At 48.3% G+C, this 72,089-nt stretch overlaps 1 long non-coding RNA gene across 1 annotated transcript; it reads left to right on the top strand.

Annotated features, from left to right (window-relative positions):
• Positions 1-41,966: 41,966 nt before the first annotated feature.
• On the top strand, positions 41,967-60,725 carry LOC149337743 (uncharacterized). Its single transcript, XR_016284427.1, has 2 exons — positions 41,967-42,171; positions 60,005-60,725. It is a non-coding gene; the product is annotated as an uncharacterized LOC149337743 (long non-coding RNA).
• The last annotated feature ends 11,364 nt before the right edge of the window (positions 60,726-72,089 follow it).

Below are 72,089 nucleotides of genomic sequence, written 5' to 3'. Positions count from 1 at the left end.
TCAGGGCACACTTGTCCACCCATGATGTGCTTCTGCAAATCAAACGCGAAGTCATTGATCCCGCACGCGTAAACAGTAACCGAGCGCTTCTAACACTTGACCTCAAGGGAGCGTTTGACAATGTCAAACACTCCACAACCCTCAACAACCTCCACAACACGAACTGTGGACAGCGAGTCTACTCGTACATCTGCGATTTCCTTACGGACAGAACCGTCAACATCAGCACCGGCACAAAACACACAACGCAAGTGAAGATGGGCACGAGAGGCACTCCGCAAGGGGCAGTACTATCACCACTTCTCTTGAACATTGCACTCCTAAATCTCCCACCTCTTCTCAATCAGGTACAGGGCATACACCACGCCCTGTACGCTGATGATATAACCATGTGGACGACCACGGGAAGCATGGGAATGGTTGAAGAACAACTACAAACAGCGGCGACAACAGTTTCAAATTATGCCCGGGCGTGTGGACTAACGTGCTCACCCGAAAAATCCGAACTCATAGTCTTCCGTCAACGCAAGACCCTGAAGATACTGGGTCTGTACATAAATAACAACGGCAACAACCTTCTCACCCTCCAGAAACTACGGCTCGTGAGCGAGCAAGTCGCCAGGATGATCGCCAGGATAACGACGCGCAAATCAGGGATGCGAGAAGACGATACTCGGCGACTGGTGCAGGCTTTCGTTGTAAGCCGCGTCGTCTACGTAGCGCCCTACCACCGCCTCAAGAAGCGTGACATCAAAAACCTCGACATCATAATCAGAACAGCCTACAAGAAGGCCCTGGGACTCCCTCTTGCGACATCGACGGACCGGCTCTTGCGACTGGGTGTGCACAACACGATCGATGAGCTGATAGAGGCACACCTTACGGCGCAGGTGGTACGACTCTCCACAACTCGGACCGGCCGACAAGTCCTGAATGATTTAAACATCAATTGCCCCCGACAGCTAGACACCAAAACCGACATCACAGCCTCATGGAGAGGACAACTCAAGGCAGCTCCACTACCCAGGAATATGCACCCCGATTTTCACCAGTAAAGACGGCAAGCACGAGCCGAAGCCATGAAAAGACACTACGGCGGGCGCGAGAGCGTGTTCTATGTCGATGCTGCGGGTCCCGAGCAGAGAATGACGGACGTCGCGGTAGTGCACCAAAACACAACAGTCGACGGACTAGTACTGGCTAGCCAGGACATACTGGCTGCGGAAGAAGTGGCGATTGCTCTAGCGCAGAATACATTCTCACAGATTCACAGACAGCGTATCGCAATTACCTCAGGGGCAGGGTCGCACCGCTAGCAGCTAAAATCCTGCAAGATAGCTACATCTGTGGCTACCAACCCACACACAAACACTTAATATGGGTACCAGGCATGTGCGTCCGGAGGGGGGGGGGCAAGGGTGGGGGGGGGGGGGGGCGGCTGCACCCCCCTGGAAAATCACTCACTCGAACTGTGAGTGACGGCCGCACGCCAGGGGCGGTGGTGCGCTCAGCCAAAAGGGTAAAAGCAGCCCCGCTTCCACGATTTGGGTCACATCTGCGAAATGCCGCGTCCGGGCGCGCGTCGTTCCGCCGTTTTTAAACCACGCCATCGTTAGCTCTGCTGAAGGGCGACCTGCTGCAGACATACAGCGGCACCGGCGAGCATGTGTTTCGAGCCGTCTTGAGATGGGTGTCTGTTTCTTTGATCTCTAGAGAGATAGCGACACGGAGGCAGACAGTGCACAGGGCATCTTGTTTTCGCCTTCGTCGCTGGCTATAATGGGGATACGTTCGTACGCCGGCCATCGATGAATTCTTCAGGAGGGAAGGACAAATCAGCCGTGTTCACTCCCGCTTTGTCTGGGCTGCTCAGGGGCAAGCGGGCGATGAGTTGGCGCCGCCGCCGCTCGCTGTCTCCTCCGATCTACGGGAGAGCGCAGTTCGGTAGAAGCGCCGCTTTCAGAATCTTCGGCAAAGGGGATTAGCTGCTTTTGTTCACGGCGACGCAGTCTCCAGAGGCGCCCCCACACCAGCGTTCCTTGCGTCTTCTCCGAAAACCAGCGCATTTGGTCAACGCAGCCCGATGGCGCCTCCCTGGCTCGCCTGTCGCCTCTGGCTGGGCCCCAAATCACAACAGCGCTCATGTACTTTGCGTGTCAGTGCATGGTAAAGAGACCCAGGTGGTCGACATTATCCGGAACTCTGTACTACTCCGTCCCTCATAGCCTGAGTCGTTTTGGGGCTCTGAACCTCATAAAAGCACAAAAACAAATTTTCCGACCGGAGTGGCGAGTGTCCCTTCCCCTCGGAAGTCGCGCGGTGTTCCCTTCAACCCCAGAATGCGCATTCGGGGATATTGCGGCAAGTAAGCCCTTGCACGTGTGCTCGCCTCTGTGTTTGTGTTTGGGTGTTTTGGGTGGCCGGTTGTCAACGAAGCTGAGAACAACCAAGACAGCGGACGAGAAAACGACGAGCGGCGAGCAGTGTGTGTGTGGTTGCTCGACTGTGCGGATGCGCGAGCAAGATGAAGCGAGGTGTATGAAGCTGCGAGCGTGCATTTATCTTGTAAATAAGTTTTCGTTGTATATATAGTCATCTTTTGTTTTCAACGTACGCGTTCAACCGTTTTTCCAATCAATGTGTATGATGAGTGTGCACCGAGAGCGTGTAATGAAGCACAGAAATTAATTTATCACCCCTGTCACCACGCAATTCGCCCAGAAAAATCCGAGGCGCCTACAGTTGCTGTTCAAGGAAGACTGACTGAGTGACTGTAGTTGCGTGTTTATGAACATATTGTGCTGTGTGCTGGTCATCAATCCGGGTGAGTCGAGAACCCGCATGCAGCAAGACTGAGCACTCTTCTCCACGAAGTGATAGTATCTTTTTGCACTTTTATTAATTTCAATTGTTTCTTCGTTGATAAACTCCACTGTATCTCTCCTAGTCGCGCTTTAATTTGCTGTTTGTTATTTTTCTTTCATGTGTGTATTTTACTTATTTTTTATTTATATATAAATAAATTTACTCCGAAAATAGTGCCTTTTTGCTAGGAATATACCCCCCCCCCTCCGTCGCCAACAACCAATGCCCCCTCCCCCCCCCTGAAAAAAATTCTGCGGACGCCCTTGGTACCAGGTCACCAGGTCATCCCAGGGAACGAGAGCGCACATGCCTCAGCCCGAGCATTTCTACCCCGGGCACCCAGTGCGGATGCCGTGGAACCTCCTACCCCACTACTAACTTACAATGACATACTTCAGCACTTAAGATTATCCCGTCGGGTCTACCCTACGCCGGCTAAGACACTAGATAAAGGGGAGGAACAACACCTCCGAAAGCTACAGACCAACACTTACAACAACCCGCGAAGACTACATGCCATAGACCAGGAGTCATTTCACTCACAATGCAAATTCTGCGGGGAGAAGGCGGACCTGTACTACATGGTATGGGCCTGCCAACGAAATCAGGCGATCACTGTTAATAACCAGCCAACGCAGGAGGGGTAGGAGGCAGCTCTGTCCAGCTTGGACGAAGAGAGTCAAAAGCAACTCATCGAAAGAGCCCGGACAGCAGCCTACGCTAATGGGGTTCCGGACTGAGAGCTCCAACCACTGCTACAACCTCCTAAACTATTTCATTAAAATATTTTCACCACCACCGCCAATTTCTGGTTCCTGTGCCCAGCTAGTCCTTTATAGGACCCACCAATGCCCTCAACGGATCCTGGAAGGTGCACGCTCCCTAATCGCTACCATCTTTGGGATGTGCCCAATGACCTCGGTGAAAATCTCTCTGGCAGCCACACCGCTGCGCTAAGCCTCGCCTACTCGAGGCGAACCTCGCCGGCGCGCCTCGTTCCTCACTCCCTAACAGCCATGGAAGAGCCCGTGGATGGAGAGACCTCTAACCCGTTGGGCTGTCAACCTGGTGAGGTGAAGACTGTGCTCCATACTTACCGAAATTGGACCCTGGATTCGAATTCGCCACAAAACACCCCGAATCGGCCTCGGTTCAACTTAAGCGAAGCGCCAGCAACGCCGGCGCGCCACCGGACGCGGCATCTGGAAACTTTCGATCCGCGTTTAAGGAGACGCCGCAGCTGCTACGCAGGACGCGCGCGGTCGTCCAAAGTAAGCAACTCGCCGCACTGCCGGCGGGAACCATGAGTCGTCTTTAGCCCGCGAGGCGACCTCTCCCTGAAGAAGCTCCCGGCTCCAAGTATCCTGCAGGCACTTCACTCGACGCTCAGCTGTTCAGTGATGGGCGAATTGCACATACGAACCAATCTAACTAACAACACCTTCACAGTGGTGGCGGTAGCGGAGGCAACAGCTCTCGCTTTGGTAAAAATACAGCGAATTACTTTAGATGAAAAACAATATCCGGTAGACGCGTACATCGCACCCCTCCAGCGGCAGTCAAGGGTGTTGTTTCCTGGGCATACTGGAATGAAACACCAGAGCAAATCCTCACTGACTTGTATTGCGGCTCGAGGTAGCGTGGCCAGTTGTTGCGTCTCCAAGGGGGCTCGTCCGGGATGAGGAAACGGTCTGACTTCAGATGGTTGGGGAATACGAAAACAAGCAGATTTAATGGCAAGAAACAAGGACAGTTATTTACAAAAAGAAGAACAAGGAATCAAAATTTAAGAGTTCATGACGTCGAATGACTGGATGAGCCTTTTACCCAGGGCCCAGAGCCAATGGATGAACCTATTACCCAAAGTTCAGAGCCACACTGGATGAACCTATTACCGAAGGTCCAGAGCCACACTGGATGAACCTATTACCGAAGGTCCAGAGCGTTCGTGCTTACTTTGGTCGCAGGTTATATAGCCCAAGGCTCCGCCCTTTCACTAGGCGACAATACATCGCGACACAAATGATCGGCACTAGCACAGTCAACTAAGACACCTGTTGAGAGCCCGCACGTGGGAACTGGCGAGGATGAAGATAAGTCCGCACCACTGTAGCACTGAGTTGGCCGCTCGCGTCCATCAAACACAGGTGTGGCAGGATGACGTCACAGACGCAGCTGGCCAAGACACCTGTTGAGAGCCCGCACGTGGGAACTGGCGAGGAAGATGCTAAGTCCGCATTCCTATAGCATTGTGTCAGCCGCTCGCGTCCATCGAACACAGGTGTGGCCTGTTGACGTCACAGCCGCAGCTGCGCAGGCTTCCTCTGATTCGTTCCGGGTTTTTTTTTTAAGACGAGGGACACCATTTTTTTTCCCTGTCGTCGGTTGCTTCTCGAAGGGGAGGTCGTTTTCGCTGAGCCGAGTGTGGGAAGAGCCTCATCGGCCACTTCCCAGAAAGTCACCCTTTTCTGTGAGGTCAAGTTGAAGTCAAACGACCCGTCAAAATTGCCGCTACCTTGAATCTCCCTCCGTTTCATCTCGGGTCTCAAGATGGGTCGTAACACTTGCAGTACCGAAACCCAGAGGCTAACATCATAGCGGCCCGACGCATGGGAAAAACAGCGTCGATCCTAATAACCTTCACCCCTGGTCCCGTGCCTCACACCATTAAATACATGTGTGTGGTATACCGCTGCACCAAATACAAGGGCAGCCCTGATGCTTGCACGAACTGCAGGAAACCTGGTCACAGGCATGACGTGTGCCCTCTTCCAAAAGCTGGACTCTGTCCGCAGTGTGGCGAGAAGCGCACCACTCAAGAGACCCCATTGAACTCCGAGCTGCATTCTGTGTGGTGGTTCCCACCTTACCGATACAGGCTCGTGCAAAGCCAGGACCCCTCCACCTTGAAGACAGACCGCGCCGAAACCCAAGCAACCAGTGCCCACGCCAAAGGACTTTCCACAGCTAGTGCCTCATCAAAAGTGCCAGCGAGCCTGGACCAAACCAACCAGTACACCCCAAACCTCACAGCGGGAGGAAGAGATAGCTGTCTTGCGGGAAGAGGTAAGGCACCTTAGGGCAGCCATTAATTATATCCCTTCTACCGTTTCTCCACCCACTCCTTCACTAACTGCGCACATGTAGAATGGGGATACACACGCACCAACAAGAGAGGAGCGGAATTGTGCAATACCCTTCAGATGCATGGCCTGTCCATATGTAATGATCTGAGCACACCCACAAGAATCGGCAATAGTGTCACTGCCGACACTAGCCCAGATCTTACTTTTGGTGGCAACCTTCCCACACCGGTCTGGACGAACTCAAATGAGGCCCTGGGCAGTGATCATTATATCATAACTACACCGCTTGACTTTGCCAAAAAAGCTAAAAACTACCGTGTCCGAATAACTAGCTGGGATAATCTTCGGAAGCAAAGAGAGGCCAAAACATTAGAATCCCTCTTTAACCTCCACACATGGATGACCGAGCTGAAGCAGGATGTCCTGGCATTCACGCAAACGTTAGACGCTACCCCCGAGCCTCCCGTTGCAGATAGTCGCTTAGCGCACCTACTCCAAGCTAGAAACAGTATCCTCACACACTGGAAAACCCAGAAACAGCATCGGAAACTTAAGCTAAAATTGGCGCAATTACAAAAACCAATAGAAGAGCACTGTGCCGCACTCAGTAAATATAACTACACCAATTATGAGACGGATTACGAGGTAATCTCTCCTCCACCAGGGCCTGGCATCTTCTACGACTTATGATACACCCCACTGAAGCTAAAAAGCAAACACGGCTTACGCTCAAAAGACTTACCCATGAAATTCGACGTAATCATCAAGCACGGTTACTCAACTTCAATCAACTTATACCACTGTGGACAAAGCTGTATCATATCCCGACTGCGTAGGCTCCGATGAATCCTCCCTCGACGCCCCCATTATGGAGACTGAAGTCAGAGCCGCCCTCATCAAACTCCGAAACTCAACCCCTGGGGAAGACAAAATCACGATCATTATACTCAGAAATCTAGATGATAGGTCAGTTTTCCTTCTCACCTACTACTTCAATGAGTGCTGGGAAATGGGGGCGCTGCCTGCTGAATGGTTGCGCGGGAAAATAATTTTTATCCCTAAACCAAATAAGCCCATTAATGCCCAAAATATCCGTCCCATTTCGCTGACTTCGTGCCTGGGTGAACTGTTTGAGCGTGTCATCCTCACCCGTCTCATGCAACACATGGAATCCCATGGACTCTATCCCCATTCTATGGTAGGACTTCGAGCCCATCTCGGCACAGGACGGCCTGCTGCAGATTTCGCACGCTATCCTCAATGACATGTTACATCACACCAGAGTAATCCTGGCAGTCGACCGCACCAAAGCATTTGACAAAGTTACGCACAGCTCCATCCTGCAGGGCATCCAAGAGCTGCAGTTGAGTCCTAAGACCTACAACTATATCCGGGCCTACTAAAACGGCCGCACCGCCTCCCTGCATATAGATGATGCACAGACCCCCTCGTTCACACTTGGTAACATTGGTACCCCGCAAGGGGCGGTGTTATCTCCCTTCCTCTTCAACCTCACACTCATCCCCCTCGCCAAGGCTATCAGCCGCATCCCGCACTGAGGACACACACTTTACGCGGATGACATAGCGGTTTAGACCACATATGGCTCGGATGGCGACATAGAATCGACCCTTCAGGAAGCAGCCACAACTGTAGCTACTCACGCGGCAAGCATTGGGCTTGAATGCTCCCCCACAAAGTCGGCACTCCTCATAATCCGTCCGCGGCGTGGCCGTACCGCCCCCATGACGATTTACCTGCATGCCACTCCCATACCGCAAACTCCTACCCTCCGCATTCTTGGCCTGCATTTACAGGACACAGGGAAAAACAACCTTACCCTGAAAACACTAAAACAGTCCACTTACTCCGTCATCCATCTTCATAAAGGGGTTTGACATTCACGAGTCGGTCTAGACGAAGCTGACAATCTCAAGGTACTGCATGCCTTTGTGCTTAGTCGCATCCTTTACGCCACTCCTTACCTGAGCCTCTCCTGTGCGGATAAAGATAAGATCATTGCTCTAATCCGCATGGTTACCAAAGCAGCGCTCAAACTACCAAAGAGCACTAGCACGGACAGGCTTTTAAAATTAGGAATGCACGACACTATACAAGAACTTATAGATGCACATCGCCACACACAGTACCTTCGTCTGTCTGGCACGGAAACAGGATGATATATACTGGATTCTCTGGGAATTCGCATACCCGCACAGGCTACAGACTTAATCTCTCTGCCTCGCGCCATACACGCCGCGCTTATCCTCAAACCCATTCCTAAGCATGTCCACCCTGAATACCATCAATCCCGCCGAGTCGTGCGAGCCGAAGCTCTCCATAACGAATATGGCACTTCAGAGGTTGTGCGCTGAGTGGACCCCGCGTGTGGTCCAGACCGTTGAGTAGCTGTGGCTTACCATACAGCAGCCCCCACTTACCCATTTCACAGACCCGTACCCTGGAAGAAGCAGAGGAAGCAGCTATAGCAATAGCCATTGCCCAAACCAATGCGGCTTATATAGTTAGCGATAGTTGCCTCACGATATTCAGTTCATCACTTCGACGACCACGCTAAGCCTAACGTCGACTCCGGACGTCGCTGCCCGTAGAGTGCTGGCGTGGCAAGTCACCGGCCTCTGAGGCCCAGGACTGCGATCCGAGATCTATAGAAATTACCGTTGAAGGAGAGAAGCTTTCGCCGGAGGAATTCTCTATCCAAGCCGGCTGGCTCAAGATTGATAAGCCTAAACGCAGCTCTCGTGCGAGCGATAGCGATGAGGCAGGGGGAGGGCGAAGATGATGGCCCGAACGCAGGAAGAAACAGGATGGCGAGCGAGGGGCTGCCAACTCAGCTAAGAAGGGCAGGAAGATGGCGATGCGTTCGGTGGAAGCGCAGTACGTTCGTCTCCCCCCCAGACTGCATAAAGTCGTGATTAGACAGAAGGGAGGACTTCGAACGCTCTCGGCATGCAAAAATGAGGTGGTCTCGGAAATCGTGACGAGGGCGGCAGGGATTGGACACGGCAAAGGAATCATTCACGCAGTTCCGGTACGTGAGTCACACGATCGAACGGGTCCATGACAATCTGATCAGCAAGCACAACCCCGAGATTGGGGGGTTAGCAGACTAGGAAAAGATTCCGCCTCCGTTCTGCTCCTCTTCGCGGATGAAAAGGTGCCGTATTGGATCTATTACGCGAGCACCCTCTTCAGTGTCAATTATATACGTAGAAATACGAAGTGTGTTTCAAGTGCGGCGAGCTCGGACATCGCGCCGATGTGCGCCCGAACCCAGGCGTGGTCAAGTGTACAGGATTGTGGCATGGACCACCCACCGAGAGTCCACTCGTGTGAACCTGTGATGTGCCCTCTGTGGCAAGGGACGTGAACTGGGCAACAAAAAAAAATGTCGTAAGATGTACAGGACTCCATATGTGATCAAGCAACCCAAGTGGGTAAGGAAGACCCAAGACAAGATGGGAAATTCATCAGAGAACACATCCGACCGGCGGAGCCGACCTAGGACCAAAGAGGACGAGGGCTATCGCCGCCGCTCCTTCTCCTTCCCGTGCCTCGGGTCAAGGGACCGTTCCGGATCCAGCGCCCGCTCCGTTTCCAGGGCCGGTTCCAAATCCAGGGGCCGCTCGAGCTCCCGAGGGCGATCGCGATCGGCGTCTTCAATCAAGAACAAGACGGCAGCAGACCATAAAGAGGTGAGCTGGGTAGATAGCCCCTCCAAAAATAAATTTGAAAAGGGGGCAGAGGAGTTGCTCCAATTGAGAAATATGGTTGGGAGTCTTACTGACGCTGTAAAGAAACTCACTAAAAGAGCAGAAAAATTAAAGATGGAAAATTCAGCACTCAGGAAGATGGGCCAATCCCGGCTTGCTCAAAAACCAAAGATAACAGAAAAACCGATGCAGGCGGTAGCCAATGTCAACAAAACTTTGGTGGCATCATCATCGCTTCCTCCGCCTACCAAAAGGAAGACGTGCGACAGCACGCAGCCCAAGCTCACGCTTGCAGAGGTATGGACGAGACTATAGGCCAAAATTGACTCCAAAATTCTGGCCACAGATAACAAAACTCAGGCCCAAATTCAGTCCATTGTTAACATCGTTCGGGAACTAATGGCAGAAACGAAGAGGCTAGGAAACGAGCTGTTAACCATTAATACGTGGCGGCAGACCGTAGAAAATAAGACAGACGCTATTATGATAGCCTTTCAAGAACTCCAAAATGGCCAGGCAGCATAAGGACAACAGACAAACGCGCAGGGAATGGAACTGTATGTGACACCGACGCAAACGAGCAGTTCTCCAACTCCTGAGTAGCAAAGAAGCCCCGGACGTAATCGCTCTTCAGAAAACTGGGGGGACCGCAAAATTATGAAGGTATCAGTCTTTTAGTACCTCTGGAGAGAATGCGGGATGTTACCACCCTTATCGAAAGGAACAAAGTGGTTATTGCGCATGACACGTGGATAGTCACGTAGAACACGCTCTTCTAGAACTCATCCCGACTAAGAAAACTCAGACCAGCCTCTTTGTGCTGAATATATCATCATCATCAGTCTGACTACGCCCACTGCAGGGCAATGGCCTCTCCCATGTCTCTCCAATTAACCCTGTCCTTTCCAAGTTGCGGTATCCCCGCAAACTTCTTAATCTCATCCGCCCACCTAACTTTCTGCCGCCCCCTGCTACGTTTGCCTTCTCTTGTAATCCACTCCGTTACCCTTAAGAACCAGCGTTATCTTGCCTTCGCATTACATGCCCTGCCCAAGCCCATTTCTTCCTCTTGATCTCAACTAGGATGTCATTAACGCGCGTTTGTTCTCTCACCCACACCGCCCGCTTCAGATCTCTTAACGTTACGCCTACCATTTTTCTTTCCATAGCTCGCTGCGTTGTCCTTAGATTAAGATGAACCCTCTTTGTTAGCCTCCACGTTTCTGCCCCATAGGTGAGTACCGGTAAGATACAGCTGTTGTACACCAATATCCCTCAAGAGAAAAGTATACAACAGCTATACAACAGCTGAATATATACAGCAGTCCAAAACAAAGAAAGACTCGCTTCGGGTCTCTTCAGAAAAAACTGCGCATTACGAACAAACAAGCGGTGGTTTAGTGGGGGACCTCAACGCCCATCATGCTGCTTGGGGTTACCAGAGAGAATGTGTGAAGGGTAGAGAGCTCTGGCTCGATATGCAACAAGGGGGCTTCACCCTACTTACGGACCCCCAATCTCCCACTGGAATAGAAAATATATCGTCAGTGGGGACACTCTCCTGGGTTCACCTTCGTTAAGCACGTCGACAGAGCAAACTAGGTTAACACTCCAGAAAATCTAGGCAATGGTTACTTTATTCTGGAAACAGTAATTACCGCCAGACCTGATAAACGCACAGGCCGACGCCAATCGCTCGTAGAGAGGGACGCCTTGGCACAGTTCTTGGCTCTCTGCTTTTCTTAATTTACATCAATGACTTGCCCAATCATATTTCATCAAACATCCGCTTATTCGCCGACTATTGTGTCATTTACCGTCCGATCAGACCTCGGAATAGAGCGCGACTGACACAGAAATAGATGACATTGAGGAGTGGGACAGGAAACTCCAACTGGACGCTCGTAAAGCGACCAAGAGCGTGGAGGAGGACTCAGGGCTAGAAAGAATGGGCAGCCGCCTCATCCACATGTGGGAAACAAAAACCAGTATGGAAAAGCGGCTTAACTTTAGCAGTGGAACCGCAACCGTGGAAGAAGGATGCAAGACACAACAAAGAGGTAGGGGAATACGCGCTCAAACTCTCTAGGCAAAGCTGGTAATCGCTATGCGACAAAATGAACAGGAATCTAAGTCTGGCCCGGGCATGGAGATTACTCAGATACCTCCTGGACGCTGACGGATGTAAAAGGGTCCAGAGGCAAAATCTGCAAAAAATCCACCATAAACACGAGGGCACAGAGCAAGAGATGCTCGATGATATTCGATCCAAGTAAATAGGTGACATCGGGAATGTACCCATGCCTGGTTATGATGGGACACCCAACGATCGTTTGGGCCAACCCATTAGCCAATCCGAAGTGCGAGTTGAACTTGCTAAATTAAACACTAATTCGGCACCAGGTCCGGATGGAGTAAGCAACTAAAATGCTTAGAAATCGAGACGACAACTCCACATCAGCCCTCACTGCCTTCATGCAGAAATGCTGGGAGGCGGGTGAGATTTCTAAGCAATGGAAGTCGGCCTAGGTGGTACTTATACCCAAACCGGGGACACCGCTGTCAATCGAGAATCTAAGACCTATATCCCTAGCTTCATGTGCAGGGAAATTATTGGAGCATGTTGTGCATGTGTCTAAACAACTACATGAAAGACAACAACATTTACCCCAGCATGGTGGTTTCATTCAGATCTCATCTCTCCACGCAGGACATGATGCTGTAGCTAAAACATCAAATTCTGGACGCCCAAACGCAGGACACAAAGGTCATCCTGGGCCTTGACCTGCAGAAGGCTTTCGATAACGTCACGCACAAGGGGATCCTGGATAATCTCAGCCACCTGGGAGTACACCTGAAAACCTACAACTACGTTAAACATTTCCTTTACGATAGAGAGTCGCAAATTCACTCCTATGAAAATACATCAGGATACATGGAGCTCGGCAACAAGGGAATCCCACAGGGATCTGCCCTGTCCTCGCTTCTATTCAACGTGGCCGTGATCGGGCTTCCAAGCAAACTAGCGGCGAATTGTTGACTCCATCACTGCATATATGCAGGTGACATTGCCATGTGGATTGCCAAAGCATTCGATGTTCAAATAAAGGAAACTCTACATTTGGCCATAGAAGAAGTTGAAAAGTACGTAAATGACATAGAACTTACATGCTCTCCGCAAAAATCGGAAGTGATTTTCTATCAACCAAAAAGTAAATCGTGGTCGGAGCCCCCGCGGATATCTCTGAAGGCTCAGGGCCCTGATATCCCGAAGGCGGACAGGATTAGAGTCTTAGAGCTGTACATTCAAGACAACGGTTTCATTGGGGATGCGTTAAACAAATTGGATATATGCGTGCAAGACTATGCGACTCGTCCGCAGAAACGCAAATCGGCGATATGACATGAAAGAAACTAATCTAATGAGATTAGTTCAAGCTTTCGTAATAAGCAGGATTACTTACGTAGCTCCCTTTCTTAATCTCAAGGCGGCTGAGAAGACCAAGCTCGACGAGATAATCCGCAGAAAGTGTCAAGCAGGCACTGGGTTCTTAATCTCAAGGCGGCTGAGAAGACCAAGCTCAACAAGATAATCCGCAGAAAGTGTCAAGCAGGTTCTCGGTTTACCCATTCGGACCCCCCCCCCCGTAAAACTACTAGAACTAGGTCTCCACAACACCCTGGATGAAATTGTAGAAGCCGTACAAATCACGCAGTGCGAAAGGAAGTCGGGAAGCGTCATACGTAGGACGGTCCTAGTGCTCGAGCCCAGGAATAAACGAGAGTCAGCGAGGCCGCAAAGGGGACATGATTAAGAGCATGCGTGATAGGCTAATGATCCTGCCACTACCCCGAAACGTGCATCCCGTCGACCACAAGGATCGCAGAGGGAAACTGACTGAAGCCCTCGGCAGGCGTTTCAAAAACTATCGGATAGAAGACGTGGCCTACTTCATGTGATTTCACTTTACTTTATTACCTTAAAGACCCCCATTTAGGGGGTATGACATAAGGTGTGGGTACAGATAGAATCAAACTTTATGTACAAAGATGTTGTCCGTTAAATATGGCAGTTATACAATTCGAAAATGAGGATGGACAAGTGGTTGCAGTGACGTCGTGTGGTAGGCCGTTTCAGTCTTTGGCTGAGCGAGGAAAGAATGATGCAGAAAACGTTGTGGCATGAGCCTGTGGACGGGAAACTTGCAGGGGATGACCAAGGCGGAGTAAAATGCGTGCTGGAGGGCTAATGTAGGGTGGAATACGCAATGAGCTGTAAAAAAAAAACTTATGAAGTAAGCACATACTGGCGATACGACGACGACAGGCAAAGTTTGTTAGGCTTAACTCCGCTTTTAAAGATAATATGCTGATATCGTATGAATAACATGAGTGGATGAATCAGTGGCTCGGTTCTGTAGCGATTCTAGTGATGTTAACAAATAGATTTGGTTAGGGCTCCAAATGGGCGATGCATATTCTAGCTTTGTTCGAACCAAAACATCTGGCGGTGCGTGGCGCAAATGATGCTTCAAGAAACCAAGGGTTTTTTAGCTGATGATAGAATGTTAGTGACATGCGCATTCCAGGTTAGACCTTGGCTTCAAGTTAGTCAAGTATTTATAGGAATTGGTTAATTCTACTACGACGCCAGAGATTGCGTAAGGGAACAAAAGGGACTTGCGTTTGCGGTGAAATAACACGTGTTTGCATTTACTGCAGTTAAACTCCATGGGCCACTGGCTGCACCAGTCTTCAATACAGGTTAGATCGTTTTGGAGTGCTGCTAGCTGATCGGATGGTAGACTACGCAGTCATCGGCAAACATGCGGATGTTAGAGGAAGAATGCATGGGTGAATCGTTAATATATATAAAAAAGAGAAGGGGACCAAGCACTGAACCTTGAGGAACGCCTGATGTTACTGGGAGTGAATTAGAGCATTGGTTAACATAGACAAACTTGGAGCGACCTGCTAAAAATTGTTTTAGCCATTGTAATACATTAGGGTGTAAATTTAACAGGGAAAGCTATGGTAGTAAGCGTTTGTGAGGTACCTTGTCAAAGGCTTTAGCAAAGTCCAGAAAATTGCGTCGGTTTGAAGGTTATGTTAGAGTAAAAGAACAATTCAGAAATGTTTATTTGTATTTCCGTTAGAAAGGGCGGATAGTTAAAAGGTGGTCTTGCTTTCGTGTCCAACATCTGAGTCTGTTGACGTCACGCGCCGCGTGAGCGCTTGTCCTCCTCATCCTCTCCTCACATCACTCTCTCATCCCACGGGCGGCTCGGGTTGCTCTGACTCAAAGTTCGGGTTGCTCGCCCTCTGCCGAAGGATCTCCGTCGGCGGGGAAGAGCTGGCGTTCACAGTTAGAATCAAGATTTATACGCAGATCATGAACGAAAATGGCTAATTGTGTTTCGCAGGAGAAACCCTTACGAAATTCATGCTGAGAGTGATGGAAAAAATGGTTCGAGTCAAGAGAATGCATTATTTGCGAAAAAATGACATTTTCCGTGATTTTTCAAGGTACACTAGTCAAAGAGATTGGTCGATAGTTAAGGGGCTATTCTTTGTTACCTGATTTGAAGACCGGAGCGACCTTCCCCACTTTCAAGTCGCTGAGTATGTTACCTGTGTGAAGTGATTGCGTGAACAGTAAAGATAAGTAATTATGTTGTAGAGACGTGCCGAATATTATTTAAGAGCTTCGAGGTGATTTGGTCAATACCTGCTGAGAATGATATCTTAATATTTCCGATAATACAGGTGACTCCATGTGCAGAAATTATGGGTAAAGGCATTGGAGATATTGGATATACTTTTGTATCAGATAGTGACGTGTCAGTTTCTTCAGTGAAAACAGATGAGACTGTAGTGTTAAATAAGTTTGCGCATTCAGCGTCGCTGGCTTCTTGTCCAAGTGCGTACTGGGGGTTTAGTACTTACCACAATTTTCGGTGACTGTTGATTAAGATCTTTGGCAGATCTATGCCAAAAACATGTGCGTTTAGCGTTTCGAACGGATTGCAAATACACGTGCTCTGCCCAGCGCCGGATTAAGAAAAACTCAGGGGGACACTTTGTTGACCTAAAGTGTGGTGAGGCGAAAGCCTTAAGCTCTGTGTTGTTGCTTGTGTCACCGATGTGTGGTTACGATGTTAAGCTTCGCCTCTAAGAGTGGAACGTGACAGCGTCTTGCAACGCGGATCACTGCACCCGGGCGTGACAAGGTTACGGTAAAGCTCTTGGCCAACCTTCCCGACGCAGCCTACGCCGCGCTCTTCAAATACATCAATAGCATTCGGGACGGAGAGACTCCTCTCCCTCTCGATTGGAAATCGGCTCTCGTGACCTTCATTCCGAAGGCCGGCAAACCTATTGATGTGGAGAACCTTCGCCCCATCTCCCTCACGTCTTGTGTCGGCAAGCTGATGGAGACGATGGTGCGCGACAGACTCTCCGATTTTCTCGAAACACAGCACACTTTCGCGGACACCATGTTCGATTTTCGCCCTCACAAGTCAGCACAGGATATACCTCTGCAGTTTCACCACAACATCTTAGATCCTGTCGAATGTCCCCACAACGACAATGTGTCCTGGCCTTGGATCTTAAAGGCGCATTCGACAACGTCAAACACGAAGTAATCCTGGACCACCTCAATAACACCAACTGTGGCCACAAAACATTCCACTACATAAGACAATTTCTTGCAGACCGTCAAGCCTACATACGCATACAAGATGCAGAACATGGGCCATACACCATCGGCTCGAGGGGAACACCTCAAGGCGCGGTCCTGTGTCTCCCCTGTTCTTCAATTGGCAATGCTTCATCTTCCCTCCATTGTCTTCTTTGCCCGGGATACATCACGCTCTTTATGCGGATGACATTACAATCTGGGCCACGCAAGGTAACCTGGGCCACATGGAATCCAGCCTGCAAGCAGCGGCGACCCTAGCCGACGACTACGCGGCCTACTGCGGACTCCAGTGCGCCCCATCCAAATCAGAATTTGTACACATACGTCCCTCCCCTCGAGACACAACTCCGCTTCGCATCAGTCTCCCCTCGGAACCGATCCGGGAGGCCAAGGAGATCCGCGTCCTTGGCCTCTTCATACACCATGAACGCAGGGTCGACACTACCCTAGCCAAACTTCGCACGGTGGGAGACCAGGTGGGCCGTATGGTCCGCCGGGTCTCCAACAAGCGGGGCGGATTACGAAGCAAGGATGCACTGCGGCTTGCCCATGCTTCCGTAACGAGTAGAATCCTCTACTCAACCCCTGCTTGCACCTGCGCAAACACGATGATGACCAACTGGAGGTTATCCACCGGAAAGTCATCAAACGGGCTCTCGACCTCTAGGTCGCAACGTCCAACCAGCGACTTCTGGCCTTGGGCGTGGTAAACACATTCCGGGAGCTTCGAGAAGCCCACTTAGTCAACCAATACACGCGTCTTGCACAAACTACGTCCGGTCGCCGCCTCTTGGACCGGCTACACATCAAACATGACTACCATATTTAGGAAAGGGAGAGAGTGCCAGAACCCTGGAGACGCGCCCTCCGGGTCCGACCCCTTCCCCGCAACATGTCCAGAGAAGACCATAGCGGTCATCGCCAGGCGCGCGCGGAAGCGTTGGCACGATATTATGGTAACCAACAACTTGTGTATTACGTGGACATTGCCGGCCCAAACCACTGGGGTTGGTACACGGCCGCAGTCGTACACAACACAAACACAGTTAACGGGCTCACTTTCAAAGCCTACAGCGCAACATACGCGGAGTAGATTGTCATTGCTCTGGCTCTCACTAATCCCAAGTCGAAACACATCATCACCGACTCGCGAGGGGCCTGTCGGAACTACGAGTTGGGCTGGGCTTCCCCGCTTGCCTGGCGCATACTGGAATATAGCCGCCGATGCGAAGATCCAACTCCACGTAACCTGATGTGGGCCCCCGGTCACCAGGGACTCCAAGGAAACGATCAGGCCTATCAGGCCGCCCGCGCACTCTCTCCCCGGGCTATCTCCCTATCCTTAGAAGGGTACTCCCAATCAGACAATCTGGCCCTTACATTCAAACACATCACCGATTACTACAAGGAGGAGCACCGGCGCTACCCGGCCCCTTGTCAGTGTCTGGATCGCGCTGCGCCTCCTCATCAAAATTCTCACTAACACTGTACTGTGCCCGGCGGTACTTAAACATTTCAACACATCCTTTGATGGCGCCTGTGGGGAGGTGGCTGACACCTTCCACAGGGTTTGGGCGTGTCAATCAAACCCATCTGTACCCCCAACCCCAACCCCACCAGAGAGGACTGGGAGGCGGCCCTGCTCGGCTGTCAGGACCTAAAGACCCAAAAGGCCTTGGTTCATCGGATGCGGGCGGCGTTGCTTGCCAATGGGGCCCAGGAATAGGGGCTCCACCTAGTATTGTTAGGGGAAAGGGCCAATAGGGCCTACCCCAATCACTTCTTTGTAAAAATTTAGCACACGATAAATGTTTTCACCACTACCACCACCACCTGCCAGGGAGTCCACACAACGCCATCGCCCGTTCGGCTCTACGCTTTGCTTGACGGTAAACTAGGTTTTTGGGGAAAGGAAATGTATCTGTCTCGATCATCTCGGTGGACACCTGAACCTAGCCGTAAGTGAAGGGAGGAAGATGGGAGTGAACGAAGACGCCGTATTAGCTAGACGCGCCCATGTTCATTCCATCGAGTTGGCATGGCGGAAAGGTTAGCGTGCTCGTCTCGCACTCCTGAGACCCTGGTTCGATTCCCCAACTCGACCAATTTCCTACCCGGTTTTATTTATTTATCTGGTGGGACTAGAAAGGTTAATTAGGCTGATTGGTCTTTACCATTGTTGTAATGCCATCCATCATGTCCTGTCACTCACCTGTCAAGTGATATGGAACTCTCTAGAATGTTCGACACAATGTCTATGAAACGTCTAGAAACGTCTAACTAATAATGATGGGTAATGATAGTTACATACTTAGCAGCGCAAAAAACGAGGACCAAAGTGAATGAGGAGACCTCCTCGTTCGCTTTGGTCCTCGTTTTTTGCGCTGCTAAGTATGAATCCACACCAACTAGCCCAACTTTCTGTACTTAATAATAGTTAAACACGACTTGCACATTTCGTGATACTAGGTTGGTTTGGTTGGTTTATGGGGTTTAACGTCCCAAAGCGACTAAGGCTATGAGAGACGCCGTAGTGGAGGGCTCCGGAAATTTCGACCACGTGGAGTTCTTTAACGTGACTGACATCGCACAGTACACGGGCCTCTAGAATTTCTCCTCCAAATAAATTCAACCGCCGCGGCCGGGATCGAACCCGTTAATGTATGGTTAGTGATAGTTAATGTTACCTTAACCAGTACACTGATTAATTAGTGTTAGTTAAGGTACAGGTGCAGTGCACATGTCCCACATGCCACTTCTTAACTACTACTAATTACCAATTAGCCATTTAGTCATTAAGTACAATGATATGTTTATGAAATGACTTTATATCACGTTCCGATATCTTTCGATTGCATCCGATTCAGTAGAGCAAGAGGTTGCGCCCATGGCCATGCTTCGTATTACCCATATATGCCTCCGAAACGCGGACACGCCCACATAAGGCATGCATACGAAACGCACGCACATTTGCTAACACGTCTTGGTCATGACAGAATGAGGCATTAAAGGCTTTCGCCTTAAAAACGGGAGCCCTGGCCTAATAGGCATATAGGCCCCTCTCCCTTTTCCTTTATGCCCCCCACCCCTGCCCCCTGCAGCACTGTCATGATATCGTGGGCTGTTTGATGGTCGGTCGGCGCAGAAATCATAATTGATCGGGCCAACCTCCCCACCACTGCACTCTCCGTAAGTTCGGAGGAGGAGGAGCGACAAACTTCACCCCGCGTGCCAAAGATGAGGTTCGACTGCTGAGTCGCTGACCGACGATATGGGCCACGCCTGAATGGCCGTTGACCGGAGGCATGATGCGTAGGGCAGGTTTCTTTAGAAACCCCTTTACTCGGGCAAAGAACAGCAACCAAAAGGGTACGTTACAAACCCAGCAAAATAGCGTCAATACACAGACGCGAGGCCAATAACATACACAGAATGAGAACACAAACAACTATTAACAGGAAGAGGAAAACATCAGGGCGAGAACTACACAACAACGTTACAACAGCAAAGCAATGGTGTACAAAAGGTTAGGACGAAAAACAGCGACAGGAGAAAGAAAAGAGTTCAGCTAGTGCGGAGAAACGGTGGCTTAGCTGCGGGATGGCAAGCTCCGGTCGCAGGGAGCGTCGGGCTGTGGATGCGCGCGGGCCTGATGGGGTGTTGAGGATACGCGCGAACTTCGGCCACGCGTCTACGGGGCCGCCGTCGCCGCGCTCTACGCGTCAGACACCCGCCTAGGCTCGCTTGCCGACTACTTCCCTGGCTAACCTCACACACGTCCGAACGCATCGAAATCTCCAAGCCAACTCCCTGGCTCGCGGTTTTCCCGCTACGGCGAAACAAAACCCCCCAAAAAGCTGAAGGTACAGTGCTCCAACGATTTGCAGAGGTTGAAAAAGGAGGAAAAGAAGCACGAAGAAACTCAAAAGGAAACAGAGAGAAAGCTGCGGTCCTAACGAGGAGCGATGCTAACTTGCGTAGGTCGAGAAGGGTGCCGGGACATTCAACCGACAGCTTCCCGTTCCCACAACGTGCAAGCGCTCGGTACACGGCGATAATACTGGGAGGGGGCGGAGTAGCTTTGACCATCCGGCGTCGTGTGGGATCAACTGTCCGCGCGGGGGGAAGGCAAAATCATCGCTGCCGCACTGCGACATGTTTCTGAAAAACAGAGGCGCCTTGCCTACCTCTGCTGCAAAAGTAAAGACGTACAAGGCAGGCACAACTCCGTGATATACACTACTAGAATCTATTCTGTTTCATTTTAATTCCATCAAATTTAAAAGAGCAAAGTGCTATCAATGGGATACATGCATAAGTAACGCATTAGCATTAGTTTTACAGCGCACAAAACACAACGCAACTCTTGAAACACGCGACACGTGTCCGTCCGTGGCCGATCGCGACGGAAGAGCCACGTGGGCCGACCGACAACTTGCGGGGCTGCATTGCAGCGCGCCCCGCCTCCTCTCCTCTTTCAGTGACGCCGTAAACAAGCCGACAGACGGGTTTTCGTTCGCAGCACTGTTTTAATGCTAATGCATCAAAGAAAAGCCGGCTGAGCGAGCTTCCTACAGTTGAGCTGGGTACTCCGGCAGCGTCTAGGAAATAGAAACACTCGTTAATTAATGGCTCGAGAGGGTAATATTAAAAGTTATTAAAATTATATTGGTCTCACGATGAACTTTTACTACTGCCGACGTTGGGCACATCTGAATAGCAGAATTTAAGTGATGGTTCGTCCGTTGCCCGTTCTTTTGTCCGTTGCCTACAAGGAATTTACTAGGGTAATCGCTAATAGAGTCAGGACAACCTTAGACTTCAATAAACCAAATGATCAGGCAGGCTTTCGTAAAGGATACTTGACAATAGACCATATTCACACTATCAATCAGGTGATAGTGAGATGGGCAGAATATAACCAACCCCTATATATAGCCTTCATTGATTATGGGAAAACATTTGACTCAGTGGAAACCTCAGCTGTCATGCAGGCATTGCGGAATCAGGGTGTGGAAGAGTGTTATGGGAAAATATTGGAAGATATTTATAACGACTGCACAGCTACTATAGTCCTCCATAAAGTCAGCAATAAATTTACAACAAGGAAAGGTATCAGGCAGGGAGACATGAACTCGCCAATGCTATTCACGGCCTGCTTACAGGAGGTATTCAGGGGTCTGAAATGGGAGGAGTTGGGGATAAGAGTTAATAGAGAATACCTCAGTACTTTGCGCTTCGCTGATGACATTGTCTTGCTCAGCCACTCAGGACATGAACTTCAAAGCATGATAAATGAGTTAGAGAAGCAGAGCAGAACGGTGCTCAGTAAGGCATGTTGACGGGCTACTGGTTTTGCATCTTGAAACTTTGGAAAAACCCACCTAGGCGCAAATAATTTCACAAGGACACAAAAAGAGACGAGGAGACAACGGAGAGGCGCCAACTTCCAACTGTTTATAGCTCGAAAAAAAAACGCATACATTTATAGTCTCAGGCAACGCCCACATTTACACCCCACGTGCCTTATCGCAGCCGTGACTTATCGCGTAGCACCAACATTATTGCTCAGAAAATCGTACTCCGCCGCATAAAACTTAACTGAAGTGTCACTCACGCACAAGGCTGCCTTTTTCTTTATGTGAAATGCTTCCAATAAACGCCTCGCCTGCTTGAATTTGCTCTTGCCCAGAATCCTCGCCTTTTTCCAGTCGAGGTGCACACTTGCACGTGTTAACGTGACTCACTAAAGTGGCGTACTTATCTTTATTATTCGCTACCTTTTTGTCATGTTCCCCAAGGCATTTGTTGATGCACCTCCCCGTTTGCCCTATATAGGACATTCCACAGGTCAGGGGTATCTCGTACACCACTCCTTCCATGCAGCGTATGAATGTGCGCTGATGTTTTATGCTGCACCCAGGGCCCTCAGTGCCACAAATCCGGGGTATAAGTTTGCTCAACTTGTTTAGGGCTGAAAAAACGAGCGGTACCTGGTGCCTGTTAGCCACCTTCTTCAATCTGTGCGACACTTTTTGCACATAAGGCATGACTTCAGGTTTTACCGCAGGGCCCCTTTCTTCAAGATTCTTTGGACTGGTGCAGCGTTTTGTTTTTTTGGAGGAGGGTTTCAGCGGCAGCTGTCAACACCACCGAGGGGAAGCCAACGGCCAAAAGGCTTCCAATCTGATTTCTTAGGCTATCGTGCATTTTGTGCGACAGGACTTCGAAAGCGAGGACTCAAAGCATAGCGAGGCTATGGCACGCTTCACAATTTTTGAATGCGCCGTATTGAAGGGCAGCAGGTCCTTGCTAGTACGAGGAAAATAACCCGAACATAAATGGTCCTCCCGGAACGCCAAGCTTAGGTCTAAAAATTGTAGCTTCCTCTCCCTTGGGAGCTCATGCGTAAAAGCTAGGCCACGCCCTTTGAAGTTAAAAACACTTAAAATCCTGGACACATTAGCTTCAAAAGAATTGTCAAAACCAGTGGGTAAAAGGATAAGAAAATTGTCAACATATCTAAAAATTTTAAAAACAGGTCCTCCTACCAATAACTCTGCAAGTTCCTTGTCCAAAGCAGCTAAAAAAAGTTCACATAAAATAGGGGCGACACAGTAACCAATACATATGCCTTTTCCCTCTAGGTAGGGTTGCTCATTAAAAACGATAAAAGTGACCTTAAGATATTGCTCCAATAAATTAAAAAAATTTTCCACAGACATACCAGCAGCATCCCGGAAGGCCATTTCCCCTGTACCTTCAATACACGAAAAAACAGACGCCAGTAGCTCAGCATGCGGGATGGAATAAAACAAATCCTCTATGTCTACAGAAAGGGCAGATCGAATATCTGGATGCGTTTCAAAACAATGAACTACATCTAGCGAGTTCTTTACACGGAAAGGGTCGTCCAGTTTAAGAGAGTTAAGCTTGCTTTGCATGAAACGGCTAACATTACGCTGCCAGGAACCATTTTCCTGGCAGCGTAATGTTAGCCGTTTCTTGCAAAGCAAGCTTAACTCTCTTAAAGGGCCACTGACCAGGGTCCGGACATTTTTGAAAAACAAGCCCACTGCATAGATGAGGCATCGAAGATAACCTCTGAAAAATACTAAAGCCATGCGAACCCCGAAAAGTTGCGAAAATTCAAATCAAAGCCCGTTCGTTCTTTCCTTCAACAAAAACGTCCCCGCCCCACTGCTCTGAACCCCCTTGACATCATGGGGGTTACTTTCGCTAAAGGCACTCCATTGGTGCATAGTCCTGACTGACGGGAGAAGGTTGGGCGTAGCCTTGGCGTCGCGTCGTCTGCACAACGCTTTCCGCAGCGCCTTCTGTTCTGGCACATGCCTACAAACCCGCATGAAGGAACAACAACAACAAAAAAAAAAACTGCGGAGGGAGCGTACGGTGACAGCCTTGAACCCTACTCATAAAAAGTAAAAAACAGTAAAACTGAGTGAGTCACAGGCCCTTTACAGGGCCCGGCCCTTTAAGGGTCACATGCTTGCATAGAAGGAAAAAAACTGAGAAGGGAGCGCACGCAGAGCGTCTCGTGACGTGATCACGGCGGGGGGATGGGGGGGGGGGGGCGACCAACTCACTCGGTTTTACTATTTTTTTACTTTTTATGGCTAGGGTTCAAGGCTGTCGCCGCACGCTCCCTCCACAGTTTTTTTTTTGTTCCTTCATGCGGGTTTGTAGGCATGAGCCAGAACAGAAGGCGCTGCGGAAAGCGTTGTGCAGACGACGCGACGCCAAGGCTACGCCCAACCTTCTCCCGTCAGTCAGAACGATGCACCAATGGAGTGCCTTTAGCGAAAGTAACCCCCCATGACGTCAACGGGGTTCAGAGTAGTGGGCCGGGCCCGTTTTTATTGAAGGAAAGAACGAGCGGGCTTTGATTTGAATTTTCGCAGCTTTTCGGGGCGCGCATGGCTCTAGTATTTAGCAGAGGTTATCTTCGATGCCTCATCTATGCAGTGGGCTTGTTTTTCAAAAATGTCCGGACCCTGGGCAGTGGCCCTTTAAGGACCAGCGGTTATCTTGCCTTCGCATTACATGCCCTGCCCAAGCCCATTTCTTCCTCTTGATTTCGACCAGGATGTCATTAACCCGCGTTTGTTCCTTCACCCACTCCGCCCGCTTCCGATCTCTTAACGTTACACCTATCACTTTTTTAAAGCATGAAATGCTTTTAGCTCCCGTTGTCGGCAGTGTGGTGACGTCACGCCGGGACCGAAATCCACTCATCCGGGCTCTGAAACGAGAACATCCGGGCACCGTACGAGACTTGACGAGATTTAACGAGACTCTCTAAGCCCTCCTACGCGACCGGCATGCAAGCGCCGGTTGGTCTCCAAACGAGTCACAAAAAAAACTGCTGCCAGTGCCTTCTCAATGTTTATCAAGATATCAGTCGGGCTGTGCGTTTGATAATGCACGGAATTATAATTTCCGATTTCTAATAACGCGTGCAAAAAGCACATACATGCCACATCCGGGCACCGTACGAGATTTAACGAGACTCTCTAAGCCCTCCGACAGGACCGGCATACAAGCGCCGGTAGCTTCGCGCCGAACGGGTGGTGGCGTTCCTCCCTTCCTGTATGGTGCGGTTAGGGTGTCCACCGAGATGACAGAAAATTACTGCGCCATTTCCTTTCCTCAAAAAGCGTTTCGTTCAAAGGGCAACGCATCGCGCCGAACGGGTGGTGACGTTCCTCCCTTCCTGTACGGTGCGGTTCGGGTGTCCACCGCGATGACAGAGAATTACTGCTCCATTTCCTGTCCTCAAAAAACGTTGCGTTCAAAGGGCAAGGCATCGCGCCGAACGGGTGGTGGCGTTCTTACCTTCCTGTAAGGTGCGGCTCGGGTGTCCACCGAGATGGCAGAGAATTACTGCGTAATTTCCTTTCCTCAAAAAGCGTCGCGTTCAAAGGACGAAGCATCACGCCGAACGGGTGGTGGCGTTCCGCGGACTGCCTGGCAGCGCTACAACACGCTGTCGCGTTCCACTCCTAAAGGCGAAGCTTAAGCGTCATTAATTAGCAGTTTATTAGTATTTAGTCATTAATCAGTCATTACGCACTAATCAGTAATTTGTCATTACTTCGTCATGAATTATGTGTGACGTAATCCAGTGGTAACATCACCAGTGTCACATACGCAAAGTGGTGCTGAAAACGCTTTCGCCTCTACGCACTTCGGACAGTTTCGAACGCGCTGCATATACATTCTTGTCAGGCCTGCGTCTCGTCGTGTCCGCGTGCGCTTCGCATTATGCCCGTAAACATTTCATGCTTACTCTACTCTCGGTTACGGGAGAGGCAGAGATTTTTTCCATACCTCGCTGCGTTGTCCTTAACTTAAGGTAGACCCTCTTTGAGCCTCCACGTTTCTGCCTCATAGGTGAGTACCGGTAAGATACAGCTGTTGTATACTTTTCTCCTGAGGGATATTGGTAAACTGCCCTTCATGATCTGAGAGAGCCTGCCATATGCACTCCACCCCATTCTTATTCTTCTAGTTATTTCCCTCTCATGATCCGGATGAGCGATCACTACCTGCCCTAAGTAGACATATTCTCTTACTACTTCCAGCACCTCGTTACCAATTGCGAACTGCTGTTGAACATTACTTTGCTTTTCTGCATGTTAATTTTTAGGCCCACCATTCTGCTCTTGAAACTTGGGAAAAACCCACCTAGGCGCAAATAATTTCACAAGGACGCAAAAAGAGACGAGGAGACATCGATGAGGCGCCAACTTCCAACTGTTTATTGCTCGAAAAAAACGCGTACATTTATAGTATCAGGCAACGCCCACATTTACACACCAGGTGCCTTATCGCAGCCGTGACTTATCGCGTAGCACCAACATTATTGCTCAGAAAATCGTACTCCGCCGCATACAACTTAACTGAAGTGTCACTCACGCACACGGCTGCCTTTTTCTTTATGTGAAATGCTTCCAATAAACGCCTCGCCTGCTTGAATTTGCTCTTGCCCAGAATCCTCGCCTTTTCCAGTCGATGTGCACACTTGCACGTGTTAACGTGGCTCACTAAAGTGGCGTACTTGTCTTTATTATTCGCTACCTCTTTGTCATGTTCCCCAAGGCGTTTGTTGATGCACCTCCCCGTTTGCCCTATATAGGACGTACTACAGGTCAGGGGTATCTCGTACACCACTCCTTCCATGCAGCGTATGAAGGTGCGCTGATATTTTATGCTGCACCCAGGGCGCTCAGTGCCACAAATCCGGGGTATAAGTTTGCTCAACTTGTTTAGGGCTGAAAAAACGAGCGGTACCTGGTGCCTGTTAGCCACCTTCTTCAATCTGTGTGACACTTTTTGCACATAAGGCATGACTTCAGGTTTTACCGCAGGGCCCCTTTCTTCAAGATTCTTTGGACTGGTGCAGCGTTTTGTTTTTTGGAGGAGGGTTTCAGCGACAGCAGTCAACACCACCGAGGGGAAGCCAGCAGCCAAAAGGCGTCCAATCTGATTTCTTAAGCTATCGTGCATTTGGTGCGGACAGGACTTCGAAAGCGAGGACTCAAAGCATAACGAGGCTATGGCACGCTTCACAATTTTTGAATGCGCCGTATTGAAGGGCAGCAGGTCCTTGCTAGTACGAGGAAAATAACCCCAACATAAATGGTCCTCCCGGAACGCCAAGCTTAGGTCTAAATATTGTAGCTTCCTCTCCCTTGGGAGCTCATGCGTATAAGCTAGGCCACGCCCTTTGAAGTTAAAAACACTTAAAATCCTGGACACATTAGCTTCAAAAGAATTGTCAACCAGTGGATAAAAGGATGTGGAAATCGTCAACATATCTAAAAATTTTAAAAACAGGTCCTACTACTATAACTCTGCAAGTTCCTTGTCCAAAGCAGCTAAAAAAATTTCACATAAAATAGGGGCGACACAGGAACCTATACATATGCCTTTTCTCTGTAGGTAGGGTTGCTCATTAAAAACGATAAAAGTGACCTTAAGATATTGCTCCAATAAATTCAAAAAATTTTCCACAGACATACCAGCAGCATCCCGGAAGGCCATTTCCCCTGTACCTTCAATACACGAAAGAACATACGCCAGTAGCTCAGCATGCGGGATGGAATAAAACAAATCCTCTATGTCTACAGAAAAGGCAGATCGAATATCTGGATGCGTTTCAAAACAATGAACTACATCTAGGGAGTTCTTTACCCCAAAAAGGTCGTCCAGTTTAAAGGGCCACTGGCCAGGGTCCGGGCATTTTTGAAAAACAAGCCCACTGCATAGATGAGGCATCGAAGACAACCTCTGCAAAATACTAGAGCCATGCGCGCCCCGAAAAGATGCAAAAATTCAAATCAAAGCCCGCTCGTTCTTTCCTTCAACAAAAACGTCCCCGCCCCACTACTCTGAACCCCCTTGACGTCATGGGGGTTACTTTCGCTCAAGGCACTCCATTGGTGCATCGTTCTGACTGACGGGAGAAGGTTGGGCGTAGCCTTGGCGTCGCGTCGTCTGCACAACGCTTTCCGCAGCGCCTTCTGTTTTGCCACATGCCTACAAACCCGCATGAAGGAACAACAACAAAAAAAGAACTGCGGAGGGAGCGTACGGCGACAGCCTTGAACCCTAGCTATAAAAAGTAACAAATAGTAAAACCGAGTGACTTGGTCCCCCCCCCCCCCTCCCCCCGCCGTGATCACGTCACGAGACGCTCTGCGTGCGCTCCCTTCTCAGTTTTTTTCCTTCTATGCAAGCATGTGACCCTTAAAGGGCCGGGCCCTTTAAAGGGCCTGTGACTCACTCAGTTTTACTGTTTTTTACTTTTTATGACTAGGGTTCAAGGCTGTCACCGTACGCTCCCTCCGCAGTTTTTTTTTTGTTGTTGTTGTTCCTTCATGCGGGTTTGTAGGCATGTGGCAAAATAGAAGGCGCTGCGGAAAGCGTTGTGCAGACGACGCGACGCCAAGGCTACGCCCAACCTTCTGCCGTCAGTCAGAACGATGCACCAATGGAGTGCCTTTAGCGAAAGTAACCCCCATGATGTCAAGGGGCTTCAGAGCAGTGGGGCGGGGACGTTTTTGTTGAAGGAAAGAACGGGCTTTGATTTGAATTTTCGCAACTTTTCGGGGTGCGCATGGCTCTAGTATTTTTCAGAGGTTATCTTCGATGCCTCATCTATGCAGTGGGCTTGTTTTTCAGAAATGTCCGGACTCTGGTCAGTGGCCCTTTAAGAGAGTTAAGCTTGCTTTGCAAGAAACGGCTAACATTACGCTGCCAGGAAAATGGTTCCTGGCAGCGTAATGTTAGCCGTTTCATGCAAAGCAAGCTTAACTCTCTTAAACTGGACGACCCTTTCCGGGTAAAGAACTCGCTAGATGTAGTTCATTGTTTTGAAACGCATCCAGATATTCGATCTGCCCTTTCTGTAGACATAGAGGATTTGTTTTATTCCATCCCGCATGCTGAGCTACTGGCGTCTGTTTTTTCGTGTATTGAAGGTACAGGGGAAATGGCCTTCCGGGATGCTGCTGGTATGTCAGTGGAAAATTTTTTGAATTTATTGGAGCAATATCTTAAGGTCTCCTTTATCGTTTTTAATGAGCAACCCTACCTAGAGGGAAAAGGCACATGTTTAGGTTACTGTGTCGCCCCTATTTTATGTGAAATTTTTTTAGCTGCTTTGGACAAGGAACTTGCAGAGTTATTGGTAGGAGGACCTGTTTTTAAAATTTTTAGATATGTTGACAATTTTCTTATCCTTTTACCCACTGGTTTTGACAATTCTTTTGAAGCTAATGTGTCCAGGATTTTAAGTGTTTTTAACTTCAAAGGGCGTGGCCTAGCTTATACGCATGAGCTCCCAAGGGAGAGGAAGCTACAATTTTTAGACCTAAGCTTGGCGTTCCGGGAGGACCATTTATGTTGGGGTTATTTTCCTCGTACTAGCAAGGACCTGCTGCCCTTCAATACGGCGCATTCAAAAAGTGTGAAGCGTGCCATAGCCTCGTTATGCTTTGAGTCCTCGCTATCGAAGTCCTGTCCGCACCAAATGCACGATAGCTTAAGAAATCAGATTGGACGCCTTTTGGCTGCTGGCTTCCCCTCGGTGGTGTTGACTGCTGTCGCTGAAACCCTCCTCCAAAAAACAAAACGCTGCACCAGTCCAAAGAATCTTGAAGAAAGGGGCCCTGCGGTAAAACCTGAGGTCATGCCTTATGTGCAAAAAGTGTCGCACAGATTGAAGAAGGTGGCTAACAGGCACCAGGTACCGCTCGTTTTTTCAGCCCTAAACAAGTTGAGCAAACTTATACCCCGGATTTGTGGCACTGAGCGCCCTGGGTGCAGCATAAAATATCAGCGCACCTTCATACGTTGCATTAAAGGAGTGGTGTACGAGATACCCCTGACCTGTAGTACGTCCTATATAGGGCAAACGGGGAGGTGCATCAACAAACGCCTTGGGGAACATGACAAAGAGGTAGCGAATAATAAAGACAAGTACGCCACTTTAGTGAGCCACGTTAACACGTGCAAGTGTGCACCTCGACTGGAAAAGGCGAGGATTCTGGGCAAGAGCAAATTCAAGCAGGCGAGGCGTTTATTGGAAGCATTTCACATAAAGAAAAAGGCAGCCGTGTGCGTGAGTGACACTTCAGTTAAGTTGTATGCGGCGGAGTACGATTTTCTGAGCAATAATGTTGGTGCTACGCGATAAGTCACGGCTGCGATAAGGCACGTGGTGTGTAAATGTGGGCGTTGCCTGATACTATAAATGTACGCGTTTTTTTCGAGCAATAAACAGTTGGAAGTTGGCGCCTCTTCGATGTCTCCTCGTCTCTTTTTGCGTCCTTGTGAAATTATTTGCGCCTAGGTGGGTTTTTCCCAAGTTTCAAGAGCAGAATGGTGGGCCTAAAAATTAACATGCAGAAAAGCAAAGTAATGTTCAACAGCAGTTCGCAATTGGTAACGAGGTGCTGGAAGTAGTAAGAGAATATGTCTACTTAGGGCAGGTAGTGATCGCTCATCCGGATCATGAGAGGGAAATAACTAGAAGAATAAGAATGGGGTGGAGTGCATATGGCAGGTTCTCTCAGATCATGAAGGGCAGTTTACCAATATCCCTCAGGAGAAAAGTATAAAACAGCTGTATCTTACCGGTACTCACCTATGAGGCAGAAACGTGGAGGCTCAAAGAGGGTCCACCTTAAGTTAAGGACAACGCAGCGAGGTATGGAAAAAAAAGTGATAGGTGTAACGTTAAGAGATCGGAAGCGGGTGGAGTGGGTGAAGGAACAAACGCGGGTTAATGACATCCTGGTCGAAATCAAGAGGAAGAAATGGGCTTGGGCAGGGCATGTAATGCGAAGGCAAGATAACCGCTGGTCCTTAAAGGGCCACTGCCCAGGGTCCGGACATTTTTGAAAAACAAGCCCACTGCATAGATGAGGCATCGAAGATAACCTCTGCAAAATACTAGAGCCATGCGCGCCCCGAAAAGCTGCGAAAATTCAAATCAAAGCCCGCTCGTTCTTTCCTTCAATAAAAACGGGCCCGGCCCACTACTCTGAACCCCGTTGACGTCATGGGGGGTTACTTTCGCTAAAGGCACTCCATTGGTGCATCGTTCTGACTGACGGGAGAAGGTTGGGCGTAGCCTTGGCGTCGCGTCGTCTGCACAACGCTTTCCGCAGCGCCTTCTGTTCTGGCTCATGCCTACAAACCCGCATGAAGGAACAAAAAAAAAACTGTGGAAGGAGCGTGCGGCGAGAGCCTTGAACCCTAGCCATAAAAAGTAAAAGAATAGTAAAACTGAGGGAGTTGGTTCGCCCCCCCCCCCCCCCCCGCCGTGATCACGTCACGAGACGCTCTGCGTGCGCGCTCGCTTGGTTGGTAACAACTTTATTCATAGTCCTGCAGAGCTTTCGCCGACGGGGCCTTAGGTCTCCCACGTGGGGACGTCGAGGCGCTTCCTCGCCGTCGCCTCGCGGGCCTGCTGGACGGCCCAGAGTTGGTCCCCGACGCTGGGGCTGCGCAAGGCAGCGGCCAACCGCGGCGGGAGGGTTCCGGAATTAGCACCGTGAAGGTTTTTGTTACAGTCCCAGAGCATGTGAGTTAAAGTGGCTACATTGGCGTTGCAGACCTTGCATATATTTGTCGGGTATGTACCGCGGTAAAGCCTGTGGTATAGTTCCGGGTTGGGGTACGTGAGCGTCTGCAGTTGTCTGAGGGTCACCGCGTGCGCCCTGTCCAGCTTGTCGCTGGGCGGACGGAAGGTTCGGCGGGCCAGGCAGAGGGCCTTGGTAATTTCGTTGTAGCTGGTCAAGCAGTCTTTGGTGCTATTCCACGGACGACGGTTGCCGGCGCGGTTCGCGAGCTCGCGCGCCTTGGCGTGTGCCGTCTCGTTGCGGTTGCGATACGTCCTCGATACTTCTCCCATGTGCGCCGGGAACCATTGAATTCTGGTTTGGAATTCTACCTCCTGCTGGACTTGCCGGTTCCTCAGGACTTGGGCCGCTCTCTGTGAGATCCATCCTTTGGCGAAGTTTCTAACCGTCTGACGCGAGTCGCAGAGAACCACGGTGCACGTCGGATCCGTGAGGGCGAGTGCCACCGCCGCTTCCTCCGCCTCTTCTGCGCGTTCGCACGCTACACTTGACGTTATGCGCGTTTTGCCGCACGAATCGACGACCGTAACCGCGAATCGCGAGCGTTCTGCGTATTCCGCGGCGTCAACGAACCTTGTCCCCGTATCGTCTCCATGGCTGTGCAGGAGAGCTCTGGCCCTGGCCACTCTCCTTCCCCGGTTGTGTTCCGGGTGGACGTTTCGTGGAATCGGGTCGACTCTTAGCGTTTGTCTGATCGCGTTTGGAATGGCGACTTTCTGGCCTTGTTGTACGTGGTAACGGATGCCGAGACTTTCCATGATCTGGCGGCCTGCTGTCGTTCCCGTTAATCTTTCCAGTTGTGAAGTGCGCTGCGCCTCGGCGATTTCGCTAAGCGTGTTGTGAAGTCCGAGCTGGAGCAAGCGATGCGTGCTGGTAGACTCGGGTAGACCCAGTGCTATCTTGTACACCCTGCGAATGAGGACATTGATCTTGGCTTCTTCTCCCTTGTACCAGTTGTGGAATGCCGCAACGTACGCAATATGGCTAATGACGAAAGAGTGTATGAGTCGTGTGAGACTCTCCTCCCTCATTCCGTTTCTTCTGCTAGTGACCCTCTTGAGGATTCGCATGGCGTTAGCTGTCTTGTGCTTTAATTTAGTGATCGTTTCGCCGTTGACGCCGTTGGCCTCGATTATCATGCCGAGGACCCTAATTGTGTGTACTATCGGGATGGTTGCTCCGTTTCTCGTACGTAGTCTGATCTCTTCGTACTTGCGCTTTGTCGTTGCCGCATTCCGACCACTCCCGGGTGGTCTGCCCCTCTGCGTGGGGCGGTAGAGTAGGAGTTCTGACTTTTTCGGCGAACATCGTAAACCCGTACCCTCTAGGTATTCCTCTATTGTCTCGATTGCTAGTTGCAGTGCCGTTTCGATGTGACCGTCGCTGCCTTTGTGCACCCAAAGGGTTATATCGTCGGCGTATATTGTGTGCCGGACGTCTTTCAGTTCTTGTAGCTTTTCTGCTAGGCCGATCATGACCAGGTTGAAGAGCGTGGGCGAGATGACGGAGCCCTGCGGGGTGCCGGTGCTCCCCAGCGTTTGCTCTTCTAGCTGGAGGTCCCCTGCCACTAAAACAGCTCGCCTGTCTGTCAAGAAATCTTTAACGTAGTTGTACGTGCGTACACCAAGGTTATGCCGCGATATCTGGTGTAAGATCGCCGAGTGCGCGATTCTATCGAACGCGCTTTCAAGGTCGAGGCCGAGAATTGCTTTGGTGCCTCTCGTATTGCCATCAAGAACGTGGTGCTTCAGTTGTATCATTGCGTCCTGCGTGGACAATTGTGGGCGAAATCCTATGATGGATGGTGGGTAGGCCCCTTTGTGCTCTAAGTGGGCTTGCCAGCGGTTAAGCAATGCCTGCTCCATGGTCTTGCCGACGCAGGACGTCAGCGATATCGGGCGAAGGTTTTCGAGGCTCGGTGCTTTTCCGGGTTTCGGGATTAGTATCATTTTCGCAGTTTTCCATTGTTGCGGGAGGGTGCCGCGCTGCCAGCAGTCATTGATAAATGCCGTTAACTGTTCCACGGATTTGTCGTCAAGATTCTTCAGGGCGCGATTCGACACACCGTCAGGGCCTGGCGCCGATCTGCTGTGTAGGTTGTGCAGCGCCGTCCTGATCTCTTCTGCACTAAAGTCCTTATCCAATTCTACATTCGGATCTCCATCATAAGGGCCGTGTTGTGCAGTCGACGTGTGCGGCAAGTACATGGCTAGTAACTGGTCGGTCACTGCATCTTCTCCGTACTTCTCGAGCTCCCTGTGTAATAGACGTGCGAGGCAGTCACTCTGGTGGGATTTGGTCTTCGTTTCGTCCAACAGATACCTGAGCAGGTTCCACGATTTCCCGTTGTGCAGTTGTCCATCGACTGCATTGCATAACTCGTCCCATTGCTGGCGGTTGAGCGTTCGGCAGTGCTCCTCGATGTTGCGGTTGATCTCAGCTATTTTCTTTCTAAGTCTCCGATTGAGTCTCTGCCCCTTCCACCTGGCCAGGATCGAATTCTTCGCCTCGATGAGATGCGCCAGGCGGCTGTCCATCTTGTCAGTTTCAACCTCAGTTTCGACGGTCTTGGTTGACGCTTTGGAGTCTGCAACCAGCGAGCGGGTCCAGGCTTCGATGTCCGTGATTGTATCACCTGCAGATTCTTTTTGGTCTCGTTTCTTTCTGAAGTCTTCCCAGTCGGTCCATTGGAACTTTCGCTTACTGCCCTGCGCCTTGTCTGGCGTCTGGACGTATATTTCGACGATCATGTGGTCGCTCACAAGGTCGGTCGACGTGTTTTTCCACGTGGTGGCCGTCGTCCCGGTATTTCGGGCGAACGTAAGGTCCGGGGTCGTGTCTCTGGTAGTAGAGTTACCGATTCTTGTCGGGTGCGCCGGGTCCGTAAGTAACATGAAGTCGAGTTCATGCGCATCTTGTCCGAGTTGTCTTCCCTTGGTCGTGCTGTATCCGTAACCCCATGCTGTGTCTGCCGCGTTGAAATCGCCCCCTGCAATCAACGTCCGGGACCCGGCAATCTTCAGCGTCTTCTGAAACAGCGCACGGAAGCGTTGGCGGTGTTTTGACGGGCTGCTGTAAACGTTCAATATGAATATACTTTGTTTCCTCTGCTTGGTGGGTATCAGTTCGATGAAAGCGTGTTCCATCTGGACGCCACTTAGTTCGTGTTCAACGAATGTGAGACGCTTCCTAACGAGCGTGCATACACCCCTCCCCTTGATTTTGCTGTCATGCGTTTTGTAGCCAGTCAAAGTAGCCGCATTGGTGAGTGTTTCTTGGAGTAATATTACGTCCGGTTTACGTGTTGCGTGCCGGATGTGTTGCTGTAGAACCGCCTTTTTGCCGGCGAAGCCACGGCAGTTCCACTGCCATATTACTATCCCTTGGTTGTCATTGGCCATGTTGATGCTGAAGCGAGTTGTCCGCCTGCCCTTGATGGTGACTCGGTCCCACATCACAGCTAGCCGGCACGTGTCCGTGTTGCGTGAATACGGAGTGATTCATTATTATCTGCATGTTTCCTTCGAGGTTAGTGGTCCTGTTTGCTAGCCCGAGGACTGTTGCGTGAAGGGTCTCAATGGTACTTTGCATTGTGCACAGCATTGTCTTGATGTCTGTAATTTCGGCTGGAACCTGGGTCTCGAAACCACCCTCGTGCTGTTGTTGTAGCGCGCGTTTCTTCGGGGCGGGCGCGTTCGCGTCCGGAACGCTCGTTGGCGCCTGCTGTTGCGCGATTTGTTTGTTTTGTTCCACCACGGCGTGCTCGCGTCTGAGTTCTTGCATCTCCAGCATGAGCTTTTGCACTAGTTCGCGCATTACCGCGTTCTCTTTTCGTATTTCTGCGTTCTCTTTCCTGAGCGCCTCTAAAATGCCATTATCGGCTTTGTGATTTTGCTGATTTTGCCCTGGGACTAAAGGCGCTGTTACGACCCCCTCCCGCGCGGTGCCCCGGACAGTATCCGCCCAGCTCACCTTGTCTCCGGGAGTTGGTGTCCTGGATCTCGATGTTTTCTGATCGCGGCTGTCCCTTTGCCGGCTGCGGGAGCGGGATCCGTCACGCGAACTCGACGTTGATCTCAGTCTGGGCGGCTGGATGGGCGGGAAGTCTTGCTGTGTTAGTTGGGCATTTGCGTTTTGGCGTTCCCATCGTCGCCTGCGAATTACGTACGGAGTCTTGTACCTTGCCTTGCAGCCCTTGTCGGCCGTCATGTGAGCGCCGCCGCACAGGTTACACTTGGGCGAGCACTGGTGTCCCTTGTCGGGGTCGTGGTCTCCGCATCCCCTGCATATGCGGTTGGCGGGATTTGGGCAAACGTCCATGCGGTGGCCGAGGCGTCCGCACTTGTAACAGATGTCAATTTGCTTGCAATACAACGTGCAACGGACGAGTGTTGCGCCGTACCTGACGACGTTGGGCACCTTGAGTCCGTCAAAGGCAATAACGACCGTGGTCGTAGTGCCTATGCGTTTGGCCGCCAGTGCAAGTGGGTTTCTCGGGTTTACGATGTTCTCGTCCAGTGCCTGGGGTCCGTGCGCAATGGGGATGCCATGAATCACTCCCTTGGTTGTATTATCGGGTGCCGTTTCATACGCGTCTACTGCATGTGATTTTCCTTGGATGTCAATTTGCCGTATTTTGGCATAGCGGTCCGCGTTCGTTCTTTTCGCTGTGCTGACGACGACGATGTTCTGGTGTGAGTTGGGACAGACCGTGTCTTCTGCACCTTCGTCTCCCGTTATGCCAGCGGCTGCGAAGATTGCGGCGGTGACCGTCGGGGCGCCGACCTTAACGATGTCGAGACCGCCTTGTGGTCGAACCACGATTTTGATTTCCTCCTTCGGTAGTCTGGGCATGCGTCCCGCTTTAATAACCTTTCCTTTGACATTCTTGGGTTTCGTACTTTGCTGGCTGGTGCCATGCGCGTTCGTTCTTGCCTCGATGTCGTGCGTCGAATTCGTACCGCGGTCTCGGGTTTTCGAACGCCGCTCTCCGGCGGTCTTCCATCCGGCTTCTTCGGTAATTTCTTCGGCGGAAATGTCTTCCCCCATCACTTGCACGTTCATTCTTGAGTGACGTTCGTCGGCTTGTGCCGCTTCGTTCAAAACAGTCCGTACACTTGGCGCCGCGTTCGTCAGCGGCGCGCAGCTGTTGCGCCCGCTAGGCCTAGCGTCTGGCGAACGCGCCTAGGCCCAGCGAAGCTACGGCGTGGTCGGAATGCAGATAATTCAATATCTCTGAGAAGAATGGTGGCCCACCTCAAAACTGGGTATCCGTCGATGCCTCTCGACTTCACGGATCCGTTGGTGAAATATTGGCGGTAAAATGCTGTTGAAATCGCTGCGAAAACATCTGTAGAAGACAGAGCCGATGTGAACGCGTCCGCTCACCTCGGCGATCGCAGCGCCATCATCTGCGCGCTCCCTTCTCAGTTTTTTTTTTCTTCTATGCAAGCCCCCCAAAACAAGGTTTTAATTAGTAGTGCAGCAGAGCCTTTCCCTCGCTCGCCCACTTGACCGCTCCGCACAGACACCGCTTATCCTCCATGCATCTTGCGTACGCCTTGACTCCAATGAACGACATGGGCTTCGGAGCGGAGAAAAGACACAAACACACAGAACACAAACACACATGAAGAAAAGCAAACGGGCGGTTGCCGGGTCCGACTTCGCCGTGTGTTTCGAACAGAAACGACTTCCGCCCCTCCGCTCGTGAAACGGTGGGGAGGCCTAAAAAAAAATGACAAGGTGGCTCGTTAACTGGGAATGACAAACAGATGTATGAAAGGATGCGCTCGCTAACAAGTCTAGGTGGTCGAGCCGATCGCGCCTCTCGATCGTTCAGTGTGCGCGCCCGCAGCGCCCCCTCCCCCCTCCCCTCGAACAGACCCAGCAGCAAAAACCAAGAAAAGAATTCTATTGAAGGCGGGGCCATGACGTAGCCCCGTGACGCACTCCACAGACACCACGCCTCCGGCTTACGTCGGAGAAGGAAGGGGTGATTTTGCCTTGCCGAGCCTACTCGACGAGGAGCGGGAGAGAAGAATTTCGAGGAGGGAATGGAAGGAGAGGAGGCTCGCTCAAAGAGAGGTAGAGAGTGTCTGCTGCCCGGGGGTGGGCAGTGGCCCTTTAAGGGTAACGGAGTGGATTCCAAGAGAAGGCAAGCGTAGCAGGGGGCGCCAGAAAGGTAAATACGTTGGCCGCAAATGGCAAAGGACAGGGCCAATTGGAGAGACATGGAAGAGGCCCTTGCCCTGCAGTGGGCGTAGTCAGGCTGATGATGGTGATGATGAAGTCCTTGTTCAACGGTTAGCACCCTCGGCTGCTGAGCCGAGTACCCGGGTTCAAACCCAGCCACACGGCGGCCGCTTTTTGATGGCGACGAAATGCAAAAGGACGCCCGTGTGCTGTGTGTTGTCAAAACACGTTAAAGATCCCCATGTGGTCGAATTTATTCCTGAGCCCTCCACTACGACACCTCTTTCTTTCCTTTCATTCACATCTTTCTCCCTTCCCTCAAGCCGCGGTTGAGGTGTCCACCTAGAAGTGAGGTATAGCTGATGCACCTTTAATTTCTTCAAAAATTAAAATTTTTCACCTGGCTCTACGAAACCAATCCGATGAAAGAAGAATGAACAAAATAAATTGCCCTGACCATGGCGGTCGCAATTCGCTGGAGGCGAAATGCTAGAGGCCCGCGTACTATGCGATATCGGTGCACTTTAAAGAACCTGAGGAGGTCGAAATTATTCATGGCCTTCCACTACGGCGTCCCGTATAGCCGGACTTGATTGTGGACATTAAAGCCCATAAACATATATAAACATAAACGAGTGCTTCGCTTTCCTAGGCCGCCGGAGCACTGTGGGACTTCCAAGAAGCTAGCACAGCCTGGCTCGTTTTTCATTTAGGTAAAGCTAAAATAAAAAAAACCCGGTGTTGTATAAAACAATTGTGACGACCAAATTCCATATCTGCGCAAAACTTGAACAATCCACCCGTGTAGCTGAGAGAAGCATTCTACTGCGTGCGTTTATTTCCTCAACTGTCTGTATATGATAATCGCACAAGTAGACGCCACTCAAACGTCGCTGCGCATTCTGGTTTCATTTTGCCTGCCCTGCTGTGACACTAAAGCGTTGCATTTCCTTACATTTGTGAGCCATGCAAAGGGCGCAATGCAAGTCTTTTTCACATCGAGCATCGCATTGCATATTAGCGGATATATTTGTGGTTTTAAAAATTATTGGATCTTTAACGGAATGCTTGGCGCCGAGGCTGGAGTCCCGCCACCCCACTCTGTAAAAGTGGCGGTTATGCCGACGGCAGGATTCTCACACTACACCACGTGTTCTTCAAACGAAGCCCATAGCTCTGCTAGTAACCGGCGGTTGGAGACCACACTTGTGGAGGTGAATGTACAAACTTTTGCTATTTCATCTCCACGAGTGCAGTCTCCAGCCACCGGCTAATAATAGAGCTATTGGCTTCGTCTGAGGAACACGTGGTCCACAGACTTCTGTCCCCGACTGTACTGCACAAACACTTTACGTACGTGTATTCCACCTCTTGGGCGCTCGGCGCGCGCGTTGCAGGCTCGCTCAGCGCACACCGGAGATAAAGGCTATAATAGGATACAACTTAAAAAAAAAAACAGCAGTTGCTAACATTGGGCCGTGGTCCGCGGCGTCTTGTATTACTCCGCTGCCCAACCACAACAGCAAACGAAATCAGCCTTTTAATGTTTGGCTATATGAAACAATCCACGTATCAAAATTCTAGAGCTCATAATTTTTTCCTTGTGATAAGCTTCATGTTTAGCTAATAAGAAACGTATAAGCAGCAGACTACTTTTTCGTCGTGGAGGAATTCTGTGCGCGGAGGCTGAATGTGGGCGGAGCTTCACTGCAGATTTAAGTTGTATCCGACTTTTTTTTATAGCTACGTATTTTGTCCTCAGTCACACGTGCAGTAGCAGATATATGCCCGCTGACATGCGACAGTCATCATCATCATCATCATCATTTATTAACCCTTAAGGGTCCCGTGGGGACATTACATAAGGAGGGGGGGATACAAGTGTCCGACGGTCATACATAAGAAAAGGCAAAAAAAAAGAACAAGAAGAGAGAAAAAAAAAGAATAAAAACTAGAAAGAAAGCTAGACAAAGCAAAACAGTAAACAAATTATTAAGTCAATCAAAAACAATGTGAAAACAAAAAACATACAGAAATACACACCACAGTAAAACAACGCGTCCAATAAAGCGATCATTTTGACGCACATTGCAGCTGATACATGGAAAGTTTTATTTTTCTTGGAAATGGTCGATGAGTAGCTGTCTAAAGTTGGAAGGATTAGTTTCAACGACAATGTTTTCAGGTAAGTTATTCCAAAATTCGATCGCGCAAGGAAGAAACGATTTGTTGAATGCATTGGTGGAGCCGTGTAAGCGCTGAATGCTAAATGAATTATATAAACGGCGAGATGATCGTACCGGAGTGCGCAGAAGGTTTTCACGAAGTGCTGGAAAATTAAAGTACAGTTTGTGGAATAGGCAGAGGATTGAAATTTTTCGGCGAAGCGCTAATGATTTGAGACCGAGAGATGATTTCATGAGAGTAACACTGAGCCGAGGTGTGTACTGCGAGGTGATGAAACGTGCTGCCCGGTTTTGGATGGCCTCGAGTGAGTCAATAAGGTAGGCTTGGTGCGGGTTCCATATTGTTGAGGCGTATTCTAGTTTGCTGCGAATATATGTTTCATATGCTAGTTCTCTGATGGCTGGGGGGGACATGGCAAGTGATCTCCGGATGAATCCAAGTGACCTGGAAGCGCTAGCGCATAATTTTGTTATGTGATCTGCCCATGTTAGACTGGTCGTTATCTCAATGCCGAGGTACCTGTATGAATTAGTTTGAGACAAGGCTATGGAGTTCAGGGTGTATGGGAAATAAAGATTGGAGCGTTTGCGTGAAATGTGCATGAATTTACATTTTGAAACATTGAGCTGCATTAACCAGTCGGAGCACCACTTCTGGATTCTGCTGAGGTCTTCCTGTAATATTGTCTGGTCACTGCTGTTGCTGATGCGGCGATAGATGATGCAATCGTCCGCGAAAAGACGGACTGTTGATGAGATGCTAGAAGGTAGATCATTGATAAATATTAAAAACAGTAACGGAGCAAGAACCGATCCCTGGGGGACCCCGGAGATTACTCGAGTAGTTTCGGAAGTACGACCGGCGATGACTGTGAACTGTTGGCGGTTGGTTAAGAAGCAATGAATCCAGGATAAAGTAAGAGGGTCTAGTGACCCAACCGAAGTTATATAGCGCAATAACAGAGTTACGGCAGGAACGAAGAAATTGCGGGGTCGATCCCATTCGACTTCATCTTGTAACGAGGTTAAACAGTATAATTGAATTTTTTTTCTCGTGTCGATTTAATTTTAGCAGCCTAACGGGAGCTGGGGCGCTGCACTTCCAATTATTTTTTTTGTTAAAGAAAGTCAGCGTAGTGCTCGTGGCGTGGAAGCTAATCACAATCCAAGTTCGGCCACCGCGTGCCGACTGCAGTTATACTGGAAGGTCTGTTCGGGACATGCTCAGGACGTCCAGAATACTGCTCAGTCAGCTCGATGTGGCGCTGAAAACTGATTAAAAAGAACAATGCATGGCTCCCAGCCAGCTGGAAAGCTTGAATAACAGAAAGCAGGTCGGGTTGATTTTATTCGCAGAACAGTGAAAAAAAAAAAGAAATTAAATTAAAAAGACGGCGCAGACCTGCCCTTGTGTCGTCTCCCGGCCGTCTTTTGCGCCTGGCAGGACAGGTGTGATATTTTTTCCGTGCCGCCAACGCGCGTCAATAATGTTCCAGCCCATTGCGGATCCACACAATCCGCCATGGGGCGCACATTTTATACAATCGGCAGAATGTACGATCGAGCGCACTCAAAATTCTTGAATGCAATTCGAAATCAAACATCGAATTTAAGCCAACTGCTTGGCGTAAAATATCTGGAATGCTCGAATGGGCCTTTCTTTTTTTTAGTGGTCACGCAAACGTTCCAATTTGTTCTCCTTCGCTTTCGGTACTTAGTGCATGCGCCTATTTCACGATTGCATAACTGTCCCAATCGTACAGTATCGATGCCAGTCAAGCGTTTCATACAAATGCGTGTTTCACAACTACGAATGCACAAGTTGGTGCTTTACGGACTGTCGTGCCACCTTCGGGGAATTAAAAAAACTAATATTTGCAAAAATGTAAAAATTATTTTGGTTTTGTAACTGTAATATTTTGCGATTGGTGACGCAAGCGTTTGTTGTTTTGAAAAAAAGATTTGGACGATGTCGACAATTGTGGTTTGTCAACAGCTGTTACACAAACACTCCGAAGCTCTGCATCCGGAATGGCGGCTGCCTGCCGTCGCGTCGTGCGCGGAACTCGGCTGTGCGGCGTTTCGGCATGCAGTGTCTCGCTTCTTTGGCCTCGCCGGAGCACCACAAGCCCAAGATTTTTGTGAGACGCCGTTGACGCCGAGTGCGACGCCGCCATGTCCGGACTAATCGGCTTCCACACGCGTGAAGCCATCCGCGTCAAGGCAAAGGTGGGTATCCAGTGCCATTTACCTTGCGGGAAAGCTGCCCGCCGGTCGAGCCTGGCCCAGCTGTTTCGGTGCGCGCACGGAAAGTGGTGCTGGAATGAATTTTTCTGAGCCGACGCAGTGTGGTGCCTCGGCTAACACGTTAGCACCACTCTCCGGCGCTTGTATACGTCTCCATCTCGGGAACCAAAGCGAAAGTTTGCGTTGCGAGAACCAATGTGCCACGTATGTGACGAGAGCGCGGCCGCCGTCCACGGGCACGAAGCTGTGCCGAGGGCTCGGCAAGTGTGTGCTGCATCGATTACTGTCACGTTTGCCTCTTGTGACCTCGCTTTGAGCGTCAAGCGCGGTCGAGCGCTGCCATTTCCGCGTCTGCGCGCGCGCGAAGGCAGCGAGCCGAATGAATGAACGGCCCAGCTATCTTCGGCCGCGCAGATTCGGGCGCTCGCGAGAGAGCGTTTCGGAGAGACGGGAGCCCATGGCCTTTGACTTTAATTATGGCGTGCAACGAAAATAGCGAGCAAGGTGCAACACGCATTTCTGGTGCGAACTGGCTGGATTGTATGCGGCGATCGTGATTGAATGGGCTCGGCCCGTGTAGTTCAAGCATGCCATTTATGTGTGTATACACATACGGCCAGGCGTTCAAGGCGCTGACCTGGTCCGCTGCTGTCCGCGGTGGAGAACTTAAAACATGCTCTTCGACATGAGCATCGTTTAGTGCCGTGTATGCCTTCGAAATTAAATATACGGCACTGACGGCACGCAGAGAATTTTGGCTGTTCGGAGCTAGAACAACCACTGTGTCATAAACTATATCATATTAACTGATATCGCGTGGCTGGCAGTCTGCAGATCGTGATTCCAGGCGTCATGATGACTGTTACATAACCAGCCTGCTTTCGGCTTATTAGTTGGCATGACTGCTGTGAAATAGGAATGCCTCACCTTAAAACGAACGTTGTAACGTCACTGAGTCTCCATGTCAACTGATGTTCATGGCCAGCCAGCAGTTTAGTTTGTGTCTATTATTTCATGTGGAAATGCCACACCTGTTTTGGTGATTTTCACAAAACTGACCCACACTGTAGTAGCAATGGAAGAAGAATCAGTGGAACTGGAACTGCATCGTTTGCTGCCTAGCGTGGGTGTTGGGCTAAGCACTTTTTAATTTTATTGTGAGAGTCTCATGGGAAATACATATTTAAAAGCATATTCCTGTATAGATGTTTGCAGAGTAATAAAATGGAAGAACTGCTAAGAACTGCTACCAAGAGTAGATAACACTTGCTGGGAATTTTTTAAGCCATAACCTGCCACTAGCGCCTCCTTCACTAAAACTGCTGACCTACTGAACGTTCATTCGTCCCAAACTGGATTATGCATATTCACAACAGCGCTACGGAACTAGGACAGAAGGAACACGAAAAACACAGGACGGGCGCTGTCCTGTGTTTTCCATGTGATGTTTGGGATCCTCATCAGTCAAATCTTTCTTGCTCTCTCATATGCATCCAGAATCACGCAAAAGGTTCATTCAATCCGACTGCTCCTTTCATTCAAGCGTTGCTGATCTGAAGTCAAGCTCTAATCTTCCGTGCCTCGACTGAAAATAGCCAGACTGTCTTTTTTTTTAATAAATTTTGCTTCTCACCACTTGGAAACTGTGTCTTCTTGCCTGGTCACTGTATTTCTCATTGTCTTAATCACAGCAAAGCAGTCTATCCACCATCTGCATATATCACTATGCATCTAAATGCTTTCTTCGTGAGATTTCTAATGATAGTGTCACAAAAACACCGATAGCATCAGGATCCAGGAAATTTGAATGCGAGTGCAGTGGGATGCTTGCCAGCATTTTCCTCTGGGTAAACTACCACTGCTTTCATGGCGGACAAGACCGTTACCCAGAGGAGGAGGCCGTATGGACGAGAACCATTGCTGCATATGCCGATTGTTTCGGCTCTTCGTAGTGGCAGACGATGAATATTTCTGATAACTTTGATCTAAACACGCAAGTACTCCACTCAAACATTATATGAACAAAAAAGGAACCACGAAATGCCATCTCATGCGTCAAATTACAGCATGAATATGCCAGTGGTGTAGCCGAAAAGAACCTTTTACAAGGTGCATTTAGCGATGCAATACCCAAGCCAGTTAAAGATTTGGCCGGGTGTACAGCGACTTCATACAAAAATTTACATTGGGGATATAAAATGGGGCTCATGGCTAGTTTCAAAAAATAAAGTCCTTGCCTCCCTACTTGTGTAGACGACTGGACTGCTACCTTGCGAATGAGTTATGCCAGCTGCCAGCATGTGATAGTGTACAGCTGTACGGGATGCACTGGAAAACAGTTTGCTGGGAACACCTGCTGAGACCTCGCTGACTGAATAGGTTTCTTTTCTCTCTTTTTTTGCCCAGTTATAGGCTCTGTGGCGTCTCAGTTAGCTTGCTCCTTTCAGCTCGTGGGCATGAGGTTGTGGACTCTAAACCGTGGTGGCCACAACGCGATGTATGCAAAGCAGAGAAATTCTCATGTGGAATTTTTTCATTGCAGGCTAGAAAAGCTAGGCATTTGGAATTAACTCGTAGCCTCCACCAATGTACCTGCATATTGTAGGTGTAGTTTCTGCCTTTTAAAATTAATTTTGAACTGGCATGCATCATGATTGTACAATTCTTCTCAGGCTACAAGTCTGCTTTTAAGTAGATGCTATCAGGTGCTATTTTTTGTTTTGACTGAAATCAATTATTTTTCCACCTAAGTAGTATGTTCAGGCCTCAAGAAAGGGAATTTGTTAGTTTTCAAACGTGAAAGACCAGCGGGTAAGTTTTTACAACGATGTGGAGAATTGTGTACAAAGTGTCAGATCTGTTAGAAATAATAACATCAAAATGTTCTCGTGTGTCAGGTAAACACCCCAGGGATCGTGGAATCGCTTTGTGTTTTGAAGATTCACATTAGGCTCGAAACTGAGCAAAAATCATCGATGTTTTCATTCTTAGGCAAAATCTGTCTGCACAAAAACGGCGGACAAAGTGCTACCTAGCTCACTCTTATGTGAAATATTACTTACTGCATTCGCTACATGGCACAGAAAAGCAACCTATTTGCAACAAGAAGGCTGCCCCATTTGACTGAAACAATGAAATCACTGCTAGGTGCTCCAGTTTCTCAGAACAAGCTGTAAATTTGCCACTTACAAAATTGTGTACAAAGCGCCTGAAAGGGTTAACGGCTTTCAGTGGTGCTTTGTTATGGAGTTGCATTCTTCTTACTGGCCTAATTGGCTGCCTCATCAAGCATACTGCATGCTTACAGCAGCAACCACTTCTGAGGAATATATTTGGCGACTGCCAGATATATATTTTTCTCAGTTGCTGGTCTGGTTGCATGGTTCATTATAGGTAGGCATGCTCCCATGACCTCACCAATGGATCACACTTGTATTGCCATTGTGGTTGTCATGGTGCGAGTTCCGGAATGAGTGCAGTGACTAGCACAGCTAGGTACTTTCTGGGATGGCCGGTGACTTCCCATCAATCAACCATTTGTAATCATCCTTTCGCCGTTCGCAGAGTAAACAGTGCCTGTTAGGGACCTTAGCTCTCACAGTAAGTGCCTTGCTGCATTCAGTTGCTCCCTTTCACACTTTTCCTGGATACCTCTGAGCCGGCTCACCTTGATAATCGTGGCAGCATCCTTGCATTGCATTTCTCTGTGCTGACATGCACCCACTGTGAAAACTGTCATGAAAAGTTTCTCAGCCGAAGAAATTTAATTTCTTTGTGTCCAAGGTGTCTTGCTTAATATGTACGGAAGGGTGTACTCTGAATTCACGCAATCCCAGTCAGGCTGCATGTATAAATATGTGTGTGTGTGTGTTTATTTATTTAAATGCATACAAATTTAAGTTTACAGGGGTGTAAAGAAAGAGTTGTAATGGCAAAAGCGCAGTGATCCATGTAAATAAAGCCAAACAGACCCAGCATCAATGCAGCTGCAAAATCTTCAGAAGGGATACACAAAGCATGAAAATTTGTGCTGATACAGTGTTAGCTGTGACATGAAAAACTTTTTTATAGTTTGAAGTTTATTTTTACCACAAAGCAAAAAATTGATACATGAGATGTGGTAGGGAAGGTGGGAAAAAAGCTACACATTAGTAGCTTGACTAGCCCCACCTCCCAATAACTGACAGCGGACGCTTTGACAAAGGTGAGCAGCACAGATTCACGCAACAAATATCACGACTGCGAAGCTAGTTTGCAAACAATAGACATCAAATTCAAACAACTCTATTACATAAGGAATTGGAATGAACAGTGAAGTATCAGCAAGCATTATACAAAAAGTGAATACAAGTCAAGTTTAGAATGTGCGCGCAATTTCTCTGTTGTGAGGTGGTATTTATTTAAAATCTGTGGAATGCTAGACTGAACCATCTGAAATCCATAATTCGTGCGAGATCTTGGAGCATGCCACAGTTCTGTGTGCCTCATTAAGCGTAAGGATGTGTTTCTTTTCAAATATCCCAATGTTGTGAGAGTATGTGTGCCTTTACGTATTTCAGATTTAAGTGTTGACAGTAGCTTAAAGTCATACAGGTTTTGTAATTTCATGATTTTGAGTTTAGTGAATAATGGAGATGTGTGGGCATCATAAGATGTGTGGGCATCATCAGTGTGTAAAAAGAAGAAACAAACAGTAGTGGCATATGATGGAGTTATTTTTCCTGTAGTGCTCACAGGTGTTAAGTGGAAAGATGGTGAGAAAATAAAAATTCTTTTTGCTAATATTGCCTTCCATAAAAGTTTGACTTTGGATGTACCTTATTTTCTGGTGTATGAGACGCACCTCCCATATATGCTGGCTGTCATTGAAAAAGTTGGTATATAAGACTCACCCGTGTATAAACTATTGTTTTTTGTGCATTCAGCTTTATGCCATGTGGTCTGTGGTCACGATGTAAGGAATCAATGTTGATAGTCTGCAGAGTACTGATGAAGCTAACTTCTTGAGTTAGTAATTAATTAATTTATTTATTTCATTACCCTCAGGGCCAGAGGGCATTACAGAGGGGAGTGGGATACACACAAAAGTGAAACAAAAATGCAGCTGTAAATACACATAAAAATTAGATAAAAATGGAGCTCATGGAAAAAATGAACGAACAAGTTACGTCAACATTTAAGAAATTAACAGTGTATATTACAGAATAAAAACAACAACAAAAAACATCAGCATACAAGAAAAACAAACCGACAAGAGCTATCACGTTCAAAAAGCAGTAACATGCGCGCATATAGAAGAAGTCGAACAACCGTTTTAATAAAGATTGACTGCATCTTGAAATTAACTAAAAAAAAAGATGGCAGTGTTAAGGATTCCAGAGTTTATGACAGCAGCAGGCTGGTTAAAGCAGATTTAAACGTAGAATTATCAGAAATTTCGATGATAGATCCGGGAAGGCGATTCCAGTTTACTGACGTACTTGGAATGAATGTATAGCGCCCGGCGACGCTATAAAGCGCCGGCGCTAAGATCGGCGTTACAGCGCGCGCTAGAAAGAGAATAAAGTCGGACAGCGCGTGCTCGTGGCGCACGCCCGGCACGGGCAGTCCGGAACTAGAAGCCTGCCACGCTGGTCGTCTCTGTCTGGCGCTCCGCTGCGACCCCGCAAAATCCTCAACAAATGAATTGTGGTAATGGCTGGTTTGGCATGAAGTAATACCAACCTTATGACTCTTGAGCTGTAGCCGACCAGTGCTTCATTCGACAGAAGAGTGCAGTGGGTTGGGGAGCAAACATGACTTCAGGTAGCCTTTCTCTCGACATGTCCACATCAGAACTATTCTCTGTGCGACTTCCACTGACTCCACCCTTCTCGATCAAAAAGTTAACAGACTTGCTGAACAGCAAAAGACACCCTTACCACAATGGGTGGAATGGTTGGCCCCTGGGAACTGTGGGTGATTCACGCCGTCGTTTGTTGGAATAAGGCAGTGTGGCCACCCCTGAGGTTTCTTAGGCTGCAGTTCTTGCTCATTGAGCCTAAGCAGGACTGTGCCAAATTTTATGCAGGAACTCCAAAAACATTGGTTGTGTCTTGTGCTGCACGTGACCCCTACTTAGAATAATGAGTGCACACACCAGCTTCTACTGTGCAGAGGTGTGCGTAATCTTCCATGTCCATCAGCCGTAATTTCAAACACAGGAGTCTGTAATATTCACAGACTCATTAAAGGGAAACTGCATAGGTTTTAGAAATCAACGAGCTTAAGAGGGTTGAATGTGTGAAACTTGCAGGTAAAGCATGCAAAGTCTTTTTGGGCTAGCGCTTGAAATAGTGAAGTAATCGCCGATTAAAATCCGGACGCCCTTCAAGCTTCTCTGCAGCGCACAACGCCAAGTGGGGTACGCATGATGACATCATCGAAGGTATCAGTATATTTCAAAAGCACAAATGCCTGCTTTGAAGTAAAAAAAAACCACCGCCACCGAAGGCAAACCCTGCCAAGAGTTGCTTGGCAGCGTCTAACGAGTCAGGACAGGGTGTGGCTGATGACAGCAGTAATTTGAAATAATACCTTCTGTGATGGCACGCTGAATTTCCCTGCACTCCTCCGTTGTGTTGAGGAGAAGCGCAAAATTTAATCGTCGATTACAATTTCAAATGCTAGTGCAAAAATACTTGGCATGCTTTACCTACAGCCTATATAGATTTGGATCTATGAATATCATGAAATTCTCAAAAAAGTGCCGCAGTTGCCCTTTAAGCACAGTATCAGCACCTAATTCAAAGAAACTCCAGGGAGGTCTGTTCTAAACACATCAATAAATTACATCACTGGCGTCTATTGTCAAGGCCTTAGGTTAACAGTGTGCGGGCGTCATGGTCACCACAGTGTACCTCATAACGAGATAACTGATTGGAAGGCTGTACAGTCGAGCCTGGGTATATTGAATCCAGGAATATAGAACTTTTAGCCATATAGCACACAGATTATTCTCTTGAATATGCGGTGTGAAATAATTCAAAAGCCCCGCAATATATCGAACTTCAATTCTACCATTTGCAAGGGGTGGTTCTCCTAAAAACACTCTTCGATCACATTTCGCACGTGAAGAGTCGTCTGCACGGCCTTGGCCACCTGCTGGGAGTGCTAGCTCTGCGAAATCATCTGGTAAGGTAAATTGATGTGCTCGGCCTTCGATGTCTTGTCCTCATTTTCCATGCCGCATTACTGTCGTGCGGTGAAGCCAACTTAACTTACCAAGGTCTAACTGCGGGCCCCGACTGGTGTGCTTTGCTGTTGAATGCATTGAAAAAACTAACTATCTTAATACTAATGAACGCTTATTCTATTTAATGTCTAGGTTGTAACAGGGTTTTACGTCTCGTGATAACCAGCGGCTAGTTCCAAAGAGCCATCCACTGCGGCTTAAACACGAAGCAGGTCACGCTTTGTGGTGCCTAGCGAGCAGTGCACTGTCAGCGTGCCAGCGGGTGACATGTTGCTGCAAGACATGCATCACTGCAGTCAATGCAGCATGTTCTTGCTTTTAGGTTGCAGAGAAGCCTATCTGTTGTCATATTTATATCAAATTATGGATAAGTCAGGTTGTTGTGCGATGCTCATCAAAGTTGATATATCCGGGTTTGCCTGAATCAACCACTCTTTGGGATGTGGTCGGCAGCAAACATGTGGTATTCTAAGGTCTGAAGAATAAATTTGGGCTAGTTGGTGCTTTTGATCCACAGCCTGCGACGTATTACTAGCGTTAAATACACACAAAGGACAGATGCTAGTCTGTCCTTTCTGTTTCTGCTTTCTGTCCTCTGTGTGCATTTTAACGCTAGTAATATGTCGCAGTCTGTGGATCTAAGAGCTAAAACCACATATATACAGAAAACTTTGGACACATTGTGACCAGGACAAGCACATAGAAAATAATGTGCACACCATTGAACCAAACGTTATCATACGTGCAGACAAAAAGACAGGCACACACTAAAAGTAGGTCATACATAAGCAGTGTGTGTGCATCTTAACAGTATGTGAGTACTCAGCTGTCCCAAGTGTGCACCCTCTCGTTCTGTGCTGCACTTCCTTCTGATATGCCATGCTTTAGAGAAAGCGACATTGCCATGTCAGTTGTTTAACATTCAGGGTACCGTGACATTAGTATGCCTTCAGTGCAGAGGGCATGGCTCAGTCCAGAGCCTCACCCCCTTGCAAAAATCATGTGTGCAGTGAGGCTGCTGGACTAGCTATTTTTATGATTTTCTTATTCCCCTCTACTCTTTTGTTGTCTTAGTTAGCTGGCTGTATACCATAATATATTTTTTTTTTTAACCCTTTCAGGCACCATTTTCTGTTTTGTTCAGTAGCAATTATTTTTCTGCCCAAACAGTATAACTAGGTGAGAAAAACCAACGAAAAAGGACGCAGGACCAGGAGGAGGCACACACAGACTGTTGTCAGACTTACAACTAATTTACAACTAATTAATTCTGCACAGAGTGCCATATTAGTTAGAAATAGTGTCATCAAAATGTCCGGATTTGCCAGGTAGCGCCTGAGGGGTCGTGGTATCACTTTATGTTTTGACGATGTTCATCACGCTCGACATGGAGCGAAAATAGTCGATGTTATTACTGGCTACAACATCTGTCTCCATAAGAATGACAGGCAATGTGCTACAAGGACCACTATTTAGTGAAATGTTATTTACGCGTTTGCTGCATGGCACAAAAAAGCGTCTTTATTTGTGACAAGAGGGATGCTCAATTCAACTTGAAACAATGAAATCACTCCTAGGTGCAGCACACTCTTAGAAAAAGGTGCGAGTTTGCTGTGTACGCACTTGTGTCTGAAAAGGGTTAAGAATCACCTTCATATCAATTCACTTCAGTTCATTTATTTCACCATATATATACATGGTTGGAGCTCTTGGACAGAAAGCTGCTCGGGGCAGCTTGACGAGGCCCAAGAGACCGTAACAAGTGCCGATACATGATTGCAATATGACAAAAGAAAAAAACAATACTATATCCAATATTATATACAAGGAAAACACGGCTAGTGTTACAACACAAAAACTGACTCTGTATATCATATACCGAAACATATTACATGTTAAAAAAGACCGTCATAGGCGGCGTAATTATGCAATTGACGTCAGTATTTGATAACAAAAAAACACACAATGTGATCAAATGATGGACAGACATTTAGGATTTTATTGTGCGTTTAGAAATTGTTCCCGCAATTCCCGCAAATTGTTGGCCCACTTCTTGTGGGCCTAGTGTCAATTTATACTTGTTTATCAGTGAGGGGAGGTTATGTTTCAATGGCTGGTTCTTATAATTTGTTCGGAAACGAGGAACGTGCCAGTTTTCTGTGTTTTGTGTAGATACGACTTGTTCGTGGCGTTGTAGTGAAGCGGCGGTAATTAAAAAGTCACGAAATGAATTAGACAAAAAGAGGTACATGTACGCAAAATCTGGAAATCGTATAATGAAAACACAAGAATGACCTTATAGGTTGCGAAAAGCAGGCCAGTATGTGCTAAGTGTTCATGATTTCCGATGTATTGTATAATTCTTTTTTGGATTGTAAAGAGTTTTTGTTTATTTCTATTGGTTGTGGTGCTCCAGACAAGGTTACAGTAGTTGATATGTGAAGCAAATAAGGCATGGTATATTTGGAGCTTAACGAGTGTTGGAAGGAAAGTGTGGCCAAATGCATTAAAATTTGGTTTAAATACATTAGACGTGGTATTCCTTGGCCAAGCTGGCCTTGCACCACTAAAATCATGGCGTCATCACCATCATTAGATTTGTATGCTTGAAATCCCCCCAAAAGCTTTGATTGGAGCCAGTGTGATGCATCATGTGCTTGGCTTGCGCCAAGCTTCATTTTGAATCCCCAGCCACCAGAAAAGGTGCTTGGCCCACTCTCTGTGTACACCACACTCGCTCCTAGCCAACTGTTGCTGCTGTGGCCGGTGAGAGGAACGACAAGGAAATGCGGCCAGTTAGTGATCAAAATGCCACCAAACTACTACATGAAACGTAAAGAGCGCAGTTGATCAGTCAAACTTTCAGTCATGTAGCCTTCAATATTCTGTCACCTCACCACTTCAGGTCATGTTTTCACACAAATAGCACCAATGAATATAAGTAGAAAGATTTTGTACACACACGACATTGACAGGTTAAACTGCATTGGTGTACTGCTGTTTGAGGGTGCCGAAACTGTTTTGCACGTAATTCCTGTTTACCAGTTTCAGAAGAACACAGAACAAGATAACTCCTCATTATCTATAATAGCTGCATTCTCAGCTCATACTGTTCTGCGGTAGTGATTACAGACAAGCTCGCAAAAAAACAACTGAGATCTTTCAAAACAAACTCTCTGTTGGGTGAACTTGTGCCCTCAAAAGGAACTGAACCCAGTGGCAGTGATAACAGCATTAGGCAGTCATTGAAGATCAGAATCCGCTCTTGGCCATGCTTAATTTAAAGGCGATGATGAACCCTTAAGGCTAGCTGCCTGCAAGATATATGGCAATCTCGGACATCAGAGAAACACTTGCACCTGGCTGATGAAAAGGGTTTAGGTTAAGTTAAGAATAATGCAGCAAGCTATGGAAAGAAAAATGGTAAGTGTAACGTTAAGCAATCGGAAGTTGACAGAGCGTGTCGGGAACAAGCCCTGGTCAATAGCATCCTAGTAGAAATCAAGAGGAATAAATGGGCTTGGGCAGGGCATGTAATGAGAAGGCAAGATAACCGATGGTCCTTAAAACAGAGTGGATTCCAACAGAAGGCAAGCGTAGCAGGGGGCGGCAGAAAATTAGGTGGGCGGATGAAATTAAGAAGTTTGCGGGGATACGGTGGCCGCAACTAGCTTAGGACAAGGTTAATTGGAGAGACATTGGAGAGGCCTTTGCCCTGCAGTGGGTGTAGTCAGGCTGATGATGATGACGGTCATCTTGGACAAATATGGTCAGCTCCTATGGGACAAGCAAAATGATAAAACCACATGCTGGCGGCTTTGAACATGAAGTATAGAAGAACAAACATTACCAAGCTTCGCGCAGTATCATTGCCTTGACTGAGTACAGCGTCCTACAAATGGTGGTGATTTTGAAATCCTCCAAGACGCACATTGTTTCTCTGCACATCATTGTAACAGAATAGCACACCGAGGGGGCGGTATCTTCCTGGCTGCTGTTGTAAACATTCCATTGCCATGCGTTCAGGTCAACATTAACCTGGAAATCACATGGGTATCTCTATCACTCTTCAGAAAATAGCTTTCAGCATTTGCTATCATTCGCTCACATCTGCCAGCTATTTTTGTCCTGGAACTTCTTGGCATGATTAATTAAATTACATCGTGTTTACCTTCATCTCTCATGTTCTTGGTGATTTTAAGTTTCCGAATATTATGTGGAACACAGAGCCTGCTTTATTGTCACCATTTTCCTCTCAAGCACCAGAATATTTGTGTTCTATGTTTGCATTTCCTTGGGTAACCACTTACGCCACTGAAGTCATGCCTGCCTTGGCCTGCACCCTAAATTTAATTGTAGCAACTAGACGTTACTCTGTGTTTCCCACTCGCGAGGCATAAATGAACATTTGTTACCCTCTTTTTCACCGTGCTCACATACCATAATGTGCAAAATAATTCGTGACAATGTGAGAGCTAACTTCGCAGCAACAACAGTGAATTTCGTACTTGCTTTGATGAGCAATCTGTGAAATCTAATAGAGGATATTTTTTGCCTGAAGTAAATAATCACATTGATAAACACTTCTTTGCTCGTGTCATCATGTTCAATCGACAAATTCCATTGCGTTAATCACCTTAACTGGAAAACAAAAAAACAAAATTAAGTCGATATTGTTCAGCTAATATCATCCTTGAACATATTAGTCAGCTTATAAATTTGCATCATGTGCTTAAATCTCAGCACTGAAAAGCTGAAGATAATTTCATGTTCCATATCTTAATGTTCATTCTGGAAACTAACAATCAAATGTTTTGGTGCATGGTGAACCTCAGTTGTTTTGCAGAGCACTGAATTCAAATCTCTTCCTTGTAACCTGTTTGCTATTGTTGTAAAGGGTGTTTCTGCAAGAAATTCCTCTGTTACGAATACTGACTTTCCAGAAACCCAGCGCCAGATCCACCCATTCATGCTTTCGATGATTAAATGATATGGCTGGCATTAAAAAATTGATCAACAACCTGCATCATTCGACATAGTGGCTAGCATTTGTCCTGTCTGGATTCATACTATGTGTGTTTTCCTATAGCAACCAACTAGCCCAATTAGGAGCCTTGGCAACCTACATCAGTCTCCACCTTGTAATGATTCTTTCCATTTCAAATTTGTTATGAGTGCTAAAAAAGAGTTTTCAACTATAGCGTCTTTGACACCGATAGATCTTGCTGCATGGAGAATTGCGGGGTGATTCCAATCTACAAGATGGGCAATAAAAATTCACCAATTACCTGCCATCATCATTACTGGCACATACTGGAAACTACTCGAACACCTCTTATTCCTGAACCTTGCAGGCTTTATGGAGTCTGACTCATAGGTATTTCATGTGAGCACAACATGGTTTTCAGAATCATTGCTGTATGAGTGACGACTCATATCATTTACTGCTGTTACATCCAGTGGTCCCTTGTCTTTGTGGAATGTTCCCGGTACTTAGGCCGTCAAAGCGTCCATTGGTTCTCAGTTTTTTTGGTTGCTTGCCTGCTTTTTTTTTTTGGCTGTGGCTATAGGTTCGTCAGACGGACCCAATCAATACATTTCTCTCCCGACTGCGTCGCACGCCGACCAGTGTTTTTCAAGGGTGTGGCTAGGGGCAGTCTTGGTCAAAAAAATTGGCAGAGGCTTAGTTCGGCTATGCCAGGATATACGTTACGAAAGCTTGTTATCAGGCATGCGACAGAGCTGGCGAAGCGAGCGGAGGTGAGCGAAACAACGAGGCAAGCGGTGTGACGGCATACCAAACGGCGGCGGCGGCTCCGTGGTGAGGCGCGCGGTTTGACGTCATGCCAGATGGCGCGGCGAGCGCGTGGCGTCCGTCAGCTGCGGTGGTTGCCAGGCAACGGCTCAAGGTCGGTCTGTGTCTCCTCGGAGCACCGCCACAGCGGAATCGCAAGTTCGTGGCCAATGTAGCTTTCGCTACAAAAGCTTGAGTCCGCTGTGAATGGGCCTGGAGCGGCTGTGCTCCGTTATCGCGGCGGCGCCACCGCCGCATTGCGCCGCCGCTCGCTTGCGCCGAAGGTGAAGTGGGCGAGGGAAGCTTGTCCCTCACTCTCGGGCCTCCCTCGATATAACAGTGCCTGTGAAAACAGTCTTACGGCCGCGCTTTGTGCGAGTAAATGGGGTGGCCAGGGCGATAATGATCCGCTTCCGCGGGGTGCCACTGCACGTGCGTATAACGCCCAGATGGCGCCACGTTCCCGTCAGCTGCGTGCGCGCCTGCCAAGTAGGGACCAATCAGCCCCCCCGCAGAAGCGGATCACGGTAGCGGAATCAGGGCGCATTTTCATCACGTTTTCATTTTTGCATGCTGCCCTCATTCGCAATGGCTCGTGTAATCTGATACACTTGTTTTGTAAATAACGCGATGAAAAAGTAATTAACCAGGAACGCGTTCATTATCTCGTGGACGCGTGGTCATCTCGTACTAATCACTAATAATTTGTCATGGACAAAACACATCGACACTGTCACAGCTAACGCTCTCCGGAAACTGTTTTTTCTCAGATCTTTAAAATCAGGAACACCCACAGTACGATCTCTTGCATATAACACCATAATCCGCCCAGCCCTTGAATATGCAGTCATAGCTGGGACCCCTTCACTGCATCGAACATCAACAAACTGGAACGCATTCAACGGAAAGCAGCAAGGTTCATATTCAATAAATAAATGAGAGACATCGCATATGTAGGTTAAAATTCTTTTTTCAGTTACTTTGTCTTTGTCTTTGTCTTTATTTCATTTCATTTTCTCACAACAGAGAAAAAAGGAGCAGGAGCTAAAGGCTCACAGCCTGACAGAGGCTCCTGCCCCAGGTAGCACAATTTGGCATTTCAGTGCACACTTAATAAAAAGAAAAGATAGACAGGGAAACAGCTCTCATTTACATAAACACATTTGAACATATAAATACTTCAACATATAAAAGTGAACATATAAATATGGAAATTAGACAACACTTAGTAGAATTTAAGGAAAAAAGAAACGCTAAATGCACATCTCGGCACTCTGCAAAACTCATGTAATTGCAAACACACACACACACACATAGATTACAGACACATAGCACACCGTACTCTGATAATATATATACAACTTGATTACACCGAAAATTAATGAATACAAACAATGTCTTATTGAAGGAAAGAAATAGGTTTTTTTAACAAATACGATTTGACATATTTTTTAAACTCCGGTTTTTGGAATTTGATTTCTTCTCCTATGAAATTCAGCAAATAAGGAACTTGGAAATGTAAGATCTGTCTGCCATAATTGGTCCTAGTGAGCGGTATTCTTTTTATTATATTAACACCTCTGGTATCTTTACTTTTTCGACAGGTTATAAAACAAGACAACGACATGACAGAACTATATTGCCCTGAAACTCAATAATTAATTCTTTTAAGTACTCTTGCTTATCACGAACTATAGGTCTGTTCGATTCAGAACTGGTTCTCTGCACTAATTCTGAAAAAGTTCCGTTGGTGCCGGCGCGGTGCAATTCCAGTTTCTTGGTGCAGGTGCAGCGCGTCAGCAGCGTCACAAATCACTGGTGCGGAGATTTTCAACCGAGCGCGTGCACGCACAGGCCTTGTCGTCTGCTATCCGGTTCTCGTCCGTCGTGGTGTGTTGTGTTGCGTTGCGGTGCGTCGCGTCTGTTTTTCGTGCCTCGTGGAGTCATGGACTACGACATCGCCGAATCCACTTTTATGGAATTTTCTCAGTCGTCAGACAGCAAAGATGAGGAAGCCGACGTGGTGCTTTCTTTAGCAGCAACACAGTTCGGACAGACCGCAACAGAATTCCCAACTACTACAAAAGCGTAGTAGCTAGGTATTTCAGCTTCGAATTCAAGAGGCTGTTCAGGCTGTCGCTAGAAACGGGGAAAACTTTCTTTAGTTGTCCATTGATGTTAACAAACATTTCGTCGGCTGCGCGCGTCGTCTGCTTACGCCGTCAAACACGTGCACCACAATCCTGCACCTCCGCCTCTGACGGTGCCGCGGTTCTTTGCACCAAAGCGGCACCACGACTGCACCAAAATCAATCGCGGACGGTGGTGCAGGGGGCGCTGTGAATCGAGCGCTTTGGTGCAGCGCACCGTGAACCGGTTCCGGCGGTGCAGAGAACCACGGCTGAATCGAATGCAGCTTATAATTGATTGGAATAACGTCACTAACGACGCAGTCACGCAGAAATCATTAAAATCTTTTGAAGAGCACCTGAAATAATGTACTGATATTGTTTTGCCTTTGTGTATGTGAAATTATGTACATGTACCCACCCTGCTCAGGTCTTGAACAAAGACCGCAGTATGTATAAATAAATAAATAAATAAATAAATAAATAAGTTGATCAGATCTCGTGGCCATGGCCTTTACGCGATTCGGACTTAAAGGGCAGCTGCATAGGTTTTAGAAATCGACGTGCTTAAAGGGATCGAATGTGCGAAACTTGCATGTAAGCATGCGAAGTTCTTTTGGGCTATAGCATTTGAAATGGTGACGAAATCACAGATCGCGACGGTCACCTCGTTTTTGTTTGCTCTCGTTCATTTCTGGAACACGCTTATCTCTGCGACGGGCGATAGCATTACTCAAATTCAGACATGCATTGCTTAGGCGGAGTCATGCACATTATAGCAATATGCATCTGCTTGTGTGCCTAGTATATTACTTTCCACTAAGCAATACAGGATAACATGCGACAAACAGTTTTTCGCGTAAAATTTTTCTACTTTTTGTTTTAGTTTGGGCAGGAGTTTATGCAGAACATGAACAATTTTAGCGTCGCCGAAAACAAAACTTGAGTGTCTGTGCTCGGTTCTCATAATTTTTTTCTGACCCATAATTCGTAAACAGGTGGAACGCGATAATGCGATTTCTTGGCCTTCGGTAAATTCTGCGCTTGATAAAGCCTACATGCTTTGGAAGACGGCCAGAAACATTCGGGTGAAAACACTCCAGAAAGGTCACAAAACAATAAATGCGCGTACGCTGTAAATGCCAATACGCCTGTATGGGAGCGAAAAGGGAGTAAGGCAGTGCGCCGATTGAAGGCCTCGTTACGCGAAAAATCCGGCGTTGGCGTTGCGAGCGAAAAAAAATTCGCTGTGGCTTAGCTTGGTTAAGCCCGGTAATTGCGAAAGCAATATCCGTAGCTACGCCATGGTTCAGCTGGTAGTGTAGCTGGTGGTGGCGCTTGTGGTTAGACTTGTGGCGATGCATTTGTTATACAGTCCAATCCAAACCAATGTAATCTAATCTAATGTAATCTAATCCAATCTAATCTAATCCAATCTAATGCAATCAAGGTCAAATGAAGGTCAGTGGTGGTCACCGCCGCGGCACGGCAAAGGCGTGAAAGTGCAAGTAGTATTGCTTTCGCAATAAAATCACGGGCATGGCTGTGGCAGTTGGTCACCAGAGAGCAACCTAGGTGGGCCACCTAGGTCACGTGACTTGCGGCGTCATCACATCCTGCCCACTGGATAGTGAGCGAACTACCCACCGTTGGAGATGGCAGTCAAATTAATGGTTGGTTGCTCGGCAAGGGCAACCTGGGCCCCACAAGGCCCACCGCTGTGAGCACCTGCCATCGCAGGGCAGTGGCGCATCGCTTAACCACTGCGCCTGGACGGGTATGAGGATTCCCAGGGATTTAAGAATCTAAAGCAGAGAGTGACCTTCTGCATATATGGGAGTTCGTACCCATATATGCATATCCTTAAGGCGGAGCTAATGTGTCCCCTGAAATTTTTGTTCCTTTCTGTTTGGAGTGTAGGCTGTGCTTCGGACCCAGCATTTCATTCCTCTGGCTGTAACGCTCGCCCATACTTTAGGATGCAGACCAAGGAAGAGTGCCTTGAAAAGCGCCACAAACGTATGCAACACTAAACCGCCCCAACGGTCTTAGCAGCAGCGATACGCACTAATCCGCCGGTTTCTGTACCGACGGAAACGCGTGTGGCAATGAACGTTGACGACTGGTTATTACCCGGCGATTGCTTCAAATAATTTTCTCTCTTGTGTAATAACAAACGAGGCAGTAAAGCGAAATGTGATCAAACTGTGTGCTCTCGGTCTTGTTGCCGGCTCATCTTGGAGCAAAATAGCAGCTACGATGCGTTTTGGGGAAATTTTTGGACTTCCAACTGTAGTTCATCTCACAAGTTGTTTGCAGTGCTGTGAGACGTAGACCTCTCCCGTCCAGTCGGGGCCGAGGAAGACAGCAATAGACCTTCAAATATTTGAGAGCTGTTGTGGCTATTTTCCGGACAGTTATTGTGGGAATAGAAAAAGTAGTTTGGGGCGGTGTTTTTAAAGTCTAGCGAGTGTTTCATTCATTGGTTAAATTAACAGAAAAGTCCGCACGAACAGAGCACTGCGGAGGATTGCTTCGAAGTGGTGCGTCGCCTTTCGTTAACATGGCGTCCGCCGAGTCGGCAGAGTTATGTCCCCATACCAGAGTTCGCAGTATCCTGTGTGCATTAGCTAAACATTGGTGCTCTTTCCTCCCCAGGGATGGAGCAACCTGTCGCGAGTGGAGAGGAGCGGAGGAACACGTTTTGCAGCGCACACCGTTCTGATTGGCTCTGATCGCCGGAGCCTTCACAGTGCTGCAAACAACTTGTGAGGCGGAATATAGAAATAACCGTTGCTGAACGTGCCTTGAAGTTCGTGTCACAGTTCACCGACAGCTGATGTTGCTTACGTCGATATGCAAACATTGGAGAAAACGAATTCACATTGACACAACGGCATTGAAAGGTACGGCGAGCGGCCGGCCCCCTCCCTGAGTGTGCTTAACTATTCCGCCGCCATTGGCGCGGCAGTCGATTTGCGTGAGTGAAAAAACTGCTGCAGCGTTTTCGGGATAGCTGGAATCCTTTCAGTTCGGATGGGCTCCTCTTCGAGACGGTGTAGCGATGTCCTGCTTGGTACACTTGCATACTGCGGGCTTCAAGGTCGTGGATCAGGGGGTCGTTGAGGCTTGGGAGCCGGCACAACCGTGGCCTACTTCCACGGTGCCGCAAAAGGTATCCATGGCCTGCGGCACGCTAGTTAACTTGCCTCAATCCCTTACGCTTATGCGCAATAAAGTTATGGCAGTCTTATATGCTGTGGTGGCCTGGTGATATCCGTGCTCGGTTCCTAATCCAAAGGTTGTGGGTTGGAATCCTGGTATTCTCATTTGTTTTTTATTTCTGTTTCCTTTCTTGTTATATGCAATAAGTGCTGCCGCCCAAAATATACCGTTCTAAATTGCGCTGGAAATCACGCTTCGTTTGCCTTTTTTTCTTTAAACAGCTGCTCCCTACGACTAACTGCTGCACCCCTTTCGTAGGGGACCAACAGTTGGTCTTGAAAATGACTAATGGTTGTGGATATCAATTAGGCCCCGGAAAGACCTCTCGCCCCCGTTTAGTCATGATGAACCAAAATCAATTCGCCCGATACTGCGTATCGTTGAACCATTGACGTGCGGCGCGATAATGCCTCGCCGTAGGTAACGGGCGTTAAACAAGGATTGGAATATGCAGCATTTGATTTCGAACACCGCTTTCTTGCGCGCGGTGCTAAGATTTTGCGCTGGCAAATTGCTTTTTCTGGAAGACGCCTTTGCGGATAGAAATCTGGTTTAAAACCGCGGTTGTCGGAAAATATGCTCGGCGCACAACAGTCGGGTGAAATGGTGTTTCACTCTCAATCGAATGACTGCGTACATTGTGGTAAGTGCCGGTGCTACGCGCGGCCGATCAGACTAGTCATCGTCACACTGCGTTGATAAATTGCGCCGAAAGTCCTCATTACGGCGTCCCTTATAGCCTGAGTCGCTTTGGGACGTTAAACCCCTGTAGACCAAACCAAACCGAAAGTTAATTACTATAAGGAGGAAGTCGCTTCTGTTTTGCCAACCAAGCAGTACGTGGCTCGTTGTGAACAGAGCGTTATCGACCGTGAGGAACGTAACAGAATTTCAGCTGCAGAATCAGCTGGCTGTGGGCGGAGTGAAGAGGTTCGACAGTTCGGCCTCTGTGTTTGAGGGGAAAATAAATTTAATGCCAAAGGCAATCTTTACACTGTAGCCGCGTGTCCTTAAGGAGGGCGTATAGTAGAGCATGCTTTATGTAGTGGCGGTGGCAGAGAGTTATTTACAGCTACAAGTTATCAGAGGGCAAAAGAAGGGGCTCCTCATGAACAATCGCTGCAGTTTCTGGACCGTGTGTTCCGAGACCTGTGGGCTCGTCGAGTATTCTGGTTAGCGTAGAATCGGCGCACCGGTTGCGAGGAAGCCACGGTAGCAGTTTAGGTTGGATAGCAAAAGTAAATGCGGCCCTCCTGATCACCGTCGGCGCTGCAGTGTAACGGGCCCTATCGGGCAGTGACTCCCCGCCATCATAATTCATGCGTGTACGCAAATAGAGCGGCAGATAGCGGGCCGGCTATCTTTGGACGGCATCATCGGAGATTCCTGCAGTCAAAACAGCCTGTGCGGCCGATGATGCAAATGCACAGTCAGGGCGATCGACGTCGGTCATCCCTCGCGGCACATATCGGTGACGGTCGTTGGCGCACGCCGGCAGTCGGTGGCCTCGCGTACGTGCGCGCGTGTACGTCACCCCTTGGTTGGGGTTTGCGTTTCTCCTGTCGCGACTACACGGATGACGTAATAAGGGAGTAATTACTCATTGGCATCCACCCGAGCGCAGCTACAAAGGACAGCTATACAGTTTTCTCAGAAACTTCGTAGTTAAAGAACCAGGACGAACCAGGACCCCGAACCAGTACAAATTTTTCTTTAACTACGAAGTTTCTGAGAAAGCTGTATAGCTTTCCTTTGCAGCCGTATGGCTGCGCTTGGGTGGATGCTAGTGAGTAATTACTCCCTTATTACAAATCTACTCCACCTGGGGGATTCCCCTAAACATTTCACCGACACGGATGACATAGTGCAGAACTTTGAGTCAGAGGAGCGCTGCGGGGCTTTTGGCCGTGCAGTTTCCAAGACGGTCCAGGTTCAAACAGATAAAATGACGGTTTGCCTGGCATTACCATTAACTGCTTGAGATTAAACACGCGGCAACACACAGAGTTCTGGAAGGGAACATTATTGGTGTAGCTTAAAGAAACAAATACCGTGGTAGTTGGGGTGGGGGGTGGGGGGCTAGAAAGACAAAATGAAATCGAGGGTCCCGGCATGTGCCAAACGTTAAGAGCCAGGAATAGTGAGTCAGGCAACAGACGCGAGTTGATGACACATCCTGGTGGAAATCAGGCACAAGCATTGGGCATGGGCGGGGAATTCAATGCGAGGGGGGATGACCAGTTGTCTCTCATGTTAACGGAGCGGGTACCAAATGCAAGCATAGCAGGGGGCGGATGAGTCCGCGGGGACCAGGGTCTCTGCTTTGCTGGGGTGTAGTTAGACGGATGGCGATGAGATTTAACCAGGGCATTCCTGTGCGTAGTTGACAGGCGGGATTGACGTGTGGGCGCGTCGTGAGTAAAGTGCACTGCGCAAGTAACGCGGAGCGTGAACCGTTTCTGCTGTCCTCGGGCGCAGATAATGATTGTTCGACAAGGTTGCTTAACTGTACTTGGTTCGAAGGTGCCCACTTAATAATGCGGTAGCAAGTGGGTTGTTGCATGAAAAAAAAAGTTTCCGGCTTCTCTCTCACGAACTTCTGCGTTCGGTCGAGAGAGGTCACGTGACTTTGTGACGTCATCACAACCTGCCCACCGTTACTGGTGTCAATTGCAGTGGACTTGTCACCTGGCCAAATCTGGGTCTCACAAGCCGCACCGGTGGCTGTGTTTTGAAACGACCGCCTGCTTAGGTGTTGGCGCATCTCTTAAAACCGCTGTAGCACTGCATCAGCACTGGTATGAGGACTCCGCGCTGTCTATGAATGCGATTTAGAGGGTCATGACGTCAACACCATGTGACCACCAGTGCACCAATCAAGGGCACGCTACACACTTTGAGAATGTGACGATCCCAAAGTTTGGACATTTGCCCACCCGCGGAAATTCCAAAGGACCACCGAAATTTTGGAAGCGGGCCCTTCCCAGAAAATGCATTGAGGTGGATTAGGGAGTTGCATTAGTATAACGTCATATGTAATCCTGTGGAAGGTACTGGAACATTTCAGAAGGTGATGACTCATCCCCAGGTATCACCGAAACATTGCGGTAGTATTACATTCTTGTTATGCTCGAACGTTATTTCAATCTACTTAATGTCCTTTTCTTCTAACGCTTTTGTAATGTTACATATAAATGTTCGAATGACCTTCCCCGAACATTCATGAAAAATGTGAACAACATAAGAGAACTTCTTGCTGGGCTAGTTGGTAATTCATTGTAAAGGTGCCAAAAACCACACACACTCACACAAGACAAGAGAACGGGACAGAGCGCTCTGTCCCGTTCTCTTGTCTTGTGTGTGTGTGTGTGGTTTATACTCAGTACTGCGGGATGTCCCATGAATGATAGTGGCGAGTGAGTAATAACTAAAGTTCTGTGACAAAATAATGAGGCTGTTCATGCAATCTATGGCAAGTACTACCTAAGAGATGTGTTTACAAGCTACTGTTATTTGAAAAACATCTTTACTCTACGAACAGTGAGAAATGGTCTGGAAATCCGTGCTCGAAATATATTTGTAATGTTGTTTTATAGTTGCGACTCTCAAATTATAATAAAATTTAGAAGATTATATTAAAACAATGTTTGTTTAGAGCGTGAAAGTAACATTTCCTATATAACTTATAACTAGAGGCCGGATTTTTAGGCACTAAAAATCACGTTTTAGGCGCCATAAATAGGCGTTTAAAATTGCATTTTAGGCACCTAACGGAGAAAAATAGGCACTATAAACTTTATCAAAAGTGCACACAGTTCCGAACTTCAGCGCGCAATATCTGCCGTAAAATAAAACAAAAACACATCAGGAATGATTTGGGACCCTAAGCAAGGTGCGAACATTAGAAGCCGTTTTTTTAAGCCTGTCGCGCAACTTTTCGTACAATACACATGCCTCAGCAGAGCAAAAGGGACGGTTACCAGCCCTTTTAAAACACTTGAGTATACCTCGAAACAAACAATTCGCTTGTCGTGTACAAAAGTAGAAACAATGAATACCTTAACAGGAGGCCATGTATTTAGAAATTGATAGAAACATTGTCAATTCAGAGCATCTGACAAATGAGTTCAGTCTTCGCTCACACAGGAATCGAACTTAATTATTGCAGGCATACACAATGCTTCAACATTAATAAATATGTTGTCATTTGTGTAAACAGTGTTTTATAGTTTTTGATTTCACGTGTCTGGAGCCACGCGACTATCAAATGGTGCTTGCCATTAGAAGGGTCCGGAAACCATAAATATGAGATGCTAGAAAATGGAACACACAGTGCTGCTTGATGCGGAATATGCTGAAAAGAATCATAGTTCTGCACAGGCCTAGGTACACCCCCCGTCAAAAGTATACAGCCAAAGGGGTTTGGTTGTGAGGCCTGCAGCATGGCTCGTTATGCATCTTCAGCAACCGTGATCTCTCGAAAGAGGAAAGGCATTGCGTCCTCAATCCTCCCTAGGTTTGGACTGCTTCGTGCGCCAGGGAGCCACGCCAAACAGCTTAGAAGCAAACCGCTTGTGCTGTATACTTTTGACGGGGGCTGTACATCATCCATCTAGAAATCACTGTTGAAGCTATGAAAGCAGTAGCAGACAAGCACCATCTCCAAGTTGATGGACTCAAATTTATGCCTCTTATCAGTAAGAACAAGCTTGTATGCTGAAAAGGAACGCTTAACATCAACGGATGTTACAGGAGCGTGCTTGTACTTAGGAACATTTGATGGCTTTACACTGTTCGGTATCATAGAATGTTCACCGGGTACTCCTGAAATTTGCTTGAGGACTGAGAACCCCTCGTTTTTGTCCATGACTGACTGCAAAAAATAAGGCAGGTTACCCAGGTGGAAATTTTAATCAATTAAATCGTTTCCAGCAGGTTTATGGAACATTTTACAGTTGGTTTCAATTGGAAACAACTGGGAATTATTTGGGCGAACCGATAACTTACTCCGTATATATTCTGAAATGTGGTGCCATCTGGTCAACTACCACTTTAAGAGCCAATGTCATCAACAAGCTGCCACGATAAAATGGCCGAAATTAGGAAAAAGGTTGCTTCGATGTTTTCGGCTGACGTGGTTGGTATTGTGTACACAGCCGACGTAGGTGGAGTGTTCACCACAGCCAACTGACGAGGTCATCTAATGTTGCCACGTGTGTGTTCTACTCAAAACGGATATGGATTCGAAAGCAAACAGAATCTGAAAGCAAACCAAAGCGTATTTCAGGCCCCTTTTCTTTAAAATAGGGCATTCTTAGGCACCGACGTCGGAAATAGGCATTTATAGGCACTGACACCCAAAATAGGCATTTATAGGCACTATAAAAAGAGTGTTAAACATATTGTCAACACCTAACTCGTGCTCATATGTAAAAATGGTGCGCCTACGAAGCGTTGAAAAAAATAGGCATTTGCCTAAAATCCGGGCTCTACTTATAACGTTATGTGTTAATTTTTAATGCAACGCAAAGTTACAATTCAACATGTAACATTACTGCAATTAACATAACATTTTTATAGCATTATTCTAATGTTCGATGCGACCTGGGTCCATACCATTAGGAGAGTGGAACTGGTTCGAACTGGAGTTTTGGTGGGAGTATCGCAAGATCATTAGACACTCATTGTAGACGTCGTAGCAGGCGACGGAATATGCTCTCGCAATTTCTCCTTTAAGAACGCTGTTGATTGTCCCCGAACGTTTTCAGGAGGGGCATTCTTGGCCGTGGAAAGAGACAAACAACCTGCAAAGAGAGTGCCCTGCTGCGCTTGTGTTGCGACCGTACATGCGCCGCTTATAGGTTGCCTGCAGTGCGGCGGATAAGGGCTGTCTGTTGCGCATCCTGTTTCCTATCGTTTCCGCCGAGTCGGAAAGCGCGGAGTGGGCAGTTCTGGCGTGCTTTTGCGCCGCCTGCTGCCAACAAGCCTGGGAGACGCCAGCTACGCTTGCGACCTTGAGGACACAGCCGCTGTCTGCGTGTGTTACGATCGTGTCACTCGAGGAGAATGGGTTGCCGACAACACCGATAGAGGGAGCCAGAAGGCCTAGTGGCTTGTACATCGTGCACACATAGTTCGGACCAGTGTGGCTTTTGAGGAGCGCGGTTGTAGGAAAGCACACGTCTGGGTAGGACGTAAATGGGATGTGAATACTTACTAAAGAGACATCGAATTCCCTACTTATTGGCTGCTTAGGCAGTAATAAAAACAGTAACAGAAAACTACAGAGCATGTTTACTGCATTCGAGTCGGAGCGAAAGCACGGATTCGTGCTACGCAGAAGACGACGGTGAGCAGGCAGTGCCGCAGGACGGAGCAGGCGGAAGTTGATGAAGACGGCGCTCTCCAATGCACAGCGCGAGAGTGCGCCGCAGTTCAACACGAGAAACTCTCTATGCACCCCTCTTCTTGGCCGATGCCCATGTGTGGCTATGCTCCATTCTACGAGGTGAACAACAACGACACGAGCCGTGTTGGCTGCGGCGATAGCCTAGTGGATTGTTTTTTTTTGTAGTGGTCTCGCTGAGCGGCCCAGATCTGTTGCGCAGCCACGGGTTCGATTCTCAGTCGTGGATATTGATTCTATTTCTTTTTCTCTTTTCCATGGTTTGACCTCTAACTCAGCTGAAGGTCAAATTTGCACGATCCGCGATTGAAGCCCGAGGCCCCGTAGTGAAGTTTTCGCTCCAAAACCAGATAGAAGCATATTTAGTCGGAATTTCAATCTTCGAGTCCGTAGCTGCATGGCAATCTGTCCCAATACTATCGTGCAGTACTGTTTTCACTAAGCGTTAAAATTCAGTGGTGCTTATACTCACAAGCTCGCGTATCTATGATTGGACATTTCGAGAAAAAACGGAATGACTAGTGAAATGTCCTAAGGACTTGTTTGCATCGAGGGAAAGAAATGGAAGGTTATTTTTCTTCTCTTCGCGCAATTGATACGTCATGCTCAAAACACGGCAGATCAAAGCACATCTAAGCGTTAGCTGCTGTCACCTTTCCCTGTTATCCATAATCATAGTTGAATATCATTACTGGTTAATGAAATCTTCAGTACTTCTCGCCGTGTACTTTTTCACTGCAGCATATTTTCGCTTTTCGGCTTTCGTGTGTATTTGTGCTTTTGGGTGCAAATATATATTTTCTTGCAGCCAAAAAGCGCCTCGGTTATTATTTACACGCATAACAAAAAATTAGGTGTGTAACTTGTTTACTGTGGCATCTGTTCAAAGCCCGGGCTCGTTTCTTTAGCAACATAATTGTAGTGCGTAGCCGGATGATAACAGTTGCGAAGCGGGAGGATGGATACCTATAGGAAGGACGAGAGTGCAGGGAGGGCGGAGGAATGTGTAGCCAGAGGATAGATGGATGCTACCGGTGGTTACCCTGGGAGCAGGTGGGTATGGGGAGAGCGGAGGATTGCGTGACCGAGCACAACCGGAGGGTGCCTGCCACCTGGGGGTTGGTTGCCTTGGAAGAAAGTGTAGAATGGGGGAAGGAATGCGCAACAGAACAGTTGTTGTCACGGGTAGCATTCGGAACCATGGAAGGAGGAACGTAGGGCCACCGTGGAAGGTGCAGGGTATGGCATGAGCGGAGGAATGCACAACCGGAGTGTTCTTGTCTCAGGAACCATGTTGGGTCATGATGGGAGGAGTGGAGGGTAACAGGGGAAGGTGCAGGGTATGGCATGAGCGGAGGAATGCACAACCGGAGTGTTCTTGTCTCAGGAACCATGTTGGGTCATGATGGGAGGAGTGGAGGGTAACAGGGGAAGGTGCAGGGTATGGCATGAGCGGAGGAATGCACAACCGGAGTGTTCTTGTCTCAGGAACCATGTTGGGTCATGATGGGAGGAGTGGAGGGTAACAGGGGAAGGTGCAGGGTATGGCATGAGCGGAGGAATGCACAACCGGAGTGTTCTTGTCTCAGGAACCATGTTGGGTCATGATGGGAGGAGTGGAGGGTAACAGGGGAAGGTGCAGGGTATGGCATGAGCGGAGGAATGCACAACCGGAGTGTTCTTTGCTGGGAACTATGTTGGTCCATGATAGGAGGAGTGGAGGGTTACTGGGGAAGGTGCAGGGTATGGCGTTAGCGGAGGAATGTGCAACTGGTGGGTCGCTGGCACTCGGAGGGTGTTTACCGGGGAAGGTAGAGGGCGTAGCTGGAGCGAGGAATGCTGAACCGTAGGGTGGTTACAGCGGGAACCATTCGGAACCGAGCAAGGAGGAAGGCATAGCGGTAGCAGAGGAATGCGCAACTGTAGAGCGGTTACTACGGGAACAATCGGGGTTGGGGGGGGGGGTTCAAGGGTAACCGTGGAAGGAGGATGGAATGGCGAGTGCGAAGGAATATTTGACCGGTGGCTCGTAACTGTGCAAGGAGAAGGGTTACCGTGGGAGGAGGGTATGGAGAGAGTGTGGCTACCATGCAAGGAGGAGGGAGAATACAGCAGGCTCCGTCTGCGGCAAAACGCGCCACGAGAAGCTCAGAGGCGGTAACAGCGCGCGACTGGAGCAGTGTGTTAGACAAAGAACAACAAAGACAAAGAACAAGTTCAGCGCCGTGTGTGTCTTCTCTCCGTTCTTGTCCTGTGTCCTTGCGCTGTTTTATTCCACGAAACAATAAAGTGTTGAAAACAAAGAGGAGTGTTTCGCGACCCTACATATATGTATGCCGGTCTCAGATTACTTGCCTCAAGATGTCGCCAAACTTAAATGTTCCAGCAGTTGTCGCCGAATCTCGCATTACGCAGGGGTAGCCTGTCCTGTGAAGTTTCTTTCAGAGCGTAAGCTCTACTTCATGACCAAAGCTGGAACAGCCGATTGATCACTGAAGCCCTGATCTTGATCTTGAATGCATAAATAAATAAAATATTGCCGTGACTTGGATTCGAACCCGCAGCGGTGCGAACAGATCGGTTTCGCTGGACGAGGGCACTATGCTCGCACCCCAGCCGATCACTTCTCGTGTTCAACTGCAACACACTCTATCGCTGTGCATTGCACATCGTCATCAACTTCCATCTCCGGCGCGACCGGATCAGATCAGCTTAACCTTGATCAGAGGTTAAGCTGAGTCTAAAAAAATTCAGGGGGCACTTTGGCTCTCTAAAGTGCTGCAAGGCGAAAGCGTTTCCTGGCGCGCAGTTTGTTTTTCTATTAACTTTTCATTTTATTTCTGCTCCTTTTCTTGTTTTTATAGTTTTTATTTTCATACCTTATTTTATTGTTTTTATTTTTGATTATTTTCTTATTTTTATTTTTATTTTCTTGACTTTATTCCTTTTGTTTTATTTATGAAGCCCATGCATTCACTAGATGCGCCTTTATTCATGCTGGAACCTTGAGCCTTCGTGGCGGAGTGGTAGCGTCTCCTCTTGAAATGCCGAAGGCCCTGGTTCGATACCCACCCTCGGCACAGTTTCTTTTTAAGCAGTGACGCCGAAAGGCGGACAAATCTACCGACGCGTCTGTCGACACGGCTGCCGACGCGTCTGTCGACATTCCTACAGACGCGTCTGTCGACACTCTGGCTAAACAAATGCTTTCACACGTCTGCTTGGATTAACTACGTTAAAACCATTCAATTTTTAACACGATAGCGTGAAAGGCTCTGTTTTCCCGAAAATCCGATGTCGGCGTTGTCGGCACGACAACGCCGACACATAGTTTCTTAAAGGCTCTGCCCAGAGAGCAGCCTAGGAGGCAAGTCGCGTGATCGAGGTCACGTGACCATGCGGCGTCATCACAACCTGCCCAGTGGATTGTGAGCAAACTGCACACCGTGGCAGGTGGCAGTTGAAGTAATGATTGGTCACGCAGGGCCCACCGCTGGAAGCACCTGCCATCGCAGTGGAGTGGCGCATCGCTTAACCGCCGCACCAAGAAGGCGTATGAGGACTCCCAGGGATCTGTGAATGCAGAGAATGACCTTCTACATTATATAGCGTCATACCCTTAAGATGGGGCACCCCGCCGTGGTGGCTCAGTGGTTACGGCGTTCGGCTGATGACCCGAAAGAGGCAGGTTCGATTCCGGCCGCGGCGGCCGAATTTCGATGAAGGCGAAATCCTATAGGCCCGTGCACTGTGCGAGGTCAGTGCACTTTGAAGAACCCCAGGGGGTCGAAATTTCCGGAGCCATACGGCGTCCCTCGTAGCCTTAGTCGGTTTGGGACGTTAAACCACCATACATCATAATCAGGGCAAAAACACGGAGTTGCTGGGCCATCAACCCATCCCCGAACTAATTTTCTTGCCTTGCGTATAGAGACTGGCGCTCTTTCCATAGACAGTTGATGAACATAGAAGGGAATATAATAAGCTCGAATTCTTTTCCCATAGTTAGAAGACATTCTTCGTCGAGCAATTTTTTTAACAACACAACTCGCCGCTTTATGCAGCTTCCCGACCCGCGTAGCAGATATATGGAACAAAAACATTTTAATTAGTTTATTTTTATTTCTCACTATTTCTCTCCTCTGCCGTAATGATGATGCAGTCAATGAACTCTAGCCTGACGCCGCGGCCTTGAGGAACCCCTTTTCTAAGCGTCACCGGTGTACGCATCCGTATCTATTTGGCCCAGCTATTTCTTTGGGGCCCCCGAGCCTTGGGGCCCCCTACGCTAAATCTCCCTTCTAAACAGTGCGCGGGGGACCTTGCCCTACCACTTCGCGGCGGGGAGACCTGTGTGCTAGCGTTCACGACAGCAGTAAAATGCTCCGCAGCGGCGGCACGTGCACAGAACTGAGCTACAATCCACTCAAGGCCGAGGCTGGAGCGACTGCAGAGCGCATCGCGTGTGCAGGGCCACCATTTTCCCCTAAGTTGGTCGGTGCTGTTCCTAGCAGCACGACTACATGCTTCAGCAACACCGGCCTATGTCGGCCGGAAAAAGAAAATTGCCTTATCTACGCATCTCGCTCCCCCCCGTGAAGTGTGTCCGTATCTGTTTACGACCCTCAGTGCGCTATCGGAGGGTTGATAAATGCTCAAAATACGCTCCTCGTTTTGATCAGACAGCAAAGCTTCTGCTGACTGACCTAATTTGGAACGAGTATCCAGGGAAGCAGGGTCAAAAAATTGGAGGGACACTTAAAGGTGCAGTGAAGAGTAATCTGAACTCGTCTTTTTGCCGCGGGAACTCAAATCTACACGTTCCCAGAATTCTTAGAAACTTCGAGTTATTGCCCTGTGTGGCCGATTTCCCTAATTAAATCCAAGTAACGTCCGACTCCCACCTTTTTTTTTTTTAATTCTCCCCTTACGGTGGGCGGAGTCGGCGAACGCGTGGAGTGCCTTTCACCCAGTCCCGTGGCGGCTTGCAGCTCTGCCATCTTCGGAGTAATATGTAGTAATTCCTAGTAGCAAATAGTCCGCGCGTATTTTTATTTCTGTGGGCTTATTTTGCGGCTATATTATCTGCAAATGAAACTATTTATTCACGGA

Source organism: Amblyomma mixtum, chromosome 7 (assembly GCF_055824585.1).
Source record: "Amblyomma mixtum isolate Tamu chromosome 7, ASM5582458v1, whole genome shotgun sequence".
NCBI classification, from domain to species: Eukaryota; Metazoa; Arthropoda; class Arachnida; order Ixodida; family Ixodidae; genus Amblyomma; species Amblyomma mixtum.
This window is presented reverse-complemented; position numbering and strand designations above follow the sequence as displayed.